The sequence below is a fragment of the Lynx canadensis genome, chromosome A1 (genome assembly GCF_007474595.2).
Source record: "Lynx canadensis isolate LIC74 chromosome A1, mLynCan4.pri.v2, whole genome shotgun sequence".
In the NCBI taxonomy this organism is placed as follows: domain Eukaryota; kingdom Metazoa; phylum Chordata; class Mammalia; order Carnivora; family Felidae; genus Lynx; species Lynx canadensis.
In genome coordinates this window covers 62330140-62402228 of record NC_044303.2, presented here as the reverse complement: position 1 = coordinate 62402228, position 72089 = coordinate 62330140, and positions in this window count along the sequence as shown.

Here is a 72089-nt window from a genome sequence, read left to right as displayed (position 1 = left end):
GAATACCTCTAAAAATTCAGTGTAAATTGCAAAGCTATATGTTGTATCTAGATAAAATAGGCAGCCTGTTGGGGTGCATGGATGGCTCAGTGGGTTGGGTGTACAACTTCAGCTCAGGTCATGATCTCACGGTCAGTGAGTTCCAGCCCCGTGTCAGGCTCTGTGCTGACAGCTTAGAGCCTGGAGCCTGCTTCGGATTCTGTGTCTCCCTCATTCTCTGCCCCTCCCCCGCTCACACTCTGTCTCTCTCTCTCAAAAAAATAAACATTAATTTTTTTAATTAAAAAACAATAGGCAGCCTATTTATCACTTGTTTTTAACAGACTGAGTGAAGTTCTATAACAATCCATAAAGACAAATTTGAAGAAAAGGCTGCGATTTTCTTAAAAATTGAGGATGGTTCCTCCTCTAAAGAATGCGATATAACAGGGATTTTAATAGTATAGTAGTGCCCCCTTTCTCTGCTGTTTGACTTTTCATGGTTTTAACTACCCAAGATCAGCTGTGCCCCAAAGCAGATGACTCTGCTCCTGACTTACAGTCCAAAGGTCACTAGTAGCCTGATGCTATGTCATCATGCCTACGTCATTTCCCCTCACTTCATCTCATCGTGTAGCCATTTTATATCTCACATCATTGCAAGAAGAAAGGTGAGGACAGTAACAGTTAAGATATTTTGAGAGAAAATACCACATTCACATAACTCTCATTATGGTACATTGTTATGATTGTTTTATTTTATTATTAGTTATTGTCAATCTCTTACCATGCCTAATTTATAAATTAAATTTACCACAGGTAGGTATATACAGAAAAAAATGTATGTATAGGGTTCAGAACTATACTATATGCACAGAGTGTATCCCCTGCCAATGGGGGAACTACCACTATTTGTTTAGAAATTTCATGATTGGGGCATCTTGTGGCTCAGTTGGTTGAGTGTCCCAACTCTTGATTCTGGCTCAGGTTATGATCTCACGATTCATGGGATCTTGCCCTGTGTCTTGTGGAGCCTGCTTGGAAATCTCTCTCTCCCTTTCTCTCAGTCCATCCCCTGCTTTATCTTTCTCAAAATAAATGAAGGAATAAAAAATAAAAGAAATTTCATGAGACCATGAAGCACTTAATGGATGCCTTGAGATGCCAACATTGCTTCTACTCCCTTGAAAGAACTTCCACCAGTATGCAATTAGTATTTGTTAAATTATCAGTCATTTCATGATTCCAGTCCTTGTAAACATTTTAACATTATATGTAGTATCACTTCACTCATAAAAAATGTGAAAAGACTTTATCGATATTACATTATATATGTTTGCCACCAAATATTACAATATTGACAACTCAACTTTTATTATTCAAAATATGCTAAGATCACTTTAACTCTTTCTTTATAAAAACCTATGCAGAAAACATCATCATTGGCTATTTCAATCTGTATTTATTGCCTTTTATTGTAAACTTAAATTACCATTAAATCTGTGAATACATTCATTCAGAGAATATTGTTAGCATCTCTTCTCTTTAGGCACCAGAAAATATGGTAAACATAAAAGAGAAAATAGTGAAACATAAAACATAGGCTGTAATCTTATTAAAATTTAGATGGTTAGCAAATATCAGTGAACTAAAGCCTGATCCTTTTACATTCAATATGAATAGTTTTTTGTTTTTGTTTTTTTTTTTGTTTTTTTTGTTTTTTTTTTTTTTTACTTATCAGGGTTGTTTATTCAGCAAAATGAATGAATGAATGTGCACATGTAAGTCCCAGTATAAAATTGTATATTATGAAACCTATTTCATTTCTCTTCAGTCTCTAATCAAAAGAACGGACTGTTCTATTTGCAGGATGGTTCTACCAGTTAAAAAAATATATATATGCTGGTGGCCATAAAGAATACATATATCATTTGCAGAGAAATAGTTAACATAGCAATTCTCAATTTCCTTTGACACAAACCTACTTCTTACTAACATACAGAGACTATGCGTTTTGCAAGGGAGAATGAAAAATCTTCAGTATGCTTGCAACTGTCTACACAAATTCAGTAAAAGGGTAGAGGGGTTCCAACGTGATCCTTCGGAGAGATATAGTAAGTGGCATCAACATAGACTAAGATATATATTTTTTTCAGTATGGTGATAGTTTATGATATAATCTATATTTATGGATGATCCCATTTTAAACTATGGATTCAAGCTGACAGGAATAGCCTTTAAAGTATAATTTTTTAAATGCAAAATTATGAGTTTTTCTGATCAATAGTATTTTCCATTTAAGTGGAGTTAACATGTATATAATTCTCAGAAAAATAATCACACACAAGGTATTATTTCCAGGGCATACAATTGTGACTGTAATGCATCATAAGAAAAAGTCACAATCTAATTTTTGAATACAAAATGGAGTTCACATTTTTAAGATGAAACCTTTTACATTCAAAATCGTATTTATTTTTATGTTAAGGCTTATTTTGTCCATGTTATATTTTAAAAGACTTTATTGGCATTCTAAATTCTAAATATCACTGCTTTTAGTACAATTCTTGTTTGAAAATATTACATTATTTAAATTCTTATCAATTTAATATGGTTATTATTTAATAGCATTAGCAAAACAATTTCATGGCAAAAGGAATGACTACTTTTTTTAGAGTGATATCAATTTTAAAACATACTAAAAATACTACCTGTTACGTGCTTATGATCAAAAGAAGTGTGACTTTAGAGAGCTCAACCAAATGACTGATGTCAAGCCAAAGAAAAACACAATGATTTGTAAATAAATGTAATTTTGTCTACTTAGATATTAAAGATTATGCCTTCCTTGTTTGGTGCAGAGAACACAAGCAGATTTTTAAAGAAACATCTACAATTTGTCTACATGCTGAGATATCAGTCTAGAGTTTTTCTGAGCAACCAATGTCTGAAGTGAAGACAGTTATTCCCTACAGCGCTCGCAGTTTACTTCCAGGGAAAACTCAATTCTTTCTATCACAAAGGAAGATAGAACTGGGAAAAAAAAATTAATTGTTAGAGCCAGTAAGATTACCTGAAGCATAATAGAAGAGAAGTTAGCAAGCCCAGGAGTGGGGGAGAAAAAGAAAAATACTGGTGAGAGCACATTATTTATGAAATATTGCAAATGACCTATTGTAAAGAGGATATAAATACTTCTGAGTAAGCTTAATGTATTTTAACTGGTGAGATTGAATTTTCTATACCAAAATTTCCTTTGATCAGTTGCAGTTATAATCCAACTAATGAAAATTCCAGGTACAAGAACAGGCATGGACATTTTAAATTTGAAATAACTTTCATTAGTAATGCTATATAAATCTACTTTAGAACTCATTAAATTGGATTTTTCAACCTCAGATTCATCCATCTTAGTAGCTCAACATATTTCCTCTTTATTCCTTAGCATCCAGGCAATTAAAGACAAAATTTGTCTAATGGAGAAAATATTCATTTTTATTCATTAATTCGACAGATATTTACTGAGTACTCATTGGATCAAACACAAGAATGTAATGATGAAGAAAATATTTTTTATGAAATTTACTTTCTACCGAAGGAGTAGAAAGTAATCAAGGTAAACATGTAAAATGTCCAACATATAGTCTAGTCATAAGAACAAAGGAGAAAAATAAAGGAGGAAAAGAAGAATAGGAGATGATGGGGAGGTGTTGTAATAGCTCCAAATTTGGAACCTGAGCTACTGGAGATCAGGTTTACCATTTACAAAACCATGGAAGACTGTGGAAAGAGCAGATGTGTGGGGAATATCAGGACATCAGCTCTGGGTATGTTAAATTTATGTGTGTGTTTGATATTCATTGGGGTTCATGAGTCTGTGGTTAAAAGGAGAGATCTAGGAAACCAATTTGGCAATAAATTTCATATTAAAAAAATAAAAGGAGAGATCTAGGCTAGAAGTAGAAATTTATCAATAATTAGTATATGTTTGAGTGTAGTATTTAAGCCAGGGACACATAAAATTACCAAAAGAGTAAATATAGATAGAGGCTAAGTTCAAGGACAGAAAGGCTCTAGTGTTATGACGTTGGGATTTTGAAGAGGGGAATCCAGCAAAGCTTACTGAGGAATATTCACTAGAGAAAGAAGGAAAATTAGTGTGGCAAACTAGGAACCAAATGAAGAAATGAGTTCCAATGAGAAGAGAAATTAAAATGGCAAGAGAAATATGATTATATATATATATATATACACACATATATACATTTATATGTAAAGTATGATTATATATGTATTATTTTATGCATGTATATATACATATATACAGATAAATATACACGCACATTTAGTCAATGTGTTAAATACTGTTGATAAGTAAAGAAAGATGAATAAACAGCACTATGGATATTTTTGTAAGTGGAGTGTGTTCAAAAGAGCCTGGAAAGAGAAATTGGACACAGATTATACAGAAATTTCTTTCAAGAAATCTTGTGTCAAGAAAAGGATAGGACTATACATTGATAAAAAGTGGAGTCAAAAGCACATGGGTTTTTTTTTTTTTTAATTTTTTAAATTCTTTGGTTGAGAGAAATCACAGCATATTTTATATTTACGGGAACAGTCCAGAGAATAGAAGAATCTGATGATACTGAGAAAGGAAGGAATGGAATTGTAAGGGTAAAAACAAATTCAAAGTGAAAGTAATGTTTTTTCCCATGCAAAAAGGGAAGGAAATTCCCCACTTCTTTCCTTTTCTTGGAACGTTTTCTTTAGGTAGCATTTTCCTTAGGTGATTGTAAATTCTTTCTTTGCCCCTTTGATACATGTATGTAAATCATTTAAAAGCTTAAGAAACTCTTGCTGGTCTCACAGTCAAGAATGTTTTTCTCAGGGGCCTGGAAAGCTTCCCTTTGAGATAGAACCATCAAGGAATATAAAGCCCTTATTTCCCAGTTTCTGAGAGAAGATAGGCTTCACTTCAGTAGGTGCCTCACTCCAAGTTGCAAAACCACTTTCTCTCATAAAGATAGAAGTTTATTTTTCCTTTGGATAAAGCCAATTAGCTAACACAGATGGTCATAATTACCAGGTGAATTTAGGATGAACTATGTGTAACCAATGGTGCTGTCAATTCCTTCTAGTTAAGAATAGTTTGTCATGAAGATGTATCTAATGGATTGTATCTGTTTGACTTATGTAAATGGATAATTTCTTTCTGTCTTTAGCAGACTACCTTTGATATACATCACATTCTGGTTTAATGCTTTTTTAATAATAAAACCATTTTCTTTCTCTTCTTCTTTGAAGAGGTTTCCTGGGTTGGCAGGAAATTTTGTTTGTAATTGTATTTCCCCAACAGCATACAGCAACCAAGTAGAGAGCTTGACCTTAGCTAGGAGCTGAGGTGGTTCATCCTCATAGAAGGAAAGGAGACGAATGTATTACCACAAATAATAAAAGTGTGTCATATTAAAAACACGACAACAGGCTTCAAAAGGAACCGCCTATATTAAGACCCATGTCACCATTATGACTTAGCATAATTACAGTTTCTACTTTCCCAGGAATGGAATCTTAAACCAGTCAGTCAAGAATCACCTGATCAACACTAATTAGGCAATCCACCTGATAGACCCCTTCCATTTCCCAAGGGAAAGTGTCCTTGCAGTAGCCAACCTCCTTTATTGCCTAGTGCAACTTCCTTGTCCTACTCCCTTGGCCTATAAAAGTCTTTCATTCTGTACAGCTCCTTGGAGCTCCTTTCTATCTGCTACATTAGATGCTGCCTGATTTGAATCAATTTTGCTCAAACTTTAAAAATTTTCAATTTGCATCAGTTTATCTTTTAATAGTAGAGATGATGGTGAGAACTTATGGAAACTCTTTTGATAAGTTTTCTTTCTTGGTGATGAAAGGAAGTGAGACCAACAATGACCTAAAGGATGTGATTTTTGAAGTGCAAAAGTCTAAGATGATACAACTAACTGGTCACCTAGGAGAGTGGGGAGATAAAGGTCAAGAAACACAGTACTTTTTCTAGGCATTGCTAAGGTGCATACAAGAGTAGTAGATTGAAAGTGTAGGTAAAGTAAAGAAGGGAATGGGTCTAAGATGACAGATAAGCATTGCCCTCAGCAACTGGGAATTTGTTAGTGCTGTTTTTCTGAGCCCAGCAACCCCTGAGATATGAGAGAGAGAGATGAGATCAATTAGATCTCAGTAACAGTTTCATGTTACTTTTTCAACCATATACTTAACTGTACAATTTTTTGTTCTCTTTGTCAAACCCTCACCTAGGATTTCAGTTGTGGTGCTTGGTATGCTGACCAAGTTTTACCTGACGAATGCACATCTCTTCTCTTTTCCTGTCTCAGTATTTCTGGAAGTTCTAGGAGCTCTTGTGCTCCATATAAGAGAATCTTGGAAATTCGGGGGAATTAAAACACTTGGAGATTGGTAGAAGGTGGAAGCCATGGGCAGATATTCCAACCTCCTGGCCTTTAGACAAAAAGTCATAAGATGCGCCTGTGTGTCTCTCAGAGGTCCTGATGGAATTGACTACCCACTGGCTACATCAGCATTTTCAGTAATATACCCTACACTGCCTTTCCCCCTTTCTGTCTCATGCTCTCTGCTTCCTTACTCTTGCTTCCCAGTATTATCTAATGAATAAACTAGCTCTATCTCGGTCCCTGTGTTAGGTTCTACATTTAGGGTAAACCAAACTAAATCATATGCTTTTATTAAGGATAAAAATAGAAGTAAAAAAATAAAAATGAAATAATGAAAAAATAAAAATTCCACTCATTAAGGATAGCAGTAACATTCTAAAAAAATTCAGAGCTTAAGAATGAAAGTAAAGAAACTCAAACTAGCCTTAGCAAAGTGATGAGGTAAAAGGATTTTGAACCTAGAATTCTATACTTGGCCTGAGTAAATAATTAGTGTGTGGGGGAAAATACATTTTTAGACATGCAGTGCATCAGGAAATGGATTTCTGAAAATAACCCATGGATTCACTCAGCAAAATATTAACAAAAACATGAATTAAAAAAGCCAAAAATACTATTATGAACAAAAGCATCACCATGACAATTAGGGTCTGTTTGTAATTGCTCACCACTGTAGAGTAACCAAGATATCTTGGTAGCAGTCCAGGGTACATATTTGAAGATCTATTTACAGGAAATTATCTATATATCCATCTGTAAGTAGTAAGGTTCAATTTGTAGTCTTGTGTTCAGTACTCTTAAGACCTGGGATAAAACATGGTAGAAAAAAATATTTTTTAGGCTCCTGAAGATTTACCTTTACTTTTTAGTATTTCCTAGTAGTAAGAAAACAAACTGATCCCATTTTCTCAGAATACCATTCCAACATATAATGTATATTGTCATATAGATTGTTAAGAAAACAAAAAAATGACAAGATAAAAACTAAAGAGAAATAGCAAATTCTTCTTATTAAGTGCAACATGCTAATCTATGATCATAATTACCCCACTTTGGATACACAGTATTAAATTCAAACATTAAGTTATAATGTAGATTGGGTTCCATTTAACTTTATAGTGAAGAAAAATGCTGAAGTATGAATTAAGATATTTTTTCTTTGATATTCTTTTTACTTGTTGATAAACCTACTGGCAAGGTATATGTTTCTCAACCTTTGGGCAAGTTTGTGCCCACACGGAATGCAAAAATGTACTTCAGGGTACTTTCTTATCTGCCTTGTAATTCATTATAAACTTTTTTTTTTTTTTTTGAGAAGAAGGCTGAAATGAGAGGGAATATGGTGATGGAAGCAACGGTAATGGGAGATGGGAGGCAAAGGAGGTTAGGTGGAGAATGAAGATGAAGAAGAGGAGAAGGAAACAAAAGAAGAGGAAAAAGAGTCTGAGACAGTTTGAAATTTCCTCAGACCAAAAGGAAATTTCCCAGAAATACCCCAAAACTCTTTAGGACTCCTCCATGATTTTCACCTGTTCTCTGGCAGGACCTCTTAGTGTCTTTGTGGTATGTGGGAAGGTTCTAGAAATCTGAGCATTGCTAAACAGTTTGGTAACCCAAACATGAACAGCAGTTGACTTGAAGAGGACACAGTTACTGGAATAAAGGAGATATCATCACTGCCTATTAAATTGACAACTGGAGGGGACCATGATGCATTTTGGCTTTAAGAAACCGAGTTCTGCCCTCATGCTAAGGGAGACTAATGATAATGGTGCAGATTAAATGTCCCATTCTCCTGTTGGAATAAATGCTTAAAGTCAAGATTGATTTGATTTATCAAAAATATACAGAAGAAAGGTATCTTGTTCTTAGGGTTTATAAACTAAAATTCATAACAGTTTCATGAATTGCCTCATTCCTAGGCATTCACTCATAAAAGAATAAAAAAAAAACCCAGTAGGCTTGGGGATATACTAGCATAAAAATGACTCCAATTTGAATCATACTGGGCCGATATGCTTCAACCTCTTCTGTGACCACAGTTAAAAATGGAATTAAGCCTGCTGACTGAACCCTGTGAGTAGGTCCTGATTGAAAGTTTCCAGTAAAGACTTAGAATGATTAGGAGATGTGTGTGTTTTATTTTGCCTTTTACAGGTTTTTGTTTATTGCAATTCAAACACATTTAGACAGATATTTTAGTTTTCAGTTCCCCTGGAAGCATATCCTGAGGCAAATATTTGAATACAAGTAGTTTATTTGAGTGGTGATCCAAGAAACCCTGGCAAGGCAAGTGGAAGTGAGACAGAAGGGATAAGAGCCAAAATCCAACATAGGGTGCATTAGCAAGCAAGCCTCTGCTGTGGGTAATTGGAGCTTAATCTTGCTGGTGAATTCTGAGAGCAAGTCTGCAACACGCACCTCAGAGCTATTCCTTCCATGTGAAAAGGGAGCCAGAATACTGGTACACAAATTTCCTTCATTTATTGGTTGAGGGCTTGTCTAGGGAATCTTAATCTTAGCACATCTGTGCATATCAATGTAACAAAAGAAAGCCCTTAGGCAAAAAGAGTCATATGCTGGCCAGCTCAAGTACAGTGCAGTTTGGGGCTGGGGGTGGGGGGAGGGAGGAAAAGGCATTAAGAAGAGCAGACACAAAACTTTTATCACAGAACTCACCTATCCTTATTTTCTGATATCTGACTTTTTGATTGACAAACATTACTGCACGGCCTTAACAGGCCTTTGAATTCAGTTTCTGACATCACCAACTGCTTGATACTCATGATTACAAATTTCTTACTTACTGTCTTAATGCTGGAAATGAGTTTTTAGAAGCATTTTGGAGGGAAAATCACACCCAAATGAACTAGTGTTAAATTAGCATTGTGTAAAAATCTGCATACAATCCAAAATTCATTTGGGGGTGGGGGAGTCACTGAAATGTTCTCTGAAAGATGAATAAATAATAACTTAGTGTGTGTGTATATAATTATGTATATAGTTATCATTTATTCAATATGTATATTATATGTATATTTATATTCTAACATTATGAAGTTATTTAAGTAATAGAGAGGACTTATTTTCTATTTTCCATATTCAAGTTTTTATTACACACAATTATTACATAATTGAACTGAAATTATAGGTCATTTAGAAGGTTAATAAGAGAGTTGTAGATGTAATTCAAATTTGCTAGTATTTGCTTTGGTCGTGAATTGATTTGAAACATCGTAGAGCAATGGAAAAAGATATATTGTCTTGAAGCCTTAATCTCATTTTAGTTCCACCTAATTAAATTTTATATAAAGAAAAAAAATTTGCTGATATATTTTGATTATTAAACTCTTAAAACAATGGACAAAAATGAATCAAACCATCAAGTTGCAATATATGAGTCAATGCTAAATGTATGGATTGTTACCTATTTTTAAATATGCATTGTTGACCTTCCATACATTTATTCAAAACTTACACTTACGCTTACAACATCACAAATCTTAAGAATATTGTAAACATTCGTTATATCTGTAATGGCAGAGCCTGGCACTTTCTTTGGCCAGGCCATCTAAGTGCAAATACAGGCATTCATATTAAAAATCCCTATGATGTGGGATGTGACAAATGTTTTTTTTATAATTTAAAAGATAATAACCCTGGTTATCTGCTTACTAAATTTTGCTAGTGCGTATATATATAAATGCCAGAAATTTTTACGCATACATGATCGTCGATAACCACAAGAGTGGTATTTTCAGGCTTATTGCTTCCAAAAACAGCTGGAGAAGAAAAGGTTGGCTGTAATTCCTGATTTAAACTTGAGCAAAGAAGATTAAATAAATTATATTTTTAATTTCATTATATAGTGTTTTACAACATTTACTGACGTACACTGAACATTGAAAGAAAGGATAATTAGAAACAAGTGACTTATTTTATAATACTAAATTTTAAGATACAAGAAGTCACTGAATTTTACAATTTCAGTGGATTTCAGAAATAATCTTGTTGGAATCGTTCTTTTTGAATGTGTGAAAAATGACACTCGGCTTATTGGCATGCCTAAACTGAAATAGTCAGTGGCTGCACCAACATTTGAGTGCAGACATCCTTTCTCCAAAGCTTATGTACAATGTATCATTGCTTCATTAGAAGTGGCGAGGTCCAGTCTTCTGCAAACACCTGGAATGATGTTTTTCACCTATCATAGAGTCAATATCTCTGTATTCCCCTAACTGTGCAGCGCTGGTGATCCAGCATCTACAGCCCTGATTACAGTCCTATTGTAAATGGAGCAGAATATGTTAAATGTTTATTGGGAACAGAGCAGGGATTTAAGCTGTTTGTGCATGTGTGTGCTCTAGATTATAAATAAACCCTTGCCTAGCACAACATGGCAATGTAACAATACTCAGCCCTGCCACTGACCTTAAGTAAGAAACCCCAGGCATCTTTATCCAGCCACTTACTCATTTCATTTGATAAGATTTTCGCTGATAGGAGAGAGGAAAAAGCTCCAGCTAAATGGTTCACAGAAATGGTGTAAAATGATTGTACTGAGGGAAAAATAGTAGTGGATCATATGGAGCCAGATATTTCCTAAATTCAGGCTACTCTCTGAATTTGTTAATCATCTCTTAAACACAGACATCCTTTCTCCAAAGCTTATGTACAATGTATCATTGTTCATTAACAGTGTCCAGGGATCTAGTCTGCAAACACCAATAATGATATTTTTCAGGTATCATAGAGCCAGTTGAGGATTCAATTTGTTAAATCAAGACTTTGTTGTTTAAAGTTTAAGTCTTTAAAATACCAGTACAACTTTTGTACTATACAATGGTTACATTCCTTAGGGATAGCTAGAAGAATTCTGTACTCTTAAATGTAGTAGTATAACATTCATAAAAATAAGACTTAAAATACAGTTACTATAAAAGCATTGCATATTAACAATAGAAGTAAATGTTCCATTTGGGAAATGATTTTCAGGTTTGTTCACAAAGCTAACTATTATCTGATTTGATTTGTAAAAGTACATTGTTAGTCATAATCATCAAATATCGAGCCATCATTCAAGGAAAAATCATAGTGCATTTTTTGTGTGTGAGAACAGTTTCTAGTAGCTATAAGACATGCTTTTTACCTAACCATCTTTCACTAACCAGCCATGAATATTTTGCACACATTCTTCTTCAGCATATCAAATTCAGCACCTACAAAATAAAGTTAAACCTTTGTTCAAGTTAATTCAGAGTGTTCTAATAGAATGAAACGAGATCAAATATGTGAGAACACCTTGAAAATAAAAACTAGTCTATAAATATTACCTTTAGGAAAATGTTTAAGACATACATATTAAAAAATAACTCTAAGTGTAGAAAACCCAATAAGTAACCCTCGTTAAGAAAGATGCTTTTCAACAAAATACAGGACTTTTTTTCTTTTTTCCTTTTTTTTTTTTTTTCTTTTCCCTTTGGCTGATCACTTATTGTCGATGCTAGTAACATAATTATAATTCTTAGCACAATTTTTTTTTTTTGCATTGTGCTTCTAAGTCCCTTTAGATCTTGTTAGGACTTTTTGCCCCATAAATTAACATAACATATTGTTATTATTTATTTAACAAATGATTGATTTTAATATGGCTTTGTTCAGGCCCATAAACAAAGAAATACAAATGAATCAGTGTCATCTTAATATACTTCAGACTTTGAGAGAACTCTACAGATCATCAAAAAAACTTTTCCTTTTTTTTTACTTTTTTTTTATTTGAGAGAGAGAGAGAGAGAGAATAATTTAAGCAGGCTCTATGCTCAGCGTGGGGCCAGACAGGGGGGCTTGATCCCATGACCTGAAAAGAAATCAAGAGTCGGATGCTCAACCAACTGAGCCATGCAGGCACCCCAACTTTTCCTTTTTCATATATGCAGAAACTATAATTTTAAATGATTTCCCTTATATTATATAAATAGGTAATAAAATAGCAAAAGCAGATTAAAAAAAAACTGAGAAACATGATGGATGCTAGAGAGTCAGAAGTTAAGTTTGAGTCAAGGATCTGTCATTTACTAGGTCTATAACATAGAGTTTTTGAAATTTGTTACACTTCTTCTGAGACTCCTTATGTGGGACACTATATAAATGAAATAGCATCAAACTTAAAGAATGTTATTACTGATCCTGTGCTTCTGAAACACAGTCAAAATTTCTAAATTCATTTGTAAAATTACTTGAATATTTACTTGTAATTTATTTTTATATTTTCCAACTGAAGTAAAATACTTTATGAAACATATGAGCATCTAAACTAAAAATAAACAAAACATAATTCCTAAAGTGGTTTTTATAGACATTTCAGTCTGGAAATAAAAGTTGATCGTAGTTGATGCCAAGACATTTCACAAATCTAAAATGTAGAAATTCATATGAACAATGAAGAATCCTTTCACTGTGAAACCCCAGAGGATTACTAAATAGTTGATTGACCAAATAACTAGAGAGTTCTCAAAACAACTTACATAAAGTGATATTTTATTGTATAAAGAACACAGATGTTTAGACATATGCTGTCCTTTTTTTAATTACATTACATTTTTGAAGAATCCTAAGAGCTAAAAGTATTTTTCATAATTTTGATTTTTGATTGAGTGTCAAATTTTATTGCTTGGCATTCCTTATTCCAAAGTAGGTAACATAAAATATTAACTCTTCTAATATCTATGTGGTAGATGTTTCCACTCTAACAATGAAAATTGCTCATGCATTCTACATCTTATTTTTTCCCTCAAATATGAGGGAAATGGGTTACATTAATTGTAAGAGAGAGAGAGAGAGACAGAAAAAAATGGGAGCGGCAGCTCTCTCAATGCTCACCAACTCTCTCTTAGAGAATTCTCAGCTTTCTCTAATTTCTCTCTACGTAGTTTTGTCAGTTTCCTGAACATTGTTTCTGACATGATTTGATCTTCTCACTCATTCTTTGAAATTTGCCATCATAAACCTCATGCATTTGTAGCCCAGAGGGGCTATCTGTCCTGAGAGCACCTATAACTGTGAACTGCTGTTAACTGATTGTGAAATAAGCCTTGAATACCTTTCCTCATCACAATTGAAGAAATTGTTATGTAAGTACTGAAAAACTGTTAAAATTTGGTCAAAAGTTCTTTTAGCCTTTATTTATATTTTCATTTCAGCATTCTGTCTCATGGACATAGGTATGATCCCATGATGGTAAGGTGACAAATTCAGTGACAGATATTCCACCCAAATGTCATCCTTACCCAGTAAAATTTACTAAGTCCCTCAAACAGATAGATCACTACCTACATCATGTTATATATGGAAAAATATTTAACTCCTTCATTTATAGTTAATTCACCTAATATTTATTATGCAACCACTACAGAGATTATACTAGACAATAGGGGCACCTGGGTAGCTCATTCGGTTAATCATCCGACTTCAGCTCAGGTCATAATCTCATTCATGGTTCATGGATTCAAAGCCCACATAGGGCTCTGTGCTGACAGCTCAGAGCCTGGAGCCTGCTTTGGATTCCGTGTCTCCATCTCTCTCTGCCCCTCCCCTTTTCATGCTTTCTCTCTCTCTCTCTCTCTCTCTCTCTCTCTCTCAAAAATGAATGAACATTAAAAAAAAAATAGAAATAGAAAAAAAAATAGAAAGGAAATTAATATCCTGCTCAAATTTTGCCTAGTCCCACCATAGGTCCTTAAAAGAGAAAAGGTGCAGAGGGAAATATTCAGAGTAAAGGTAAGGAAAAAAAAACCCACCTATATACAATTAGAAGAAAATTATAAAACTTTAACTTGATGTACTTAATCTTATAATTATGGTTTAAAATGTTATCTCTACACAATGTTCTAGAACACAATAAAGCATACCTTTCAAATTTATACAAAACCACTTGGGAGAATTGGACTTTTAAATGAGATCACCACAGTTATACATGGAAAGATTATTAATCAGACATTATGGCTATTGCCACTAATTTTCATAACTATATTCTAGCTAACATACTTAGCAGAATGAATGTGGCTTTCACATAATTGGAAAATTGGGGTTTTCTTTGTTTGTATAAACGTAGGTAGGGTTTTAAGGACACTACAGAATGAATGTGCAAATGCTATGACCTCAAGTATAATATTTTGGTCAAAACTGCCTTTGGACCACCATAAAAAAATGCTGCTTTTAGAAGCAAATCAAAGGTTTTATGTGGAATCTTTTCCATGTAAAAATACTTGGTACAATATTACTGTACTTCTGAAATCTGAATAAATTATGGCATAGTTCTATTTGGGGAATTGCACACTTAAGCAATATTATAGCTATCAATTCACCTTACAAAGTGCCACCAGATGGAATTTGCATAATGTTTCCAGTGCCATCCTTGTCAATTAATTCTGGCAAGCAAACCAATCAGGTAACAAAGATGGACATTTAAGTCAAAGAAGAGAAAAATGGTTTACTTCCTCCCATGGCTTGATCCTTAACTTAGTGAATGAAATAAGCAGGAAATTTGATATCAGAATTATCACAAAGTTAATAATTTCCCCATATTTTTTTAAATTTTGTTAACGTTTATTTATTTTTGAGACAGAGAGAGACAGAGCATGAACAGGGGAGGGGCAGAGAGAGAGGGAGACACAGAATCTGAAACAGGCTCCAGGCTCCGGGCTGTCAGCACAGAGCCCGACGCAGGACTCGAACCCATGGACCGTGAGATCATGACCTGAGCCGAAGTCGGACGCTTAACCGACCGAGCCACCCAGGCGCCCCTAATTTCCCCATATTTAACCCACTGTCAATTTTTTTTTAGAATGTGGTCTGTAATATTATTTAACATAAATTAAAAAAAAACATAACTTTTAAAAAGTTTTTAAAAATACTTTTAATATTAATTTAAGATTTAAAATAATTTTCATCCCTTAATAAATTTATGTAAATGAATAAAACTGAAAAAACTAAGTAGAGCCAGAGTAGCAAAGATTTTCCTTTTCTACAGTTTTTCCAATTAATATAATGTGCATAGTTTTATAGATGCTAATGCATAACTGACTAATAAAGCGTAGAAAACCCAATAGTTTCCAAAGGGATATATATTCTGGTAGAAAAAGATAAGTATACCAAGTAACACCCACATACTCATGTGTATCACAAATATATACCACATATATTTTCCTGCAACTGATTTTAGACAAATCTACCCAATAAAACCCTAGTTCTGGTAGAATTTCCAAAATGAAAGTAGAACTTTTTTTTTTTTAATTTAAATTTACTTCATGAAACCTTGAATGGCACACAATTTATTGTGTTATTGTGTTATTTCCAAATTGTTATTAGTTCTTGTAACGATTTTGATAAAGCTCATATTTTTCCTTTTATTTTAGTTACATATCACATTTTACAAATTAATGAGAGATTGCTCATTACCTACAATATACCATGGATTTCCAGTAGAATTATTTTATTTTTTATGTTAGATTTGAGTGATTTATATGCCCTGTGAATTTTGATTTCTGTATCTCCTAAGTAAACAAAACAGCAGACTTGAATGATTAGACCCTCATATTTACATTAGGCAGTATCATTTGAAGTATGTGAGCTCTGTCTATGTTGATTGGTTTCCTTTAAAATCAGCTCTGTTTTCTAAAGAACACTTAAATGTAACTGGAAGGCAGGACATCACAGTGGTTAAGAGCATGGTAATTAAAGTCAAACACATGCTTGACAGTTTAGTCTGACACTTGAGACAGAATTTTTCTTTTTTTTTTTTTCAACGTTTATTTATTTTTTGGGGGACAGAGAGAGACAGAGCATGAACGGGGGAGGGGCAGAGAGAGAGGGAGACACAGAATCGGAAACAGGCTCCAGGCTCTGAGCCATCAGCCCAGAGCCTGACGTGGGGCTCGAACTCATGGACCGCAAGATCGTGACCTGGCTGAAGTCGGACGCTTAACCGACTGCGCCACCCAGGCGCCCCAAGACAGAATTTTTCAAAGTAATTTAATATGCCAAGTTTTTTAAATTTCATAATCTGTCAGATGGGGATAGTGATAACTCCTCTAATTTGTAAGAATTAGCTAGTTATTTATAGTTTAGCAAGTAATTAAAGAGTATTAGTAATTAATATTGTTGAGAGATACTTGTGACAGTCTATAATATAATAGTCAGGTTTACTTAAGGAAAATGGTCTCCTATAAGATACAAGATTTTTTCAGTGGTATCTTAACAATTCACATATAGTTTTCCTTTACTGGCAGTTTTAAGAAATTTCATATCATGTTAATAAAATTATTGCCAGTTTTTAAAATAACTTGCAAATTCTTAATACTATCAACCTGTTGATTATGGTTTTTCCCACTTTTTATAACCATTTATTTTTTTACATTTGTAATTGCCTCCATGCATTTATAGAATCACAAGCTTATCAATAACATAAAGTGTTCCCTCCAATTTGTCAAAATAAGGAATATAAGGAGCCAGATATCATGGATATAGATTAATGTGTAACACTAGAAAAACATACAATAATGTTAGTCACACAGGAAAGAGAATAGCATGATAGAAAGTAAGACACAGGACAAACACTAAAATGCATGTTTCAATTAATGTGAGTATGAAAGAAATCATTCTTCTCATGCACATAAATGAGAGAAAGGTATATTCGATTTAACAGTCAGGGAGAGGACATGGCTCAAGTTGAGGTCAGTAAACCAGAGTCAGATATTAAATAGTTATAGGACCAAGGCCCTAAGGGCAAGAGAGTACATGAAGCAGAGGAAATGATACAGAGGAAAAAAAATAGAAACCTAAACAACAGAAAACAATCAGGTATTCATGTGTATCAGACGCAGCAGAGTATAGTGACAATGTAGTTCAGACTTTTGAGTTAGACAGATACGGACTGTATTTGGAAGTCAATTCAATTATTATCTGCGTAAATGTGGTTATGACTCAGTCCACTCAACTGTAACAATAGAAAAGATAATATTCTTTCTGGCTCTTAACAAATGCTAATTGTTAGTATTGATATTTTGTATGAACACAGGCAAAGGACCATCCAGGTTTTGAGGTACCTGAAGCTGATGCAATTTGTGAAGTCCTTTTAGGAAAAGAATGTAAATTCCAAATACTTATTTACATAAAAATAAGAATTAGGAATGAGAAAGTAAATCACAAGTTACAAATACCACAAACTTCACAAAGTAAAAAAAAAATAGTTAAATGATTTTATTAATGCACAGCTCAACACAGCTAAAGAATACCTTTTTTTCCTAAAATATCATTGGCATATTTTATGATGACTTTTTCATAGTACAGTGATTTCATAATACAATTTTATGGAAATCATAGTTTGCTCTCTCCTCTAGCTTATTTAATTGAAATTTATTTTAAATTATTATTATTATGAAAGAGAAGCAAGTTTAGAAAAAAGTTCATTCAGGTTCATAACTTAATACTGGAAACATCATGCAAATATTCAGGATTATTGTGAAATTTAAACCATTACCAAGATTCTTTCACTTAGGCTGTAAAAATAAAGGCATTTCCGGTTTTCATTTGCTGTGATGTCTTAAATGTTGGCTGTACTGATGCTACTAATTAGCTAGTTTATCATGGCTGATTCTACAGCATTACTTATATAATTGATTTTGTGTGTTATCTTTGTCAGTGTCAGTATTTTATATCAAACCAGCAACAAACAGATAATGGCCAATGAGTTCATAATACAATGATAAACTGTAATATCGTTGTATTGAATATAAAACATTCAGTCCATACTCTAAGTACTCAATATTTGTTTCTTTTTCAACTTTTTAAAAAAAATGTTTATTTATTTTTGAGAGAGAGAGAAAGAGAGAAAGAGAGAGACAGACAGAATGTGGGTGAGAGAGGGGCAGAGAGAGAAGGAGACACAGAATCCGAAGCAGGCTCCAGGCTCTGACCTGTCAGCACAGAGCCTGATGTGGGATCCAAACTCACAAACAGATCGTGACCTGAGCTAAAGTCAGAAGCTTAAGCAACTGAGCCACCCAGGCGCCCCCTCGATATTTGTTTTAATGCTATAGACTCGCCCTACAAATAAGATATTTCTGATACATTCTACTTCATGCAATTCCAATACAAGTGAAAAATTATTATTTTCTTACATTGTATATATGCTGCATTACTAAGTATATTACTGGAAGAACACTACTTTTTTAAGCACTCCAGACCTACACAACAGGAGAGGAGGTCAGATGAAGAACAAATAAGAGTAGAAAGAAACTGTTCAGTAAATGCAGATTAAAATATATAATTATATATATATATATAATATATAAAAATATATAATATATAATATATATATAATGAAAGTGCCAGCAAATTTAGTGTCTGGTGAGAGCTCTTCTTGCTGCCTTGTGAAAGGGCCCTTTACTGGTGTATGTGTAGGTATGCAGCTAAAGTTACATGTATAGGGAAATTTATAGGGTTAAAAGTCTATATTAGAAAGGAAGGAAGATCTAAAATAAATGACCAGAGTCCCTCACAGGATGTTAGAAAAAGAGGATCAAAACAGAAAATTGAACAAAAAGCAAATATAACAGAGTACCAAAGCTAAAACTTGCTTCATTGAAAATTTAAACAAAAATGTTATCATTTTTAATTGAAGAGAGAAAACACCAATCAATAATGCAAGAAATTATGTATCCTATAGACCTTAATAGGTATTAAAAATATGAGACTACTAAGCCAACAAAATTGGAAAATTAGATGAAATGGGAAAATTCCCTTTAAGACATAAGTTATCCAAGTCACTGAAGAAGAGATAGCCTAATTAATTCTGTATCTATCAATTAATGATAAGTAAAAGAAAATTAATGAGAAGATAACACAAAAATGAAACAACCTGATAATGGATATTTACAAAAATTGTATGGTGAACATCTTATTACAATGTTAAATATTTAATTCATTGATGCTAAAAATGGGAACAAAATTGGTTTATTATCATCTTTTCTGTTCAACATTATACTAGGAACTAAAAATATTAAGGCAAAAATATCAGAAAAGAAGAAATACAACTGTCAATGCCAGAATATATATTCCTGGACAGGTAACACTACTCTGATTCTTTTCAACATAAAGTAGTTACTCTTTCGTATCTATTTCATTCGGCATAATGTTCTAAGTACTTCAGAGTTGTTCTTATTTTCTTACATTATATATATGCTGCATTCTTCTAGAATATTTTTAAATTTGCCTTTCATATTTAGTTCTGTGATCTATCATATATTAATATTTGTGTATGGTATGAGATAGGAGTTGAAGTTTATATTTTTCTGTATGGAAAGTATATTATTTCAGCACAATTTATTTTAAAAACTTTCTTTTTCCATTGATTTGCTTTGACCTTTATTTTGAAAAAAGTTGACCACATAAATATGGACCTAATTTTTTGTATTCTCTGTCGTGTTCCATTGATCCATTTGGATGCATTTACTTGCATTTGAATATCGTATTTGTATTATTTTCCTTTGTCTTTAGTAATAAATTAGCATAAATTTGGTATTTTAAAACAACAGAAATTTACTCTCACAGTTCTGGAGGCAAGAAGTCCAAAGTCAGTTGTACTGAGTCAAGATGTACGTGTCAGCAAAGAAATGCTCTATGTGGAGCCTTTAGGGGAGAATCCATTCTTTGCATCATTTAGCTTCTGGTCTCTGTCAGTACTCCTTCACTTGTGGCCTAATCACACCAATCTCTGCCTCTGTGGTCACATTGCCTTCTTCTCTCTGGTCTGTCTAATCTCCCTCTGTTTCAGTCTTATTAGGATAATGGTGATGGCATTGAAAGCCCACCCAAGTAATACAAAATGATCTCCTCATCTCAAGATCTCTAAGTTAACCTCCCCTGCAAAGAGCCTTTTTTCCAAATGAAGTAAAAGATATTAGGATGTGGATTTATTCTGTAGAGACCACAGAATATAAAGGTACTCTAATAGTGCCTTCATAGTTAGTTTTGAAAAATAGGTAATGACAGACCGCTGCATTGGATCTTTCTTTTCAAGATTGTTTTGCTCTTATAGATCTTTGCCTTTTAACGTTAATTTTAGAGTCAGTTTTTAATTTCTTGAAAAAAATTTGCTAGAGTTTTGATGGGATTATTTTATATCTATGGACTACTTTAGGACATATCGTCATCTTACATATATTGAGCTTTCAAATCCATGATCCTGTTATAAATAAAGTTTATTTAAGCTTTTAATTTTTTTTCAGTAATATTTTGTATTTATCACTGAATAAGTACTGCACATCCAATCACTGTCTTCATCTTCAGGTATTTTATAATTCTTGCTGCTCTTGAAAATTATTCTTTTTTACAAACTTGATTATTTTACTAACTTTTCTGGAGATTCCATAGGATTCTCTTTGTAGACAGTCATTAATTGTAAATAAGCATATGTTGATTTTTATTTCATTTTATTGCCTTATTACACTGGTTAGGAATTCCAATACCATGTGAAATAAAAATAGTTAAAGGGGATACCCTTATGTTGTTCCTGTTCTCAATATTGTCTAGTTTACGATTTTTATTGCAGAAAGACACAATCAATACCAGTTATTTCATCATGACTATTCTGATTACCATAACTGTCAAAACTTACTCTGAAGCTTAGTGATCTAATTTAATGATGGCATTTATCTTGCTCAAGAGTCTTTAATTTTAGCAGTACTCATTATATCCTATCTCTACTCAACTTGGATTCAGCTGGGGCAGCTCAAAGCCTAGGGCCAAAATTATCTACAGGTTATCTCACATTTTGGCGATTGATAGTGGTTTTAGGCTGATAAGGGCTATGAGTGATAAATGGGGATCTTAGCTGGAATATCTACATGTGGTTCTCTATGTTTCAGAAATTTGTTACAACATGGTAGCTGCATTCCATGAGCAAGTATGCTCAAAGACAGAGCCAGACTAAAGCTTCATCCCATTTTATGTCCTAGTTACATAAACTACATTGTTACTTCAATCAAATTCTATTTTTTGAAGCACTCACAAAGTTACAGACATTTGCAAACATAAGGAAAGTAGGCTTCATTCACTTCTTGATGGGCATAATACCTTTTTGGAAGGGCAAGTAGGATTATAAATAATGCTGCAAACAGTTTTTTTTTTAATACAACATATTGCAATGGTTCAATAATTTCTTATAAGGATGTATTTTATTTGACTATTGCACAACAACAATTGCTAACAATTAACAACATAATTGCTCCAGGATAATGAATCTGGGTGACAGGAAGAGAGGGGTAGAAGGAATAAGTTAGCTTTCTTAATTTTTTGTGCATATTAAATATTAGAATACATGTAATTTTTATATAACAGGTACATAACTGGATAAGTAAATAGTATTAAACCCAAAAGACAGCTTCTTATATGTCTTATGAAGTGGTAAATATGATCAAATAGATGTTATGAAGGAACTCTTGAATAACCCAGTACTTCTGGTGAAGTTCAAGATGACTTTACTAAGGAAATGGCATTTGACTTGGATATAGTTTTTTCCTAATGCTGGGTCATTTCAGTACTAATCTATTTATTTTATCATTTTATAATTAACCTTTCTTTTAGATTTGTTTAAATCTTCTCACTCACTGAATATACATCAGTTTCTTCATTTTATTTTCTAATCATTGGTGGTCAGAACTGAGTCCTGGATGAACTATAACTGAGCCATGAACATTAGATAAATACAGGGCATCCACTATCGAAATGGGAAGTGGGGAAATTAATGTACACCTGTTGGCTCTCTCTAAAGAAGCCTGTTGAAAATTATGTTTATTTAGTTATTGCCCTAAAAATGTTTCCAACCAAAATGAAAGAAAAACACTATTAAATAACTAGATAATTCATCCAAATCCCTTGATGTAGATTCTTGTGACTGAAACATGGCCAGTCGATGCATTCTTTCTTTACTTTGCCCATCTGGAATAAAGTGTACTATGTTAGAGCATATAAATTTTTTTCAAAATATTTTTCCACCAAAAAGAATTTAAAATACAGACTAAAATCAGTTCATATTGGTAAATAAAATATTTTGGGGGAAACAATATGCCCCAGATATTAATACAGTGCCAAGTGGAAGTAGATACTAAACTTCCTACTTTATGATAATTTGATCACATCAGAAGATATTAAGTATACATTTTGGTAAATAAAAGTATTTGGTTCCTAAATCTAAAAACGAATATTGTGATGACAAATAACAAAATTTATATGTCTAAGCTCCCACTGAGAATTCAATTGCTTCATCTTCATTACTGAAGAGTGATACTATTTTTAGACTATTTTATGTAAACATACAACTGAGTTGTGAATTCCATAACATGGCAGTTTTGTGCAGGGTTAAAGATGCACAATTTTCAGTGGAACAATTTTATAAACCACCCTATAATTATTCATTCCCAGTTAGCCACTATTTAGAGAATCATGACAGCCACTCTAGAAGTATGTTTGAGAAATTGTGGCTGAATTTAGCACTTAGTAATTAGATTATGTTATTAGAGGAGTGCTAAGTTTCAGTCACTGAAATTTAACAGACTCCTGAAACCTCTAGCTGAGGGTACTTGATTCCATTCCCATGGAAACTGTTGCTGCCTTGACAAATAACCTGTAAGTAGTTTTTGAAAAAAACTGAGTGTTAGAGTTTTAAGCCTTTGCTGTTGGTGAAAATTTTAAGCATAACAATATATGCCAGGTAATATTTCCCTTTCCTTAACTTTTTGGAATGACAACTAGAAAAACTAGGCTTTACATAAACAATAATTCCAAGATGGATTTTTATAAATAATTGGTATTTTGTGCTGCATGTAAAATGGTATAATACCATTTTTAGGTAGAGTGTAATAAATAAAAATATTATTTTTCAAAGCTCAGGGAAATGAAGTAAAGATATAAAAATTAATTTTATTTTATTTATTTATTTTTTAATTTTTTTAACGTTTATTTATTTTTGAGACAGAGAGAGACAGAGCATGAACGGGGGAGGGTCAGAGAGAGGGAGACACAGAATCTGAAACAGGCTCCAGGCTCTGAGCTGTCAGCACAGAGCCCGACGCGGGGCTCGAACTCACGGACCGCGAGATCATGACCTGAGCCGAAGTCGGCCGCTCAACCGACTGAGCCACCCAGGCGCCCCATAAAAATTAATTTTAAATAACAAGCCAACAGTATAGATGAAATGGAATAGTAATATCCCATTAAGACAGAAGCAAAAGGAAAAAAAAAAGGGAGAAAGAAAAAAAGGAACAGATGGACTAAATAAAAAACTAGCAAGGTGATAGACTTTAAAGTAAAACATATCAATATTCACATTAAATTAAAAATATTCTAAACACCCTGATTGGAAGAGATGTATTGTCAGATGGGATATAAATACAACACCTACTAACATGCTGCTTATAAGAAATAACTTTAAATATGAAGACACAAAAATATTAATAATTAAAGGATATAAAAAAGTATACCATGTCAATACGAGTCCAAAGAAATCTAGGGTGTCTCTATTAATATCATCTGGAATAAATTCCAGATCAAAGAGTATTACCAGGGACAAAGAAGGTAGTTTTATGACTAAATAATAATAATAATAATAATAATAATAATAATAAATGTTCATTGATCAAGAGAATTTAGCACCCAGTAATAGACTGGGAATTGATAACGGAAATTGAAAATTAGTAAGTATATGGAAAATTTGAACAACACTCAGAACCACTTGACCTAATTGACTTCTAAAAAGAAGATTTTTCAACACCAGGAGTATTTTCTGCTCCATAAACAAATCTTATTACATTTGAACAGAGTCAAGTCATATAAAACATGTTCTGTGACTGTAATAATATTAAGTTAGAAGTCAGCAACAGGAAGATATTCACATATATGTGAACAGGAAAATTCACATATATGTGAAAACTAAATTACCCATAGGTCAAAGAAGAAATCAAAAACATGAAATTAGAAAGAAAGTATTTTGCACTAGTGAAAATGAAAACACAACATATCAAGATCTATGAGATTCCCCTAAAGTAGAACTGAGAAGTATATTTATAACACTAGAGTCATTCTTAGATAACTAGAATTATCTCAACTCAATTAACTCAGTTTTTTATCTTTGAGAAACGAGAAGGACCAAAAAAAACAAACCAAAACAAAAACAAAACAAACAAACAAAAAACAAGGCTGAAATTGAGCAGAAGAAAGAAACCAGGAAAGATTCGAGAGAATATCAATGAAAAAGAAAACCAAAAAATAACAGAGAAAAGCAATAAAAGAAAAAATTTTGCTTGAGAAGACAGGTAAAACTGATCAGTGCCTAGCCAGAATGAACCAGAGAACAAGATAAAACATACAAATTACCAATATCTGTTATTATACAGAAGCTAAAGAATAATGAAGAAATGTTATAAAAATGGCCTACAAAAACATGACAAATTATATGAGATGGGCAAATTCCTCGACATAAAAATCTATCACAGCTCACTAAAGGGGGAAAAAAAAAACAAAACAACTTACATAGCACAATCTCTTTTAATGAAGTAGAATTGTAGTTAAATTCTCCCATTAATGGAAACATCAGGCCCAGAAAGCTTTACTAGAGAATTTTATGAAAATGCTTGCTTAATAGCAAGAAATAACACCTATCTTACACAGCTTTTTCAGAAAAAGGAAGAGGAAAGAATATTTTTCATCTTATTTTTTGAAGCTATCTTTACCTTGGTACCAAACCAGACAAAAAACTTACAAAAAAGTCCATCTTTAGATCAATATCCCTCATGAACATAGATGCAATAAACAAAAACAAAAAACAGAAAATCAAATGAAGTCCAGCAATTTATAAAAATGATATTATATTGGGGCGCCTGGGTGGCTCAGTCGGTTAAGCGTCTGATTTCGGCTCAGATCATGATCTCGTGGTCCGTGAGTTCGAGCACCGCATCAGGGTCTGTTCTGACCGCTCAGAGCCTGGAGCCTGTTTCAGATTCTGTGTCTCCCTCTCTCTCTGACCCTCCCCCATGCATGCTCTGTCTCTCTCTGTCTCAAAAATAAATAAACATTAAAAAAATTTTTAAAAATGGTATTATATCATGATTCAGTAAAGTTTATTTCAGGAGTACAAGTTTGGTTTAGTATTAAAAAATTATGTAATTATGTATTTATGTATCATATTTTTTAAAAAACTAAAAATAAAATTCATATAATTATCTCAGAGGAAGTATACAGCAAATCACTGGATGAGATTCAACATTATTTTTTAAGTTTTTTAAATTATTTTGAGAGAGACAGAGACGGTGTGATCAGTGGAGGGACAGAGAAAGAGGGAAAATCCCAAGCAGGCCCTGCACTGTCAGCACAGAGCCGGATGTGGGGCTCAAACTCAGGAAACTGTGAGATCATGACCTGAGCCAAAATCAAGAGTTGAATGCTTAACCGACTGAGCCACCTACGTGCCTCTCAACATTATTTTTTGATAGCTGCTGCCACAAACCAAGAGTAGAAAAGCATGATCTTACCTGATAAAAAACATAAAAATGTACATTTAATAACAACTTACTGGGCTCTAAGCAGCATAAGTTAAAAAAATGAAAAAGAAAAGAGATTCAGTGACAACGGAAGAAATGTAGAAATCTAATGGAAAACACACACAAAAAAACTACTAAAGCTAAGGAGTTTAGCTAATTTCTAAGATACAGGATGGATACAAAAGCATCATCCATATATTCATATTCTTTAAATAAATACTTAGAAATTGAAATTAAGAAAGCAATGCCATTTATATAGCATTAAAATTATAAGACACAGAAAAACCTGACACAGAAAAAACTGATACTCTGAATATCACACTTTTGATGATAGAAATTAAAGAAGGTCAGATAAATGGAGAGACCTGTCTTGTTCATAATTCAGAAGATATAAAATGTTATGATGTCAAAGCCTATCTAATTGATCTAAATATACAATGAAATCCTAAATTCCAGCAGGCTTTCTGTGGATAGTGACAAATGGATTCTAAAATTCATATAAAAACATAAAATTCAGGGCGCCTGGGTGGCTCAGTTGGTTAAGCATCTGACTTCGACTCAGGTCATGATCTTGAGGTTTCCTGGGTTTGAGCCCCGTGTTCGACTCTGTAATGACAGCTCAGCTTCAGATTCTGTGTCTCCCTTTCTCTCTGCTCCTCCACTGCTCATGCTCTGTTTCTCTCTGTCTGTCAATAATAAATAAACATTAAAAAATTATATATAAAAAAAGAAACACCTTAAAAAGCCAGCTATAGAGAGGATTATAAGTTTTCTGTAACTTTGGAATGAATTAGTGACTCAGAATTAATTATGATTTGGTTGTCATAGTATGTTTCAAATGCTGTCAGAATGAGGGTGAGTAAGCCAAGACAGGAAAGAGGGTCTCTTGTTTGAAGAGCTTTTTGGAACTTATTACTTCGTTAGGGAACTTTGTAAGAGAAGGAAACACTGGAATATTTCATGATAAGACCATCTGTTTTAAGTCCTATCCTGATGGTTGACTGATAAATTTTGGGCCATGTAAAAATTATATTTTAATTTATTCCCCCTTATGTTTCTCCCCCCAGCAAGTTTCAATAAAAGGTGTTTAACATCACATAGTACCTCTCTAATATAAGAGAGTGTGAATTATTTACATATACATATGTAAATATGTAACTACTATGTAGTTACTATGTAACTACTTCTATAAACTCAGAATGGGCTAGTAGGATAAAGGCAAAATTTAGATAAATTGAATGTAAATAATTCATAATTGTAGATCTTTAGAAGTATAAACATAGAAGAAAAACAATAAAGCAATGAAATAATCAAGAATTTCATTAAAATATATTTTAATATATAATAATTAATATGTATGTCATTGGCTTACTTTAGCAGCTAAAATATTTAATTCAATCTCTTGTATTTAGTAATAATGTAGCTCAAATATAGCCCATTTCTTAAAGTTATATAATAACAATATAATTTTGGTAACTTGAGTTGGTCAAGTGGAAATTAAGATTTTAATTATAAAGCGTCCTTTTTCCAATGGGATTTCTTCACAGTATCCATGTGAAATTTATTATGCCTTCTCTTTCTACCTAACATATTCAGGAATCTACAAAGTGTACTTTTTAAAATCACAGTTAATGTGAAGACCCACTATATATTTCCTGAAGGTCATGCATTTTCGCTTCCTGATTTAATTTTATACAGTTGTTCATGATATTTATACATAAAAGCTCTACCATTTATTGGATGTCCACAAATTTCAGGATATCAAGTGTGATTAGCATAATTAGAAAGCAGATATAAATCCTGCCATTTAAACTACAGGCAGGCAGCCAGGGGCACCTGTGTGGCTCAGTTGATTGAGCATCTGAGTTAGGCCTGGGTCATGATCTCATTGTTCATGGGTTTGAGCCCCGCATCAGGCTGTGTGCTGACAGCTCAGAGCCTGGAGCCCGCTTTGGATTCTGTGTCACCCTCTCTTTCTGCCCCTCCCCTGCTCATACTCTGTGTGTGTGTGTGTCTGTCTCTGTCTCAAAAATAAATATAAAAATATTAAAAAAAAATTAAACTGCAGGTAGGCAGTTGATTGCCTACTGTGTCCCACTGAAGTCTTCCCTCAGGGTCAGGAATGAAAAAAATTGCTAATGAAAAAATTCAACCCCTGTCAAAGATACACAAATTGGAACAGAGTATTGTGCAAGCCAATGAAGTCTGTCATAACAGCATAAATATTCAGTGCAGGCACAGTTGGAACTATGGAACTAGCTAGAACGTATATTCTATGAGAACTTAGAAGATTGTAATTAGTTTTTCTATTAGTCATTGCTTTATTCCAAGTGTCTAGAATAATCTCTGGCAAATAATAGGTACTAAATACATATTTGTTGAATGAATCAAAATAAACAGGTGCATCAGGGGAGCATAATTAAACAAATAAATATAAAAATGGCTCCCTGTCCACCATCATTCAATACATTGCCAGGTGAAATTTGCTAAATAAAGCAATAATAACAGTTTATTTTTGCATTCTTCCAGAATCACATTCCTACTGTGATAGTGGAAAAATGTATTCTTACCTAGAAAATAGATCATAGGAAGGAAATAGCACTAAGGGACTGCCATCATATCCTTGGAAAAGTATGACTTCTGGAATTTGGAAGGCATAGATTTGAAACTTAGTTCAACTTGTAATTGTGTTATCTAGAGTGCAGTCTAAATGAAAATGCAAGGTAACTTAACTCTAAAGGCAGGGTATTTATACTTACCTTTCACATGTTTTAATTTTCCTGATACATCATGAGAATAGAAACTATTTTTTTTTTATTAAATGAGCATCTTAACTTGATCTTAATTTAAGAAAATAATTGCTTATGCCCCATGGCGAATAGTTTGGCAAAAATGAATGTAGTTAGTGTGTATTGTTAGTTCAGTCCTTTATATATTATAAATTAGAGGAGCTCTTCTGAGAAATACTGTTGGTTTCACACATTCTCTAGAGTCTTATTTGTTTCTCATAAAAACACATCTGAAATTTGGTAGCTTCAGCAGCCTAAAGAAATTTAGAGGAGGCTAAAATCATGGCAGTTATAGGAGTTTAGAAATGTGGTGTGCAGCTTTTTATCACATTTTATGGTGTCCGTAAGTAGAGAGGAAGAGTGTTGCTGCTGAAACTCAGTGTTCAAGATCTACATTTTTGTCAAAAAGGTGATCCATTTATTCCTTTTATGCCACCCCATCTGGATGTAACTTCTAGGTTCCAGGATCATATTTTCTTGTACCAAAGTTACATATCTAGTCATGTATAAGGCTAATGGATCATGCTACATAACTTAGTTTCTAATGCATTTCATTTTTTTGCTGAACCACAGGTATATTTAACATGTCAACACAGCCGTCCTCTCCATGGTCTGAGGCAAACCATATTTTGGTTGGGGATGTTAATGGCAATAACTTAATCACAACTATGTTTTGTTACATAAAGGTTTACTACTACCTCTTTAATCTGGAAAAAAAGACATCTGTATTCTATATTCTAAAATTTTATTAAAATTTATGAATGATAACTATGTTAAGAAGTCTTGCTCCAATCTAGGGGCTCCTGGGTGGCAACTTCGGCTCAGGTCATGATCTTGCAGTTCGTGACTTCGAGCCCCATGTCAGGCTCTGTGCCATAAGCACAGAGCCTGGAGGCTGCTTGGGATTCTGTGTCTCCCTCTCTCTCTCTGTCCTTCTCCTGCTCTCTCTCTCTCTCTCTCTCTCTTTCTCTCAAAAATAAATAAACATTAAAAATTTTTTTTAAAAAGTCTATCTCCAATCTCTACTGATGGATTTAAGTTTTCATCTTTGTCTTTAAAGATAAAGATAGAATGGCTTAGGTAAAAACAAGATGCAAATGGATTATTCTTCCTCCCTCCCTCCTTTCTCCTTTTTCTCTTTTTTCCTTTTATAATCAATAATTAGAAGGTACTAATTTATTTTTATTTCTTCAACCTTATACTTTAACAAACAAGTCTAAAATTTTTCATATATATATTTATTTATTTTTTAAAATGTGTATTTATTTATTTTTGAGAGAGAATGAGAGAAAGCATGAATGGGGGAGGGGCAGGAAGAGAGGGAAGGCGAGAGAGAATCCCAAGTAGGCCTTGCGCTGTCAGTGCAGAGCCCCATGTGGGGGCTCAATCCCAAGAACCATGAGAGCCAAAATAAAGAGGGCTGAGCCACCCAGGCGCCCTTAAAATTCTTCATATTTTATGGCTATTTTAAGCTGATACGGTTTAACATTCATTTCTTCGACTACAATTAATAACTACCATTTTGGGAGAAGGCTTAGTTCACAATTTCCAAATACTGTGTTTGTTCATAATAAATGAAATTTCCACGGTACCATAAAAAATGCTTGGTGTTTACAAAAATAAACATAAGTAGGCATCACCAAGGTATAAAGTAATCCTGGAAAATGGCTCTGGTCTCATCTACAGCCACATTACTAGCTTGCTGGTTGGACTAAGCATCGAGTTCTACAAAACAAATTGTTTTGTTTTGTTTTTTCACTTTAACTGGATTGGTCTACCTATTGATGAAGTATTTAGAGAAATCCCATTTGATTGATGTATGCTTCCAAAAATCACCTTGTACCTAGTGACAAAACACTGGAGTTATTCCTGGGAGTTTCTAATTACAACCATACCAAAGAGATCTGAAAGCAGATTTTGGAAATGGGAAATAAACTTCCAAATTCTTTCTCTGAAAATAATATTCAGTTATCCCCTCCGATCAGAATTCATGTCTAGTCAGAGCTTGGCTCAGGTTTTTGCCTTTATTGATCTGAATTTGTGTTTATATTTTTTGGAGACAATTGTGGGTCTTCACTTTCTCTACCTACAGTTTCCCTTGCACCCCATGTGGTCAGAGGCATATTGGGTTTCAGAAGCAAGAGGCCATCAACAGAGTGATCCCAGATAGGCACTAACGAAAGGGCCAGCATACTGGGGCTTCTCATCCCACCGCCTCTACTTCTTTTCACCGTATTCACTCTTGGATCATCTCATAGAGGAGCTACTATCTCCTACTTTCTCTTTCTCAAAAATTTTTCATGCACCACACCCAGACCATGTGCCCTGGCGCCTTCAGGTCTAATCTAGTAATAAAAATGGCTAATGAAGGAGCCTGAAGACAACGAGTGGAATATTTCCCTTTACCCAATAGATATCCTTTCTGCCTTAATAGTTCACGCCATACACATCCTAGAACTAAAAGAAATAACCAGCTTCCTCTGATCTTCTCTTCTTTAAGGAGAAGCCACCAAATGAGACTCCGAGTTGCAGCTTGATGTTCCCTTTTCCTTTCTTATTTCGATCTCCTGGCCCAATCTCTCTAGGGTGTTTGGACTTGCTAATTGTTCCAATTTACTTGTTCATCCCAGAAAAACGCCACTGGAGCTTCAGTATCATGCATACCATTAAAATAATAGTGCCATGAGTAGTACAAATATGCTATGACTCGTTAAAACCCCAATATTCAATAAAATATAAATAATGCTTATTTCAAAACATGTTTTCAATGCAAGCCACTATGTTTCTGGTAAAGATAGAAACTACAGGGTAAATGCAAACCCTAAGGGTGAAAGAAAATTGCATTTCGTTTCAAGTACTGTAATATGTTGTCTGTTTATCAATCTGAAAGTATTTTCTGACATTTAAAGTCAGTTAAACATCAACATTTTAGAAATTAACCTCAATAGTGTATATAATTTACAATACAATTTGTATATGTATATGCTGAGATAAAATGTATTCATAATGATCAACAAATTGGCATAGATTTTATCTGCATTAAAAATACTAGGAATCAATATTCTCTAATGTCTTAAAAGCTGTATAGTCAACAGTTGCCCTCACTATCCTCTGGTTGAAAATCATTATTCTTACCATGTAATACAGGTGAAGAAACTTACAGGTTTAATGCCTCAGCTAATGAGATACAGAAAGACAGTTACGGCAAGGGTCAACAATCAGAATTTATTTGGGGATGTCACTTTCAAACTGCTGTTTCACATTGACATCTGAAAGAAAATCAATTATATAGAGCTTACTGGCTTAGAGAATGTCAATGCAATGCAGTTTAATTCATCATTATACCTGTACTGTCTATTTCACCAGTCTGTTGTTTACTGTGAATAGTAATGCTGAATAAAAACCACATCTGGAGAATAAAGAAAGGTTTATTTATTGGGATGTCTACTCGACATTAGTAACATTCCTACCAAAGTGCTTTCCTATCACACTGAATACGTGTTTTTTTTTAAAGGTTTAAATTCACTGAATGGCAGTGGGGTAGAAAGCAGAAGAGATCATCATTCTATCATAATGAATGTAAAGTGCTATTGTTGTAATTTCTGGAATTGCATTAAAATATGCAGGGAAATGAGCTTTCTCAATAAAGAATAATGGATTCAAAGGATAGCTGGAGTGACACAGAGGTAACTAATTTTCCCAATTCCAGACAATTTACTGTCTGACAAAGAAAGCTTATATATATTTGGGGGTGGGGATGGGGAGCATTGTTATCTCCTGGAAATACATACAGAGAGGAAGAGGGCTTCTTTCAGTGAATCCTTTTATAAAGAATAAACTATGATAACAAATACAGTGCAGTAGACTGAAAGTATTGGCTGAAGACATACAAATCATTCTTAAATGAATACTTCTTGAATTGAATATCAGTGAAATAGAAGCCTTAATGTTAATTTGTAATTTACTGAAATAAGTTTAGTGGGAATTAAAACATCTATAAGAATGCCTAACAATTCCTATAAAAAGTTCTAAGATAAAATTCTTAAGCAGGCATTTTGTAGGAGCTGGATTGTAGAAATCTTTTCCTAATTTTATTTGATAACAGTGGTTATGCAAATATTGTATTCTGTGGGTTACAACTAAGAGATATATGTTTAGGAATAATATATGAGGGAGGAAATAAATGGAGGAGGAGTTCTCTGTATAGGACCATGCAGGTTATGTAGTGCACGACTCTGGCACTGTTTATGTTTGCTATAATGTGACATGTGTCCCTGGACCTCTTCATGTGATGAGCCCATAAAGAAAGATTAGTGTATTTTCTCTAATTTATTATAAAATTGGCCTTTTAATGTAAGAGCTGTAGTGTGACTGCCCTTAATTAAATACTACAGAGTCCTTTGTCCATCATAATGTGCTTTGCTTTAGCCAATTGGCTTAGATCTACCTTCCACTACTTTTGAAATCTCTTCACCTCTGATCTGAAGTTTGATTAAGTTCTCCATTGATTTCTTTTATTTCAAAAATTATATTAAAATTTCTAGATGATCTATTTATACCTTTTAATAGTTTTGCCCCTTAACATTTTTCCTTTGCTTTAATTATGATATGATTTTCTATTTATCTGTTTATACACTTGGTGCAAATATTTTTACAGATTTTTTCAAATTGTTTTAACATCATAAATGATTATGTTGTGAATGGTTCAATTTTGTTAATTCTGGTGTACCCCCTCATGGATGATTGGTGTCTGTGTCTTTTATAATTTTAGATAATGCAATCATCTTCAAAATATTCAGGTGTTTTTTGTTGTTGTTGTTTTGTTTTGTTTTGGGTTTGTTTGTTTGTTTGTTTGTTTTACTCTTGGAGTCTCTGAATTCCCTCTAGAACAGTGAATGCTGCTATGGACTTCTGGTACTTTCGTAGGTCCATACGCAGTATTTTTCCTAGCATAATTCTTATGAATTATTATGTCATGAATTGGATTATGTTCTGTAGCACTGATTTTGGTTCTAGTTTCTGATCTTATTAAGGCCCAAGGTCATACCTCCTCCCTTACAGATACTTTATTAAACCCATGTCTAGCAATTAGGTCATATAGCTTTCTATCCTCTCTTCCAATGAGTTCATGGGTTTTCTACTTCTGCTTTGCATTACCATCTTTTTTTCTAACATTTTCTAGGATTTATATTTAACTTGGTAGTATATAATAAAATAAGGTTGGGTGTGTATCTGCAAATGCTAGGTTCAGCATGTTTCCAATATGTACATAATTTTATAAATGCTTTTTTGTGTCTTTAGTATATCTAAGTCAATGCACATTACTTCCTCTCTAGATCACATATTCTTTTTTTTTTAATTTATTCACTTATTATTTCAGAGAGAGAGAGAGAGAGAGAGAGAGAGAGAGCGAGTGAGAACACACACAAGTAGGGGAGGGGCAGAGAGAGAGACAGAGAGAATCTGAAACAGGATCCAGGCTCTGAGCTGTCAGCACAGAGCTCAATGTGGGGCTTGAACTCCTGAACCATGAAATCATGACCTGAGCTGAAGTTGAAGGCCTAACTGAGTAAGCCACCCAGGCGCCCCTGGATCACATGTTCCTATTCAGTCTTCTGCATTTTCCATTCCCTCTATGCCATAGTCACCTGGTTATGTGATTACATATACACAGGTATTCCTATTGGATATTTGGTGGAACCAAATTATTATTATTTTAAAAGATATTAAAGATTATGTCTTTCAGTTTCTTTCTATTGCTTAGAAGTAAAGAAACTCACACCGGGAAAAGGCAAGTCATTGCTCAATGTCATTCAGAATGATGTCCTGGCACAATATCACTAAAACACCTTCTGATTTGCAAATAAAAAACTTGTGGATCACATATTTGTAAAATTTGAGAAACTTTATATTGCTCTATTGAAGTAGCACCAGAATTATTATCTCTGTTCTCCAAATACAGATCTTCATTAAATTGAACTAGAGATAGTAATATGAGGCATGAAAGTGTTTTAAATTACTTTAGCACAGTAACCTTGATTTCTGTTCACATGGTGGCTTTTATTAAGCACTGTGAATGTTGGAAAATGGTTGTATCAATTTTTAGTTTTCTGTTTCCTAAATGGTTCTGGTCATATTTACTTCTAATTCACTATTTTAATTTAGGTTTTAAAATGTAAAAATTACAAAGGTCTTTTAACTAAAGCTTAGTTTTATTGTATGAATACTCATGTCAAACCATTTATCATATTATATTCATATGTATCAAATGTATTTTTCAATTTACAAAAGTTGCTTAAATTTATATTTATATAAATCAAATATATTTTTCAATTTGCAAAAATTGCTCAAAAAGATTTCTAGTTTTTATCTTAGACCAATGGATTAGAATCTTTGAAAATGTCCACCAAACTTTTTGTACACATTAATCTTTTTAGTACTAGTACCTTTCAGAATGAGGTACAGAAATTCCTAGCACGTCATAGCTGGTTGATTGCCTTTTGGCCTATATTTGCTTATCATCTGCATCTCTTGAAATTCCAATCTAATCCTATCTCCCTCTCTTCAGGAGTTTTGTGCATTTTATGTATTCTTAAACATTCCATATCACCTCATACATTCTTGCATCAGCACAGGTTGCTTTCCTTTCTTGGAAGTACTTCCAGTTTTTCTGGGAAAGTTTGACGTATCCCTGAAACATCAATCCAAATATTGCCTGGTTTATGACATTTTATAGACTCCTCCAGGTGGTGAAAAGAAAATGAAGTATGTTTTGAGGCAGTAAGCTGTGTAAGAATCTCCATTTAATAATTGTAATACGGTGTGAATGTGCACGATCACCTCTGAGTGTTATTGGTAAACACTTTTTTGTTGTTGTTGTTTAAATTATGTGAAAGATAGCTGGCTATGCTCCCTGGGTCTGCATGCATCTGCTCTTCGGAACCACTCACACTGCTTGATGTGATTTGACCACTGAAGTTTGGCTGCTCATTCATAAGACCTCAGGAGTTACACATTTTTGTAGACTATTTCTTATTCCTTTGGGGAGTGTTGTGAGGGCAAGGAATGTTTTACAAGTGAAGGCAACTAAATTTAAGTATAAAAAAGCCTCTTTCTGCCTAAGTAAGAATTAAACAGAACATAAAATTAAGAAACAAAACAAAGCATGTCTCTCCTACCTCAAGGCAACTTGCTCTTAGTCCCTCCTTGCTGTGGGGACCAGAGTCATATGATCTCTCTAAAGGTGTTTAATCATGTAACTTTCTTACACAAAAATAAAATCAAAAGAATTTACTATTCATTTTTAAATTAAATTTTTGTTGACATGTGATTGGCATATATCATTGTGTAACTTTAAAATGGACAAGGTCAGTCAGAGTGGCCAAAATGAACAAATCAGGAGACTATAGATGCTGGAGAGGATGTGGAGAAACGGGAACCCTCTTGCACTGTTGGTGGGAATGCAAATTGGTGCAGCCGCTCTGGAAAGCAGTGTGGAGGTTCCTCAGAAAATTAAAAATAGACCTACCCTATGACCCAGCAATAGCACTGCTAGGAATTTATCCAAGGGATACAGGAGTACTGATGCATAGGGGCACTTGTACCCCAATGTTCATAGCAGCACTCTCAACAATAGCCAAATTATGGAAAGAGCCTAAATGTCCATCAACTGATGAATGGATAAAGAAATTGTGGTATATATACACAATGGAATACTACGTGGCAATGAGAAAAAATGAAATATGGCCTTTTGTAGCAACGTGGATGGAACTGGAGAGTGTGATGCTAAGTGAAATAAGCCATACAGAGAAAGACAGATACCATATGGTTTCACTCTTATGTGGATCCTGAGAAACTTAACAGGAACCCATGGGGGAGGGGAAGGAAAAAAAAAAAAGAGGTTAGAGTGGGAGAGAGCCAAAGCATAAGAGACTGTTAAAAACTGAGAACAAACTGAGGGTTGATGGGGGGTGGGAGGGAGGGGAGGGTGGGTGATGGGTATTGAGGAGGGCACCTTTTGGGATGAGCACTGGGTGTTGTATGGAAACCAATTTGTCAATAAATTTCATAAAAAAAAAAATAAAATAAAAAAAAATAAAATAAAATGGACAAGGTGTTGATTTGATACATTTATATAGTGCAATATGATTCCTACTGTAGCATTAGGTAACACCTCTATCAGGTCACATAATTATAAATTCTTTTTTATGGTAAGAACATTTAAAATCTGGTCTCTTAGCAATTTTAAAGTGTATAATACAATATTACTGACTATAGTAGCTAGGTAGTAGGTTGTACCTTAAATATTCATTAGTAATCATAAAATATCTGTATGTTTTAAATACAGTCCAACAAAACAATATTTAAAAAATCCTCTAGAGGTACACGTTGAAAGTAAAGTTTACCAAAATACTTGTACAATTTATGATTTAGGCAGTACTTCCTATGAATTCATCTTTTACAAGTACTTACACAATTGCTCACTGATATATTACATGTAAGAGAAAAGAAATAAGGAAAAGAAAATTTAGCCATCTAAAAGAACATCAGTCAAGGCATTCTGAGGAAAAAAAGCTCTTAATCCTATTCTAATCCTACCTCCTGAAGCTAACCATTCTTAATAGTTTCATATGTATTCATCCAAGATAATATGTCTATCCAAATACTATCAAAAGATATTTTAACAAAAAGGAATTATGTTATAAATACTACTCTTTAACTTACTTTTTTCACTTAATAATACAATACTATGGATTATATTTTTTGCTATTCCAATGCATAGTGCTCAATTGTATATTCTAACAGCCACATAATGTTATTTAGTATACTATTTTCCACACTTTCAAAAGAATAATTCAATTTGTTATGGTGAATTTAACTGATATGCTATGATATTTTACTCTCTTTATGAAATTTTATGATGCCCCAGCATATAGAAATGTTGAGTACAAAAGTAATTTTATTATATAGATAAGCTTAAAAACAAGAAAAGGGGATATCCAAGTGCTAACAAAAAAGAGAATTCAAAGCCACAGTGGTAAGCTGGAATTAAAGTTGCATTAGTGTTCCAGCATATTTTGACTCAATATATGTTTAGTGGCTTGGATTTTAAAATTAATATGCAGATCAGACACATGCATGGTTATAACAAAAACTGATAAAACCTTAGAAAGCTGGAAGCTGAGCAAAGCCATCATATCTGTGAATAGAGAACCTTGTTAATGATTTCACATGCTGCAGTCACAAAGGATACATAGAAACTTATTGCCAGTGGTCAATTAAAAAACAAATCTAGACTTAGGTAAGGAGAGACTTTATTTGAAAAGATTATTTAATAAAGAGAACAGTCTGACCTCAGCATGTGTGAGTGTCTCAAAATCAAAGAGAAAAAAGCTTTTCTTTTATAGGGAAGAATAATTGGGGTTAGCAGGGACTTTGTAGGGAAATGGGTCAAGCAGATGGGAGTGAACATACAGTATCAATTGAGCTGTTTAACAGAAAACATACTCTCTATGGTCGGCCAATTCCGAGAATGAGTTTTTAAGGGGAATGTTCTGCACTATATTGATTGTTGAAGCTTGGAGTCAAGCCAAAAATCAGGGAGAATGGGAAAGAAACTTGTGAAGATTTACTAAAGTTTAGTCAAGCCAAGTCATTGAGTCAGTTATTAGTAATTATGAGCATTTGGTCACAACTGGGATCATTCATCAATGAGTTGGCAAATTCACACCCCAGGAACTAAAGATAATAGAGCAATTTAAAAGAGACTTAATTCATTTAGGCTTAAGTGAATTCAGAGAGATAAAAAATGAAAATATATATAAAATTTTATTTTATATTTATATTTATTTATATTTTATAAAAATAAATAATGTATTTTGAAGATACAAAATATCATGGTTAAAAACTAATAGACCCTAAATTGCAAGGATTCACAATATTGTAAATAGAAGCTAGATTTGATAAAGTACCAAATAGAATTTCTATTAAGTAGCCTACAGTCACTACAATAAAAGAGTAACTTAAAGTAAGTTAAACAATAGCTAAAGAAAGGATTAATGAAATGTTTTTTATATAACAAACTGGAAGAAAATAATTGGAATATACATAATAGGCAAAGGATTACTACCTATGTTTTTAAATGTTTTTTAAAGAAACAGTAGAGAAAATGGTCCAAAATAAAAATGACAACTCAAAAGCTAAAGCATAAAAAGCCAATAAATATATGAAAATTATAAGAAAATTAAAACAAAATACCATTTCTCAGATACAATATTCAAAAAAAACTAAGAGTTTTTAAAACCATTAGTTAAATTTGGGAAAATAGACCATGTTATGTACAACCTTGAAAGGAAAGGAATTGTTGCCACAACTGAAGAATAATTTGGCATTATCTGTTGAAATTTTATATGTGTATCTTTTCCCTGGAGTGTGTACTTCTACAAATTTATTTCATAGGAGTCTCTTTAAGTCGGCATAAGTATATGCAGAGTTTATGATAACAAAAACATTGAAACACTCTAAATTTGTACTCTTAGACAAATTTTAAGAAAATAGATTTTAGAATATACTTGTGCAATAAAGTTAGAAAATCTGAGGGTTTTCAATGTGCTTTTCTTGGCCTATATTTTATCTGCTTTTTTCTCTCTCTCTCTATATATACTATCAAGAAAAAAATCAGTAGTTGTCCTGCTATGATCCTTTTGAATTGGGGAGCCCCCAAATGCATCTTAATTAGAAAACATTAATAATTATAGTAATTGGCTAATTAGTTCACTTATTAACATTATCAAATAGTTTGTAGTAGACAGTGTTAATAGTTAAATAGTTAATGTAGTAGACAGTGTTTCATCTGCTATGGCCGATAAACTGAAACACTCATTTTAAGATGTCTGTATATAGTCATAAGCCACAGAGAAGACAACTCAAAACCCAAGCAGCTTTTAGAGCCCTGAAAACTGAGTTGTTTATCAACATAAGATAGGGCATATTTTGATAACAAAAGAGTCAAATTGAAAGGCTCAATGTGATATAAAAGTCTAGTAGAATGATATTTTGGAATATTATCAGGTTTTTTTTTTTTTTTGTATCTTGCTGGTTATTGCATTGAGATAGCTAGCTATCTTGTAGTACAGAAGAATCTTTTGCCACAAGCAATAAATGGTACAAACATTAAGAACAATGCTTTTGTATTGTGGGAGGTAGCAAGGTTGAGGGGAGCTCAATGTACGTTTGCCTGATAGATACAATACAGCCTAAACTTTCCAAATCTGTTAATTCTTCTCCAGGTGGATAGAGCTAGAGAATCAGGAGGAGAAAAATACAATTTTCTATTTCGTACATTCCTAGGTAAGTAAAATTTTGAACACTCCATCCGTTAGGTTGGCGAGGATGAGACTAGAGATTTGTGCAAACTCCCCGTGTTAACACATGATAAATGAAAAAAAAAATCCAGTAAGAAAAAAAAAAAATGTCTAGTTGACAATACAAGGTGGATAGTGTCTTAAGTGCTTCAGATAGTCTCAGCAAATTTCCTGTGGCCTGATGAGATCCCAGAGCAACCTCATTGTCCTGGGTGCCAAAATACCCACTAAAGTATAAACAAAAACTTACATATTTAAATAGGCAAAAAATGATGTCTGGGTGCCTTAGTCAATTAGTGTCCAACTTCATCTCAGGTCATAATCTCACGGTTCATGAGTTCAAGCCCTGTGTGAGGCTCTATGCTGACAGCTCAGAGCTTGGAGCCCGCTTCGGATTCTGTGTCTCTTTCTCTCTCTACCCCTCTCCCACTTGTACTCTGTCTCTCTATCTCTATCAAAAATAAATAAAAATTAAAAAAATTTAAAAAATAAATATGCAATAATAATAAAGAGGACATGTTTCATAAGAAGAATTAAATGTCAGTTACATGCTTGTCACTATAATTTAAGACTCTGATAAAAAAGGTGGTCACATCTGGTGATGGTAGACAACAACCTAAAGTCACATCAGTCAGTCTTCTTGCCATACTGCCATATGCCCCAACCCTGTGTGATATTTAGGGCAGAGCATTTGGGAAGGTAATACCCATTCAACTCTCTGAAACTTACTTTTTAATGTTAACTGGGTAAGAAAAACAATGAACTCTTTTGGAGGCACTTCAGAAGAACTAAAAGTGGTAATATTTTATATTAGGTAAAGTATGGGAAAGTTACTTCTTTTTTCCCCAGAAAAGGTAGCTAGATCAATTGATCTATTGATCAATCTATGTAAGTAAATAGATTTGCAATTTATCTATCTAGAATTTAACAGATATAAAGATCTTCGTCTATAGATGATGGATTAGACATAGACATAGACATAGATGCAGAGGCAGAGGTAGAGACTGAGACAGAAAACAGACAACAACCAAGATCTTCTTTTTCTGAATTCAGTATATTTTCTTATTATATCACATCGCTGCCAGTCCCACCATCTCCCCCATAAGAAATTTGCTTTGATTGCTTTGTAAGGTAAATGAACTAGTTTCTCACCTGCAGGGTATGCTTATTCTTCTTGACACAATTCAGAGTTAATGATCCCAAATAATTGTTCAAGCTAGTTCAACGACCATCTGCCAAATGAAAAGAGATATTCCTTCCTGGGAATGAAAATGGGTCTGCATATATGTTGTTATATTTATGTCTCTTGAGGAAATAAATGCTGCATGGGATCTGATAACAACAAACTTTAGTCGTATTTATAATAAAGGGGTCCATTGTTTCTAATGATAATTATTACCACAACCATTTTCAGAGCACATTTTATTTGGTCCTTTGTTAATGACTTTATGGGAAAGTATTATTAACTTTCTCTTCCAGAAGAACGAATTGTATTTAAAGGAGATTATATCACTTGCCAAAGGTCACCCAGATAATAGGTGTCATAGAAAGAATGAAAATTGAGAGGGTATTCTTAGCCTTTGTATAACACCATTTCAGTTTACTAAAAGTAATATGATTCTGGGTCTACATTTCTATTTATAAAGGTATATACCACTTTGAAAGTGTTAATTTATTGATGTTTTCTATATTAGTTGAACAAAACTTAATCTTCTAACTGCTTTGTTGAGAAAAACACTGCAGGGGAATAAGAGCAGAAGAAGGAAAACCAATTAAGAGACTGTGACAGTAATCAGAATAAAGACTATTTTTAATAGTCCAGGGTGGTGGCAGTGAAAAAAGTGGTGAGAAGTGGTCAGATTCTGTTGTATTTTTCAATAGCATTTGATAATGAATTGGGAATGGAGTGTGTGAGAGAGACAGTAATCAAGGACAGCTTCAGGATTTGTTGCCTGATTGCCTAGACAGATTAGGTTTCTGTCAACTGAGCTGGGAAACAGTTTAGAAAAAGTAGGCTTTGGGGTCAGGATATGGGACAGTAAAGGGCAGGAGTTAGTCTCGGGCATGCAAAAGTTGAGATGCTTATTGAGATGCTTATGCAAAAGTTGAGAGCTCCCGAATTGGTTTGAACTCAAGAAAACAGAGACTTGATATAGAGGTTAGAATTTATAATGTTTTTGGATGAGATGAGAGTTGGGGTAGAATAGTTAAGGATATTACTACCGAAGGTCAGGAAGATTATAGCTAAAAGGTCAGGCAGACAGACACTAAAGCACGTAGCCCATAATTTTCAGGTATCCCTGGGAAATTTTTATGACTTACTGATAAAGCTGCTACTATCTCAGTCTGTAGCAATAAAGCAAGTGAATCACAAGTGATCGCTTCTCTGGCTGTGTCTCTCATGTCTGTCCATACATCTGGATGCCACTCCCATTATTATCCTCTTTTTCTGGTACCATCCAAATATTCTGTGAGTTCTCACTGGTGACCTACCCCAGAACCATAGAGGGAGGTAGATGCCAAAATATGTATTTCTTATCTGTTCCTCACCATGCAAAAGGGGCCTTAGAAGGAGATACTGGTGATGCCTAGGTGGAAAAAATTAATCTAGTACAACTTCCTTGTCAAAATACCTATTAAGAACTTGGATAAATTTTATTTTTTAAAGAATGAATTAGCATTAGAATTATAAATTTGGTAGTTGTGCTTGTTTCCTAGAGCTGTCATAATAAAGCACTACAAACTGAGTGGTTTTAAAAAACTGTGTATCACATTCCTAGAGGGCTTTCAGAATCATAGTGTCATCAGAGCCATGGTGCTTCCTTGCCTTTTGCAGCTTCTGGTGGCAGCCATAAATCCTCGGTGTTCCTTGGCCAACAGTAGCATCACTCTAATTTCTGTCCCTGCTATGACATTGATTCTCCCTCTGTTTGTCTGTCTTCACATGGTATCTTCCTCTCCTTATAAGGATACCAATCATATTGGATTTGGGCCTTCCCTAAGAGCCCATCTTAACTTGATTCCATCTGCAAAGACCTTCTTTCTAAATAAGATCACATTCACACATTCACTGGTACTGCAGTTAGGACCTCAGCATATTTGCGGGAAGGGAAACAATGTGCTATCTATCCAAAGCTGTAGATCTAAATAAAAACACATAGGAAGCAGATTTAGGTAAGGAAAATTTGTGGCCAAAAGATTCTCATGTGGCACACACAAGAGATAGGCAAAATCGGGGCGCCTGGGTGGCTCAGTCGGTTAAGCCTTCCGACTTCGGCTCAGGTCACAATCTCGCGGTCCGCGAGTTCGAGCCCCGCGTCGGGCTCTGGGCTGATGGCTCAGAGCCTGGAGCCTGCTTCCAATTCTGTGTTTCCCTCTCTCTCTGCCCCTCCCCCGTTCATGCTGTGTCTCTGTCTCAAAAATAAATAAACGTTAAAAAAAAAAAAGAGATAGGCAAAATCAACAAAGGAGATTGAGAGAATGGTTATTAAGTAGGAAGGTATATGCGTTTTCTATTGTTGCTGTAACAAATTACCACAATTTAAGGGCTAAAACAAAAAAAATATTATATTTTTGTTCTAAAGGTCAGATGTCTGAAAAGGGTCTTATGGACTATAATCAATGTGTCTGCAGGGCTGCATTCCCTTCTGGAAATTTGAAGGCAGATTTTGTTTCTTGTCTATTCTAATTTTTAAACGTTGAAATCCTTGGCTCATAGTTTTCTTCTGTCTTAAAGCTAGTCCAGTAGTTCTATGCCCCCTTTACCTACAATTTTGTTTTTCATGGTTTCCATTATCCACAGTCAACTGCAGGCTGGAAGGAGATGATCCTCCTTCTTTTTTTTTTATTTTTTTTTAAATTTTTTTTTTCCAACGTTTATTTATTTTTAAGACAGAGAGAGACAGAGCATGAACGGGGGAGGGGCAGAGAGAGAGGGAGACACAGAATCGGAAACAGGCTCCAGGCTCTGAGCCATCAGCCCAGAGCCTGACGTGGGGCTCGAACTCCCGGACCGCGAGATCGTGACCTGGCTGAAGTCGGACGCTTAACCGACTGCGCCACCCAGGCGCCCCAAGATGATCCTCCTTCTGACACATCATAAGGTCAGTAGTAGCCTAATGCTGTGTCATAATGCCTACATCATTCATTTCACTTCATCTCATCTCGTAGGCATTTTATCAGCTCATATCATCAAAAGAAGAAGAGTGAATACAGTACAAGAAGATATTTTGAGAGAGACTACATTCACATAAATTTTACTACAGTATGTTGTTCTATTTTATTATTGGTGTTGTTACTCTCTTACTATGCCTAATTTTTAAATTAAACTTTATTGTAAGTATGTACATGTAGGAAAAAAACATAGTATATATAGGCATTGGTATAGTCTGTGGTTTTAGGTATCTACTGGGATGCCTGATCCACTAAGAGCATGTCTCCTACTTGTAAGTGGGTAGCATTGTAATAGCCAGGTACGTTTTTCCCACATATTATTACTCTGACACTGATGTTTCTGTCTTACTTTTCCAAATTAAATAGACCCTTGTGCTTACATTATCTGGACAATCCAGGATAATCTATTTTAAGATCCACTTATTATCACTTATTCTACTTGTAACCATAATTCACCTTTGCCACGGAACATAACATAGTCACAGTTTCTGGGGATTAAGACATGACTGTCTTTGGTAGACGATCATTCTGCTTACCACAGGGGGAGGCTGGAAAGAGTAATGTTCTTAGGTCCAAATTTTGCAGAGAGAGGAGAAAATGAAAAAGCATGGTTGAATCTTGCTGATGGCTTCATTCAGTTAACTAGGTCACTTGCTGATGGTTCATGAGGTTGAGAAATGAAAATTGACCATGAATTTGTCATCTGGGAAGACATTGGTAGTATGAGAGGAGTTCATGTGTATTAATTTGGGTGAGAGGCTGGTATAAGTAATTCAGTCAACAATAGTAAGACAAAATTTAGATATAGCAAATACAGACAACTCTATCTAATATTCATTGGAGAGTGATGATGTATCAGTTATCATTGAGTATTCACATAATCCACACTAAAACTGTATTTAATAGGGGCGCCTGGGTGGCTCAGTCAGTTGGGCTGCCGACTTCGGCTCAGGTCATGATCTCGCGGTCCGTGGGTTCGAGCCTGGAGCCTGTTTTGGATTCTGTGTCTCCCTCTCTCTGACCCTCCCCCATTCATGCTCTGTCTCTCTCTGTCGCAAAAATAAATAAACGTTAAAAAAAATTAAAAAAAACCCTGTATTTAATAAAGTGGACACTTTTGTTATTCACATCTCTGTAACATGATAGAGAAATACTGAACATGCTATGGTTGATTTTCACTATTAATATAACATAAAATATGTCAAAAACAATATTATAAGGAGTGTTGTACGGTGATAAGCTATTTAAAATTCTATGGTGATGAATCTAATGTTATTCTGTATGCATTTTGGTCTACTTTATTTTAGAAATGGAAACTGATGTATTAAACATCCCTTTGATTTTGGGGGAGAATTCTTTAAATATATTTCTTCTTTGGCACAGAATTAGGAGATGACTACAGATATATTCATATATTAAAGATTACCTATTACTAAGAGATTACCAACTATATAGGTGGAAATAAAAGGTTTCTGATAGCTCCATTAAACTATAGCATTGTTTTAGCGTTTCATTAAATTTATTATATTGAATATCCATCATTTTAAAATCATACTTTGAGAACTGTAAATTCTAAGTTCCTCTCTACCAATTGGATGCTATTTTCCTTTTATAATGTACCTAAGTAGCTTATGCTTCAGCTCCCTTGTCTGTAAAAAAACTGTAAGCCTATCAACTACTGTGTTGTATTCATATAAAACTAGCATAATTTGTATAAATTATGAAAAAGATACAAAATTTTTATTTTAACTTAATGTAAATATTGAAAATAGAAATTAAGATGACATCAACTCATATTAATGTATGAAAAAGTAGTATTTTTTTGGAAGGGGGAAGAAAAATCAAATATTGCAATGTACCTGCAGAATCTGATGATGTCTCCTAAGGAATTGCTAAAGATAACATAGAAATAAATTTTATATGGGTTTTTTTGGTATAAATAAAAATTTGGAAAAGACAACTAATGACAAAATTAAAAATAATCAGATTCTTTAAAAAAAGTTATGTCTGGATGTTGATGATATATTTTGATAGTCATGAATTATTGCTGTTATGAGTACACACTTTTTCATATGGGTTGATGAATATTTAGTTATAATATATATTTATTTTTGTATACTTGACTGTATAGCTTGGCCTAAACATATTTAAAAGTTTTGTCCTTTAAAAAAACAGATTTAAAATATTTTTCTGTATCAAAAGTATTTATGGTATACTCAATATGTGCCAAGCCCTATTCTAGGAACTGCCTATATAGCAATTAAAACACACACACACACACACACACACACACACACACACACACAAAGCCCTGTCCTCATGCTCCTTACATTCTATGGGGAAGAACAGATTTGAAATACAATTAAAATACGGATTTATTTATGTAATAACATCTATTTAAGCCGTATGGATTTTTAACTAGATTTTTAATATTAAAGCTAAATCTGATATTTTAAAGGACCTATGTCATAAGACCACATTACTACCACTTTTTAATGAACTTTTATTTTTATGTTTGAATATGATGATCTAGCCAATTGAAAATTTTCCCCAAAAATTGTGAACACCCTTTTAACTGTGTGCATTGAGGCAGCAAGGAAATTTGAAGGAATGTTTTGTTTTTATATGCAGTTATTTTTTTTAATTTTTTAAAAATGTTTTTATTTATTTTTGAAGAAAAGAGAAACAGAGCATGAGCAGGTGAATAGCAGAGAGAGAGGGAGACACAGAATCCAAAGCTGGCTCCAGACTCTGAGCTGTCAGTACAGAGCCCGATGTGGGGCTTGAACTCACGAACTGTGAGATCATGACCTGAGCTGAAGTCAGGTGCTCAGCTGACTGAGCCACCCAGGCACCCCTTGTTTTTATATGCATTTAATAATATTATTATAAAATTGTGATCACAAACATAAATTTGAAGTGCCCCAAAGTTTATAAATAAAATAAGTAACTATTGTTTTTTAAGTGAAAATTAATATATATGTCTTTCATATTCAAATATCATACACAAATTACATATATATTTTTGTAGAAATATAATTACTGTTTTCAAGATACTGAATAGTTTCCTGTGAAAATATATAAAGAATGTTTTTAAGTTTATGTATTTATTTTGAGAGAGAGAGAGAGAGCAGGAAGGGACAACACAGAGGGAGAGAGAGAATCCCAAACAAGCTCTGTGCTGTCAGCACAGAGTCCAATGTGGGGCTCCATGCCATGAACTGTGAGATCACAACCTGAGCTGAAATAGAGTCAGTTGCTTAACTTACTGAGCCATGCAGGCGCCGCTTTGTGTAAAGAATTTTTAAAGTGTTTTCTAAATGTATCATGTTTTAATTTCCCCTACATTGAACTCTTTTGAATGTCAAATGAATGTTTGCTTATTATTATTACATAATATTTTAATATAATATAGAAGCAATATTATCATGAACTTTTAAACTACATGACATCGTTATGTGTTCACAAATTTGTATGCATGCAGTTGTCATGAAACTAGTCAGAGCTTTTCACAGAATGTGCAATTAACCGATGTTCAAAATTGCTTTTTCTATCTGGACATACTAATAGGTGCAGAATATTTTGCTAGAAAAACTATATAAAGATTATTCTGCCATATTTTAACACTAGCTAAGTAATTGGATGCATTAGGAGTCTAGGAATTTCAGCACGAATCTGCATTAATCCCCACCAAGCTTGAGTCAGACATAGCAGAAACCCTGAAGGATTCTGTGCTCTTAATTACTGCTCCTTTCTTTCTCAATATAGAACTCCCCTGGTGATGAGCGACTGAAGAAAAATCCATCACTGAGGCACTCAAAGTTTATAATCCTTACCAGTGACCTTTTCATGAACCCAAATTTAAGGACATTTTTAAAAGAAGGAGTGCTTAAGTATAACATTTAAGAAACTGACTTAATTAAAACAGTAAACATTAAAATAATCAAGTTGCTTGGCATAAAACCAATTCCTACTAGATCACCTGTCAGTATGCCAAACAATAATTTTTGGGTTTTTTTTTTTTTTTTTTTTTTTTTTAATTTTTTTTTTCAACGTTTATTTATTTTTGGGACAGAGAGAGACAGAGCATGAACGGGGGAGGGGCAGAGAGAGAGGGAGACACAGAATCGGAAACAGGCTCCAGGCTCTGAGCCATCAACCCAGAGCCTGACGCGGGGCTCGAACTCCCGGACCGCGAGATCGTGACCTGGCTGAAGTCGGACGCTCAACCGACTGCGCCACCCAGGCGCCCCTTGGGTTTGTTTTTAAACTTAACCTTCTCAACAGAGACTGATATTTTTAATCAAAAATAATTTTATTTTAAAGATATTTTTAAAGGTTACAATAGACCTAAATTTGTTATAGTTATAAATATAAATATAATTTAAAAATATTAAAGATTTTAGTGTAAACACTTTATTTTTAAATTCTGATTGCCTTTAATAAATATTCATATTTAGGAAATCTTAAATATGGCCGCCTTGTCTTCACTCCAGAGCCTCTTGATTTATTTCATTTCCAGAATGATTTTGAGACTTGACAATGCAGTAGTCTCAATGAAACTCCACATCATGAGATTAGAATATACTTGATATTTCTCAGCCTAAAGCATCATTTAAGTAAAAATTTTTCTTTGATTGTCATTCATTTGAGCCATCAGTACTTTTCTACTATTGCCTGTATTGTGCACAATGATATTTTAGTCTTTTGTAAAATGCCTGTAGCACAATGTTTTCAACTGCTATGAACACTCAATCTAACAATTTAGTGGATTATCCCTTAGTTCTTTCAACATTTGTCATGGTTTCTGGTGTCTAAAATGTGTTGAAATTTTGTTGAGTTTGTATATGATCCCAAATGACCTCAAAGTTCTGAAAAGAGTAAGTAAGGGAAGAGAAAAGGATGGTCCATTTCTTTCCAAATGAAAATAAAAACTTTATTTCGGATATTATTCTTCTTGGTTCTCAAGAAGGATCTCCTTCTCTTGAACATAGTCACCAGGGTAGACTATTGTAGTTCCTTGAAGCAGATTTCTATGGTTATGGTAAGAAATTGGATCAAATGTGATTATTGGCCATAGCTATAGATTTCAGCCTCCAAGCAGACAAGATAAAATTCTTACCCATTATGGGATCTAGAAAAGGATATAGTTTATGACTAGATGATTTATTTTAATGAATATCTAATTTGCATATATGTTTAAAGTCATTTTTGCCTCTTACATGTTATAATTATCAGTGGAAACGTAACTGTGTTGATGAAACTGTTAATTGCAACTGTATTTCCAACAGTATATTTTGATTACTGATGTTTTCAGATAATTTGCAAATGAGGAATTAATATTGCAAATAATTCCATAACATGAAAGCCAAGCAGTTAACACTTTTCTGTTTTTTTTTTTCAGTTAACTTACAAGAGCAGAACTAGTATTACAAACAAAATTCTAATATAAAAGCTATGCAGTTAACATTTTTATACTCCCTGTAGATACAAAAGTTAAGAAACTAGATGAAATAAGTTCATAAATAAGTGTAAACTCCAAATATAACTTATCCTAAGCATTGATATAAAAATGATATATAATGCTAAAATTTTTTATGGGTAGGCTACAGATGATATCCATCATTCTATGAAATTCTTCCACCTTCCAATCTATTGTCAATGTAATAGCTATTATTCATAACTGGGTATTTATATATATTATATATACTGTGTTACCCAAACCCACTGTAATTCCCCTGAGTATAAAACCATATTTTAAAAGCATCTATAATAGTAACTGGCACAAACTATATTAGCACAAACTATATTATTGTATCAGAATCTATCATTTCTCTTTCTTATTATATTTAAATATGGGACAGAAGGATCTCTTGAAATATACTTCAAATTAACATTATTATATAATACTTACTAATCATCACTCTAAACACAAACAATAAATTTCTCAGTGAGAGTATTAGAAGTGAGGTGTCACCTAAAAATATATTTTTAGAGGCAATAGTAATCTTTAGACTATATTTATAATTAGATGAGTCTACAAAGAACTGTATTAATGCTCAAGCCTGAGAGTAGAACTGGCAGTGGGTCAGAAATTTTGAGTAATGTTTGACAGGATACATGTGAAATAATTTTTATCACAAAGTGTTTAAAAACCCTATTTCTTCACTATGACTTATTCATTGACTTGTTCCTTCTAGAGTGAATAATAGAGCGATTGGGTAGGGCATAGCTCTTGAAGTGATCTTAGAGATGCTTCTTCTGACAACTCAAGTGTTTTTTGAGACATTTAGTATGATTTTGCAAGTTTTGAATATCCTTCAGAAATACCAACTTCCCCATATATTTTCACCTTAATTCCACTTAATTCCATTTAATCTTAGAAGTATTCTGGCCTCCATGACAATTTTCATGAGGCAATTTTGAAAATTCCCTCAGATCCAGATGAAAAACATTCACCAGATAAGTTCCTGATCAACAACAGGCGATGTTGAGGAATAAAGACTGACTTAGCTTAATTTTACTCATTTCAATCTTTTTTGTTCATCCAACAAACATATATAAAGTACTTGCTATAGATAAGGTACTTAGTTAGGCCTTGATGATATAAAAAATATTAAAATATAGACACAGAGTTTAAGATACTTATGTTTTAATAGGATACATAAATAAACAAATCAGTGATTATAGTCTTGCAGATCACTGAAAGAGAGAACAATCTGATATTTGAAGATTAGCTGAAGTTAGGAACATGAAGTAAAGGGCTGAGACATTTCAGACAAAAGAAACAGCATTTAAAGACATAAAAAAATGACATGTTATGCAATCAGAAAAGAATATAAACCAGACTTAACCTTCTATTAATGATTAAAACGTGACCTGACTGATTCTTTGCAATAAACCACTATAAAACTTGTACATAAAACACAAAACAACATTGGGAACAAAAAGACGTAAGCAGATTTTGGTGGAGGCACATATTCATAGGAAGGGGATTTTACAAAGTATATTCCCATTTTTTGTGGATTTTACCCTGAAGTCATGCATCATTAGGGAGGCAAATGAGGTGGCAGTGGTTGTGGAAGGTCCGTAGTTTTGTGGCCTGGAAATTTTGAGAATTGAATATGGGGAGATACTAGCTTTCAAAGAGAAGAAAACATTGTGAAAGAAAAGAGACAAAAAAACTCTCAAATTCTGTACATTGTATCTCTGTTTGACCCCTCAATCAATGCATGTCTAGACTGAAAATAAATAAATAACAAAAATGATCCAATAGAAACCTCAGCTAAAAACAAAGGATCTGAAATGAGACCAGAGATAAGGCCCATGAAACAGTTTTTTATTCAAATTCAGTTAAAATAAATGAATGCTAAAGCTGAAGACACAACTCTCAATAGAGAAAAATAAAATAATCTGTCTCCACTAAGTGATATTCATAATTTCCAGGACTCAATCTAAAATTACCTGATTTATGAAAAACCAGGTGAATGCAAAACATTCACAAAAGAACAGGAAATGAACTGAAACTGGTAAGATGATCCTAATATTATAAGTATCCAAAAATATGGTAAAGTAGATATTATAACTACCGTAAGAAAAGTTTAATATAGTATGTTCCTGATGAAGGGAAAGAGGAATTCTCGGCAGACATATAGGTATAATAAGAAGGAAGCAAAGGAACTTCTAGACCTTAAAAAGTACGATGTCTATGGTAAACAAACAAACAAACAGTTTACTAGATGAAATTAACAGCTTAAAGGAGATGGCAGGGAAAAGACAAAGTAACCTTGAAGGTAGTGCAATAGAAATGACCCAATGCGGGGGGGGGGGGGTGCCTGGGTGGCTCAGTTGGTTAAGCTTTCCACTCTTGGTTTTCGCTCAGGTCATGATCTCAGGGTTTTGTGGGTTTGAGCCCCACATCAAACTCTGCGCTGGTAGCAGGGGGCTTGCTTGGGATTCTCTCTCTCTCTCTCTCTCTCTCTCTCTCTCTCTCTCTCTCTCCCTTTCCCTCTAACCCTCCCCCCACTCATGTTGTCTCACTCTCAATTAAATAAACTTAAAAATTAAAAAAAGATCCAATGTGAAGAAAAAAGAGAAAACAAATTGTAAACAATGAACAGAGCTATGGGACTCGTTAGATAATATCAGATAGTCAAACATCTGTACAATTAAAATCCCAGAAGGAAAGAAGAAAGGAGAAAGAAAGATTAGAGCAGAAAAATTGCATATATATATATATATGTGTGTGTGTGTGTGTGTGTGTATTATATATATATATATAATACACACACACATATACGTACACATACATACACATATACACATAAATACAAAAACATATGCACAAATACATATATATGTGCATATAAATATGTGCATCATATAATTTGAAGATAACTCATTTAATTTCCCCACATTTGATCAGGTAAACTTTTAGTTTCAGCTCATTGAATTTGATCAATTTTTAGTTTGCTTTCCATTTTGTGACTTTGAAAAGTTTCTATCTCTATGTGAGTGTGAGTGTACACTTTATATGTATATATATATATATATACACATACATATATAGAACAAATAAACACACATGTTTATGTATATGCATATGTATGTATATATATGTGTGAATATATAATAGTAGATGTATTTCACATATGCATGTACACACACATATATATATATGAAATTTAGTATTGTTATGAAATTTAATTTTATTAATCAACTAAACAATATATCTTGCAACACAAAGACAGGTATAAAAATATGGGCCAACTTCATCATTTTTTTGCCCAGTTTGCTATTGCTTCACCTTGAACTACCGTCTCTTTGCTATTGATGATGCATAACAGTTAGGGTGAGCATGTACCCTCCAATATTAAAGGCATAAAAGGCAATACAGAAGCTGATGCTATGCTTGGGACATGTTATATGGTGCTATAATTTCTGGCATAAGGGTATCCATTAATTAGTTTGTTTGTTTATTTGAAAAAAAATAGTATTCAAAATTTGAAGACTGCCAAAATGATCCCTTGTTAATTGAGCAATCTTTTTTGAACCTTGGGTGAGGTACTGTCATAACTATTCATCATAAAAGTTTGTTTTTCCCTTCTGAATATATTATTACTAATAAATTTACATTCAAATGTTTTTATATCCATTTACCATGCTAACCTTAGTCAACTTTTATACTGGAGTTGCAAAGTTTGTTTTTTTCTAATTCTACCTTTGCTTCTACATTTATTTCCTACTTTCTTCTCCAAAGATGCAGTTTCCATACAGGTAAAATTTTAACTTATAATAGATCTTGGAGTAGTGCAGGGACATAGAAATTCAGCAGGGGGTCTCCTTGGCAGGTCAGTCAGTTGGGTGTCCAACTCTTGATTTTTGGGTCAAGTCACGATCCCAGAGTTCTGGGATTGAGTCCTATGTTAGGCTCCATACTGAGCATGGAGTTGGCTCAAGACTCCCTCTCATTGTCTCTTATTCTGTCTCTAAAATAAAATAAAATAAAATAAAGTAAAATAAAATAAAAACATAAAAACCACTTGAAAAAAAGGAAATTCAGCAGAGAGAGAATGAGACAGTAAGATATTGTGAACCAATGAAAAAGACTTTCCCAGAAATATCCTGGTCAAAAATCATATAGCACTTTTTAAAGCTACAGTGGCAGAATCAATACAAAGAGTTGTCAGAAAACCAGTCAGTACTGATATGTCTAGATTTGAGAGGATCAGCACAGACTACTTCATGCCTTATTAGGGGATTTAAAATGTATACAATTATTCTAGCTTTGGAAGAATAATGGCAGTTTCCTTAATCCACATGCCTGGGATATTTATGGAGTTAGGATGCTGGACAAAGGGATATGGAAGATGAGACTTATGGATGGTGTCAGGCAGGAACAGAACACTTCAGTGACTGAGTTGTATTTGTACTGATATACCTTCTTTCTCTTGGGACCATATTGTCACATGAGAAGCTATAAATGATTGTTTGAAAAATTAAGAATTAGGTAGACCTGGAATATAAATTATATTATTTACCACAAGGGAACCCTAAGAGAGTGTAAAGAGGAACGCATTATAAAAAATAAATGATATAATTTAAATGTAAATCCAGATCCCACTTTATGCCTAAGGAGTAGGAAACTGGAGTGTCACTTCTCCTACCACCACCACAACAAAAGCAGGATAATCTAAAAAAAAAAAAAAAAAAAAAATCCTAAACCTACACATCAAATATCTGAAGTTACAAAGCAATGGGATGGCCTAACATCTAAAGAAGGACAGATGAGTGTGAGAAGAGACAGAGCCCAAGGACTAGCTCACTGATGGCAGAGGGTTAGGAAGGGGAGGATAGTAGTGCCTTACACATGAGTAAGAAGGATTTAGTTACAATTATTAACTTATTGCTAAAGACTGATGTGACTTAGCATGAGAGCTACAGGCACATTAGAGATTTTGTAGCCACACGTGGGTTTTTAATCACGAAACTCCACAAGGCATACACAAGAGGGTCTGAGGGATGATGAAAGGAAGGCTGGATATAGTCACCACATTGTATGAGCCCAGAAGAAGGTAGAGGCGGCCACAAGAAGAAAGGCAAGAGCCTTACCAAAACTCTCCTCTTCTAAGGACAAAAGCCTGAAATTGAAAGAAGGGAAACAAACCTTATGGATCATAAGGTAAAACTTGAATGTATTGGAGATGGAAAAGGAAGATTTTTCTATCCTGGGGGTATGGCCATTTGAAGGCATACATATAATTTCCTTGGGAATGACAGTGGATGGTGACGGTATTCTCACCCTCCACAGAGGGCATCCTTAGCTTTTAGAATACCCTTTTGTCCTTGGTCTCAGGAGCCAGTTTTCTCCAACAGGCTAGCACACACTGAGTAATGGCAACAGCCATCTACCTCAGGAGAAGAACAATAGCACAGAGAAAGACACTCTAAGAAAAAGGCGCACAAAAAGTCCTAAAGTTGAGGGCAAAATAGGAACGATGAGGGGAAAACTTCAGCAAACCAGCCCCCACTCTCTAATCATAGGTAACGCTAGATGTCTTTGAGGTTGATATTAAACTCCTGTTAACTATAACAGAAACAAACCCAAAACCCAGTTCTTTTGCTGACTAGAATAATTCAACCCCCTACATTAAGGGCTTAGCAGCAAGAGGAGTATTGATATTCAAAGTCATAAGCATAATTTATCTCAGAGTCAAATGTTCCTCACAATGTTTAGTTTCAGAAAACATGATGCACACAAAAATACAAGGTAAAAAAACATTATAAAGTTAATGAGCAGTAAAATAAAACAGAATAAGGGATAAGGTATGGAATTTTAAATAACAAAAACTAATATGTTAAAAGACCTAATGGAAGGAACTTCCTGTGTCTGGTTTTCCACACAAGGAGCTTGAAAGTTGTCCCTCCATCCAATCAGTAAATAAAAAGCTGAATAGACAGAAAAATCAACAACTCTTCAAGTGAAGACGAAGACAGAATGCCGTCCCCATGATTGGACAGACAAACACAGAATAACAACTGAAAGGAGTGGAAATTATTGCAGTAATGAGTGCCCACAGAAGTAGAAAACCTAAATTATATTTGACCAATTACTGGAGGCTCAGTGTAGACAATTCTGAGAGTTAAAAAACTCCAGGAGAACCCTATAATTTTCTAAGACTTCACTCATAGTAAATATGGGAGAAAAATCCTCTCCTGCTTCCAGCAGGGGGAGAGGAAAAGGAACCATTTGGAAATTTGGCAGACCTTACTCACAAGGACTGACCTCAGGAGAAACTCCAAAGCTGGAGCCAAATCTGCTGGGGTTTTCACAGAGCTTAACTGACTTGAGGGAAAGAAAATACCCAACTCCGTCCAACTCTTACCTTTCATGTGAAAGAAGAAAAATATCCAACTTCAGCACAGGCTAGCCATTCTCTCCCAACCTAAGAGTAAAGACAAAAAACAAAACAAAACAACACACACACACACACACACACACACACACACACACACAAAACACCCCATGGGGCCCCTGGGCGACTCAGTTGTTAAGCATCCACCTTCCGCTCAGGTTCTGATCTCCCAGTTTGTGAGTTGGAGCCCCGCATCGGCCCTGTGCTGACAGCTCAGAGCCTGGAGCTGCTTCAGATTCTGTGTCTCCTTCTCTCTCTGCACCTCCCCCGCTAGTACGCTGTCTCTGTTTGTCTCTCAAAAATAAATTAAAAAAAAACATTAAAAAAATTTTTTAAAAAGACACCCTGAAAATACTTGTTGAACACTTTGTGGTTCAGAGGCATAGGCTCACTAAAGACTGATACATAATCATAGGACTATGGAATGCTTTCCCTCCTCTGACACCAGCACGTTCCTAAAAGTCTATTTATAGCAGTCTCTTTTACTGGGTACATCATGGCAAACTATCAAGAAGAAATTACAGGCCATGCCATAGGCAAACAACACAATTTGAAGAGACAGAGCAAGCATCAGAACCAGGCATGGTAAGGAGGCTGGAATTATCAGATTGCGAATTTAAAACAATTAGGATTAGTATGCTAAGGGTTCTAATGGATAAAGTTAGACAATATGCAAGAACAGATGGGTATTGTAAACAGAGAGATGGGAGCCCAAGAAAGAACCAGAAAGACCTGCTAGAGACAATACACACTGTAATAGAAATGAAGAGTGATTTTTGGTGGGCTTATTAGTAGATGAAATGGCTGAGGAAAGAATCTCTGAGTTTAATAAAAATGTCCAAACCTGAAAGCAAAGTGATCAAAGACTGAAAAAAAAAAAAAGAGATAAAAATATCCAAGGAGTGTGGGACTATGAAAGGTGTAACACAAGTAATATGAATACCAGAAGAGAAAGAAAAACATACAAGAACAGAAGAAATATTTGGAAATATAATCATTGAAAATTGCCCAAAACTAATGTCAGAAAACAAACAATAGATTCAGAAAGCAGGATAAGTAGCAAAAAAAAAAAAAAAAAAAAAAAAAAAAAAAAAAAAAAGACTCCTATACATGTAATTTGCAAATATAGGAAAATCAAAGATAGAGAAAAAAATCCCAACAGAAACCAGTGTATAAAAATACCTTATGTATAGAGGAATAAAACCTGAGGGAATTTGTTATCAGTAGACCTGCCTTGCCAGAAATGTTAAAAGAAGGTTTTTAGAGAGAAGGAAAATAATATACATCAGAAACTAGGATCTAAATAAAGAAAGGAAGAACACTGAAGAAGTGAAAGTAAAATAAAAACTTTCTTTTCTTTTTTTTTAATTTTTAAATGTTTATTAATTTTTGAGAGAAGACAGAGCACGAATTGGGGAGGAGCATAGAGAGAGAGGGAGACACAGAATCCAAAGCAGGACCCAGACTACCAGCTGTCAGCCCAGAGTCCACCGCGGGGCTTGAACTCACTAACAGTGAAATCATGACCTTAGCTGAAGTCAGACGCTTAACCAACTGAGCCACCCAGGCGCTTGGAAACTTTAATTTTTTTTATTCTTAATTGATATAACAGCTAATAGTTCTTTCAAAATAATATGAACAATGTATTTAATTATATATGCTTATGTATATGTCTTATGAATATATGTAAGATTATATAACATTATATATATTCTTTTTGTTTTTTACATATAAGTGAATCAAAGACATCAATGATATAAGAGACAGAAGGGAGGAATTAGGATTATTTTGTTATTAAAATGTACTCATAGTACCTGTGAAGTAGTATAGTATTATTTGAAAGTAGACTTTGATTAGCTGTAAATGTATATTGCAAACACTACAACAACCAATAAAAGGAAAAAAAAAAGAAAAAAATAAAGAAAGAAAGGAGTCATACAAAATTCTCATTTAAAAGCACCCACAAGGGGTGCCTGGGTGGCTCAGTGGGCTGAGTGTCTAACTTTGATCAGGTCATGATTTCATGGGTTCAAGCCCCATGTAGGGCTCTGTGCTGACAGCTCAGAGCCTAGAGCCTGCTTCAGATTCTGTGTCTCCCTCTCTCTCTGCCCCTCCCTTGCTCTCACTCTGTCTCTCTCTCTCTCAAAAATAAATAAACATTAAAAAAATATTTAAAAAAACACCTACAAAAAGAACAAGACTGGAAGACAAAATAGAAACAAAGAATAAAGGCATCAAACAGAAAATAGTAACAATTGTGGTAGATATAATTCCACTATATCAATAATAATAACTGAACGTCAGTGGTCTAAATGTACCAATGAAAAGACACAGACTGTCAGAATGGAACAAAAATCACAATACAACTGTATTTTGTTTACAAGAAACCTACTTTAAATATAAAGACACATGTAAATTAAAAGTAAATCTATGGAGGAAATACACTATATAATGCTAATTTTTAAAAAAAAGCAAGAACAGCTATATTAATTTTAGACAAAGTAGATTCCAAAGCAAGGGAAGTTATCAGGGATAAGAAAAGCATTACATTACGATACAGGGGTCAATTCTCTAAGAACATAACAATGTTTACTTTGTAAGTGCCTAACAATAGAGTGTAAAACTATGTGAGGAAAAAACTAATAAGACTGCAAGGAGAAATGGATTAATTCATTATGATAGTTGGTAACTTTAATAGCCCTCAGTTAAAAATGGACAGATTCAGGAAGCAGAAAATCAGTAAGGACATAGCTGAGCTTAACAACACCATGAATCAACTGGATATAATTGATATCTATATTGTTGACATTCAACAATAGCAGAATACTTACTCTTTTCACACCTAAGTGGAACATTTGTCAAGATAAACAAAATTCTGGGCCATAAAATATACATACAGAAATTTAAAAGAATAGAAATCATAAAATGTCAGCTCTCTGACCACAATGGAGTCAAACTAGATATCAATACAGAAAGATAACTGGAAAATTCCAAAATATGTGGAGATTAAACAACATACCTCTAAATAACATGAGTCAAGGAAGAAATCTTAAGAGAAATTTAAAAATATTTTAAACCAAATGAAAATAAAAATACAGCTTATCAAACTTTGTGGGGTGCAGTGAATGAAATGCTTAGAGGAAAATTAATAGCATTGAATGCATATATTAGAAAAGAAATAAGATCCAAAAAAAGATAATCTGATTCTACTTTAGGGAACTAGAAAAAGAAAAAAAAGTATTTGATAAAATCCACAACCCATTCATTATATATATATAAAAAACACCTCTCAGTAGGTAGGAATTGAGGAAAAATTCCTCAACTTGATAAAGCATAGCTACAAAAAACGTCTAGGTAACATTATACTTAACAGTGGGAAACTTGCAGTTTTCTAACTGAGATCAGCTACAAGGTAAGGATGTCCCCTCTTTTCACTCCTTTTCAGTTTCACTCGTTTTAGCTAATGAAATGGGATAAGAAAAATAAATAAGAGTATGCAGATTGGAAAGGAAGAAATAAAACTGTTCACAGATGACATGATTAGTTATGTGGAAAATCCAAAAGAACTGACAGAGATAGAAAATGGAGTGTCATCATTAAAATTCTGAGAAAACAAAACAAAACAAAACAAGAACTCTTAAATCCTGTGCTTTAGTCAGTGAAAAAATATTAAATTATAAAGATTAAAAAATATACTTTTAGAGAAATAAGTGCTTTTATTTCCATCACACTTTCACTATAGGATGCGTTAAAAAAAGTTTCCTCATTCAAAAAATAATTCCAAGCCGAAATATGATTCTCCATAAATAAATTAATTATATGGAAATGGATAAAGTAAGGATAAACATAAAATAGAAGATAAATTATTATATTTACTTTTTAAAATATAGTTGAATTTATAAAGCAAAAGTAATAACAAAAATAATGTATTTTGAGTTTATGGCTTTTGCACCATTAAAGTATTAGAAAACAATAGTAAAGAAAATAAAATGGAAGGGGCAAGGTTGGTATTATGTTTTGTAGGTTCTTGCAGTATAAAGCAATATGTCAATTGAATGTATGGTTAGTTAATTAAAGTTATGCGGTTTAAAGTAAGAAAGAAAACAGTGAAAGAAATAGAAAAAAGTATAAATAATAAGTCCGAATTGGAGATAATATAAAATCAAAAAGTCAATAATCCAAAGCTGTCAGAAAATGATGATAAAATAAAGAAAATGACAATGTTGATACATTACATTTAATATAAATATTACATTAAAATTAAAGTTACCAATGCACAAAAATTTAAAATAAAACAGATGGTCACTAGATAGAGTGAGATCTAATTTTATACTATCTACAAGAAATACACTTTAACTGCAAAGGTAGGAATGCTTTAAAGGTAACAGGGTAGAAAAAGACATTCTAAGCATGTACTAATCAAAAAATTGAAGTGGCTATATTAATATCAAACAAATTTGATTTCAGACCAAGGAATATAACTAGGGATGACCAGGGCATTGTAAAATGACACAGAGATTTAAAAACCAAAAATTGATGCCAGTTCTAAATGTGTTTACACTTACCAGAACCCTACATAATTCATGAAACAAAACTGCGGGAAGAAAGGAGGTACAGGGAATAACAACTGGAGACTTCAATATATTTCTCCCACTAGAAAGAAAATCAGAAAAGATGAGAAGAATAGGAAAGCACTTCCAACCAACTGAACATAACCGGTATTGTAAGAATATGAAATCCAACAAGAGTATAATACACATTCATTCAAGTTCAATGGAGTATTCAAGAATATATTTCATATGTAGGGAAATAAAAGCATCTCAACAGATTTCAAAAATATAACTTTTATATAGAATTTGTCTAACCACAAGAGATTTAAACTAAAAATCAAAACAAAAATGGTATTGGAAAATTCCCAAATATATTTGAATTAACACATTTCTAAAATTACCTACAGGTCAAAGAAAAAAGTTACACAGAAAATGACATATATATGTAAAATATGAAAATTATATACATATATATAATTGAAGTATAATCGACACACATAAATGCAGTTACTATCCATCGCCATACAATATTATTACATATTATTTACCATATTCCTTATGCTATACTTTTCATCTCCCTGAGTTACTTATTTTATAACTGGAAGTTTGAATACCTCTTAAACCCCTTTATGTGTTTCTACCATATTCCCAACCACCTACCCTCTACAATATATATTTTAATGAATGAAAATGAAAAACAACATAAAATATGTAGATATTACTGAAGTCGTACATATTATGAAATTATATCTTTAAACAATAATATTATAAATATAGACCTGTAACAAATAACCTAACGTTCAATGTTAAAAACGATAAAATGGGGCGCCTGGGTGGCGCAGTCGGTTGGGCGTCCGACTTCAGCCAGGTCACGATCTCGCGGTCCGTGGGTTCGAGCCCTGCGTCAGGCTCTGGGCTGATGGCTCAGAGCCTGGAGCCTGTTTCCGATTCTGTGTCTCCCTCTCTCTCTGCCCCTCCCCCGTTCATGCTCTGTCTCTCTCTGTCCCAAAAATAAATAAAAAAAAAAAACGTTGAAGAAAAAAAAAAAATTAAAAAAAAAACGATAAAATAAGTAGAAAAAACTAAACCCAAAGAAATCAGAATGAATGAAATATAGAAACAAAAATTAAAGACGTTGAAAACAGACAAATGAAAGTCAATAAAAATTAAATATTCCTAGTTCTTTAAATGATTAAGAACTTGAAAATCCATTAGTATAGATTAATCAAGTAAAAAGATAAAAGACACAAATAGATCACAAAGATCAAAGAGATACCACCATGGATCATATTGAAATTTTTAAAAAATAATAAAGGATTATTTAAAATATAGATGCATAAATCTACAGTTTAGATAACAATGGGCAATTTTTTTTCAGAGACAAAAATCTTAAAGTTCATTCAAGAAAAATAGTTTATGTGAATATCATATATATAACAATAGATTTTTAGTTAATACCTTTCCAAAAATGAAATCTCTAGGCCCGTTTGGTTTCAGTGGGTATTTAAGGAATTGTAATAATACCACGAAAAAAGGTCTTCCAGAAACTAGAAAAGAGACTCCTTTCAAATTATTTTATAATACCAGCATGTATCTAGTACCAAAATTAAAAAAATAACATTATAAGAAAAAAAACTTAGGAAAAATAGCAGTGTATTATATTGGATCATATATTGTGAGAAATTTCCAATATTAATACAAGATATTAATAATGGAGGAAACAGTGTGAGGTAGAAAAGAGCTCTCTGTATTATTTTTGCAAATTTTTCTATAAACCTAAAACTATTCTAAAATTGAAAGTTTATTAATAACTCTACAGTTAACATCCTACTTTGGTCAATGACAGACTTCTTTTCCCCTAAGTTTGGGAGCGAGACGTATCTAAGCTTCTCTGGTTATTTTTAACTTTATACTAGAGTTCCTAGTGGGTGCGATGAACAGATAAATAAAATACTAGTCATACAGTTTGTTAAGGAAGAAATAAAACTGTCTACTCCCAGAAAGCATGGTTCAATATACTATATAGAAAATATTAAAGAATTTGTCAATTAGCTACCAGAAGTAATAAGTGAATTTAGTCTCAAGATAAAAGGTAGATATGCAAAAATTCATCATATTTCTTTATAAAAACGAGTATCTGATTATTGAGATTTTAAAAATAATGCAACATCATAAAACATGGAAAATATAGGTATAAATCTAACAAAATGTGTTCAAGATCTATGCCAAAAACAACAGAGCCAAAGATCCAAATAAAATGAAGTCTACTGTCATTAATTGGAACATGTAAAATTGACCATTTCCCCAAAATTGATGTAATGATTTCACATAATCCTTCAAAAATCCCATTAGTATTTTTGGTCAAAATCAGCAAGCTGATTAAAAAATGCATATGGAAATGAAAATGAACTTCAACAGCCAAAACAATTTTGAAGAAGTGACGTATTGTTCCTCATTTCAGTCTGCTGGGGCTAATACCTGTGCCTTTAACCATTTTCAGCAAAATCTTCCCAGAGCACTGTCCAGCCCTGGGGCAAATGGTAGTGGGGCAGAAGGGAGGGAAACCTTCTTGTTGGTCTTTGAAGAAGCCGCTAGACAGGCTGAGGCCACAGCCACAGTCCTCTGAGAACAGAGTTCGCTTCCTCTGGCACTGGCGAATGAAACAGGACTTCAGGCTACCATCCGGACCATGTAACTGTTCCTGCCAATCTTGTGTTTGGGGGGATGACAGGCCATTTAAAACACACACGGTGCGTTCTTATCACAAAGCATCAGCTTCTTCAAGTCTTCCCCTGCTTGCCACAAGGTTTTGAATAGACTCCAGTGTCAGTTCTAACACTTTTTGCCAGCTCATTAGTTACTGTTGGGGAGTTAACAGAGCTCTAGAATTAGCATGCTTAACTCCTTCCTGTTCTCCTTCACTACCTGCAAATACACTAAATATGTATTGTTTTCTTTATTTATTGCTTAACTTACCCATCCAATTATGTAACACAAATGTGTTGATTTTCTTTTGCTCATCATCTTCAACTGTGCCTGGCAATCGTAGTAATAAATTAAAGAAGAAAAAGAAGAGAGCTATAAGAGGCAGACTACTTCTTAAAGTCTTGTTCCCAAAGTGGCACACATCACTTCTACCCCCATCTCGCTTGGTTACATGTCTGAGAAATACAGTTCAGAAGAAGAGTCAATGGGTTTTAGTATGCTGCAAGCAGTTTCCTACGTGGGATAGTAAGAACTGGTTTCCCTCCAGGTCATTACTAAAGAATAGTGGCTATTTTTCTTAGGAAGACTAGGCTGGAGTGAAATCCAGGAAGAGAATGTGGATATGCTAAGGTCTGGAAGCAGGTGAGAGTTTGGAATATTTCATATCTGAATGAATACTGGTGTGCCAAAAGGGAGAGTAGTGAAAACTGATGTTGGAAACCATCACCAAACAGGATTTTTGTGTAATATCTTATATATCCTACTTATATATTTATATTCTGTATTTTATGTACAAATTGTTTAAAGTTGTATTTGCGTTGCAATGAGAAGCTGCTTAATAGATATTAACCGAACAGAAAGTATACTGGTTTTGCATATTTTAGGAATCACTAACCCTGTAAATGCAGAATTAGCAGGCAGCTTAAATATGTTTATAGACAACTAGGAAGCTTTGACTAAGTGAATGGCAGTAAAGATAAAAATAGATACATGGAATATAATGATGTTTATTGGGGAAACTCAACAGAAAATAGTTGACACATACATGCAATTTGGGTCTGAAAAAAGGTAGTCTTTTGTTTTCAAATACTTGAAAAGATGTTATGTAGTAAGTAGTGTTCTGGTTACTATTTGGAGTTGCTTTTTTATTCAGTACCTTGAATAGAATACATCCTTGATATATACATTTTAAATGAATCAATGTTTTCTTTTAATTATTTTTATTTATTTTTTTAATTTAAATTTTAGTTAATTAACAGTGCAGTATTGGTTTCAGGAGTAGAATTCATTGATTCATCACTTACCTGCAACACCCAGTGCTCATCCCAACAAGTGCCCTCCTTAGTATCCAATATCCATCTAGCCCATCTCCCACCTACCTTTCTCTGTCAACCCATAGTTTCTTCTCTATCACTAAGAGTCTATTGTGGTTTGTTTCTCCATCTCTTTCTCCTGACCCCTTCCCATATGTTCATCTGTTTTGTTTCTTAAATTCTGCATATAAGTGAAATCAATGTGGTATTTCTCTTCCTCTGATTGACTTATTTCGCTTAGCATACTACATTTTGGCTCCATCCGCATCATTGCAAATGGCAAGATTTCATTCTTTTCAATGGCTGTGTAATATTCCTATATATATATATATATATATATATATATATATATATATAGTACAATTGTTGGATTGTAGGGTAGTTCTATTTTTAACTTTTTGAGGAACCTCTGTACTGTTTTCCACAGTGGCTACACCAGTTTGCATTCCCACCAACTGTGTAAGAGGGTTCCCCCTTTCTCTGCATCCTTGCCAACACCTCTTGTTTCTTGTGTTGTTAATTTTAGATATTCTGACAGGTGTGAGGTGGTATCTCATCATGGTTTTTATTTGTATTTCCCTGATGATGAGTGATGTTGAGCATATTTTCATGTGTCTGTTAGCCATCTGGGTATCTTCTTTGGAAAAGTGTCTATTCATGTCTTCTTCCCATTTCTTAACTGGGTTATTTGATTTTTGGATTTTGAGTTGGTAAGTTCTTTATAGGTTTTGGATACTATGAATCAATGCTTTTAAATACAGAAAAAGTACACTAGTGGCAGAAAAGAAAAGAATAGCTGTGTGTATGGAAGACATTCAGTTTAGTATAAAAAAAGAATGGTCTGAAAATAAGAAAATGTCTTAATTTGAAACCAGATGTCTTAGAGTCAATGCCCTTTTCATAAAAGAGGTTGGATTGCCTGAGGTTAGACATGGAATCACAGAGGAAGAACTACCTACTTAGCAGAAGCACTTGAAAAGCTCTGTTCAAATTTAATGGGCAAGGAAACTTTGTTCAAAAAGGAGTATTTCAAAACAAGGTAGACAAAACCAAAGACCAGCATGGGGGCAAGCGTTTGCAGGCTGTCTTCCTCTCAGTGTTCACCTAACTTTTCACCATAGCAGTGGATAAGTATTAGCAAAAAAAGTGGCATGTGTAATAATAAGTGATGTGCTCGTGGCAAAGATAAAGAGCATTCAAACTTACGTTTTAATCATGTCATTCATAATTTCCCCTAATACTGTAATAAATATGTAAATATATTTTGTTTAAAAGAGGCAGCGTTTAGATTTTCTTATATGACTTCCTTGAGAAGTAATACATTTTATACTTCAAAATCATACATTTTTGTGGGTAAATCAACCTGAAAATTGATACTTGGTATGAAAACATATTTGTATTTTAATATATTTTGGAAAGAGTTATTAGAGTCTTGATTGAACCTATTACCTACTGTGAAAATGAGAAAGGTTTTTTAATTAGCTTTATTGAAGCTGTGCAGATAATGGTAAATGATGAAAAATCCTTTTTTTATTTTTGCTTGTTTTTGTTATTAATATTTGTTTAATGGAATTCAGTAAATAACCAGTTCACCTCAGCCGTTTAATTTTCAAAGTACATTTTACTAAGAAACTCTTCATTAGAAAAATTCAACTTTCAAAATGGAAAATCCCTTCAAATCCAAATGGCAGTTAAACAAAATAGTTCAAGTTGATCCTCTGCCTCAAGGGATAGGAAGAATAGGTCTGAGTCAAAATACAATGGTAAAGGAAGAAATGTGACAAAAATTGAGGCAGAATAATGCGACATGTATTCATAAAGGTTTCATGAAAAACTCAAAAGTAAATTTCTTTAAATTGGCACTCAGATATGAGCATTTGTTCAAACAGCAGAGCTCACATTGTAGTAGTTGCAGAAATCAGCAAATGTGCCAAATAGTTTCTATGTTACTCCTTTTCCCCTTTCTGTTGCGAGGACAGAAGTAAAGTGAGTTTTTATGGGCATTCTCTGTTGAGATCAATAGTGTATGTGACAACTATCAAATCATAGAACCCAGGGGTCTGAAGTTCTACTAAAAAGAAGGATTGGCCCACAAACTGGGACAGGGACTCTCAGAAGTAGTGTTTTAGTATCTACTGATAATGGATTTTGAGGACAACTATTTTAATCTAAGTCTGTAACTCCAGTCAGCAACCATCCTCATCTTCCTCCCAGTACACTTTCCCTAAGCTACAAGGAATCATAGACTTGAAAGGATTCTTCTCTCCCTAGAACATTTAGAGAAAAGGGATTTGACTCTGTGTGTGTGTGTGTGTGTGTGTGTCAGCCCATTGTAACACCTAGTTCTGCTGTGTTATTAGATTCTGGTCAATCTGCTTGGTCCACTTCTGACTTTGTTGCTTAATGTGATCTGTATGTTATGATTACTTGTTTCCATAGTTCTGATACTGCCATCCATCTACCAGGCACACTAGAGAGAGCCACAGGTTGCTTCCCTGGAACACCACCACCTTTGGTCTGCTCTAGAGAGACCTCTGGTAGGCTTCCAGAGAAGGGTTGAGCACAACAGATGATATTTTCAGCATCCAGAATGTGATGTAACTCCTCTTCTTTCCTAGTTACTTGAGTATGTTTAGCCTCTTGGCCTGTAGTTGCATATCTCCAAAATACTCAGTTGACTTACTGAAACCTAAACAAGAGAATATGGACATTTTGGATTACAGATTTTCTGAGCTGTTAATGTCATCAATCTATTTGATATACCCACTTTAACTCATAACCAGAGAGATTATATATATATATATATATATATATATATATATATATATATATGAAATTAACTGTACAAGCTTTGAGAATAATCGCTGTGGATTTTCCTGTTACTAATATCACTATACTTGGCCTTTGCTGACATTCGATCATTGAAATATATATCTTTTCCTTCCTTCAGTCTTTGGGTGCCATTTTATATTTAGGTGAATTTCTTGTAACTAGTAGAAATATAAATTTAGCTTTTCTCAGTTTGATTCCCAGAAATGGAAGTGAAGGCATCCATGTTTAAGGTGTTGACTAATATTTTCATTTTTATTACTGCTACCTCAAAAAATAGTTTATACCTGCTAGCCATTTTATTTTTTATTTATTATATTTTTAATTTTTATAATAATTTAATCATATTATAATTCTATTCTATTTTTAGATACCCCAAAGTTGTATTTGGATGTATTTGAAATATACTTTTATCAATATTAATACATGGCCTTTTTAATAGCCCAACTTTCATCACCAGGGATCTAGTATAATAAGTTAATGAGTTAATTATCCCCAGTAGATTGTGAATATCTTGGAACTAGAACTTAGCACTATTTCTATCTCATTTCCAATGTCATAACAGTTCATGCCATACAGACTGTACTTAAGGGAATAAGAGTAAATAGATTATTTCCTAGATCCTATTGCAACGATTTTCAACTCTCTTTAAGGGTCCAACCTTCTTTAGTATCCATCTTTCATTCACTAATGTAAGCTGTTCCACTTTAGTTGATCATGCTAGGAAATACATCTCCATGATTATTCATTTCTTACCCAAGTAGTCTTCATTGATTCAATAACATTTCCCTATTCTGACGTATTTTTGAATTACACTCTACCTTTCTTCTAGTTTGTAGATGGATTCTGTTTACCTATTGTCTAACTACTCCCTTCCTTTTTCAGATCTCTCTCAATCCATGTCTCCTCAGAATTCAATTAATGGTTAACTTTTAATTCCATTCACATGCATATACAAACATAGACATTTTACAACTATGATCAGTAATTATCAAGTACTCTTTACTAAGTACTAAGAATACAGAGGATTTGAACAATGGTTTTATTTCCAAAGAACGTTAAAAGTGTAGAATTGCCTGTATTGAAACTAAATATATGCTTGGGCTATTATAAAAATGCATTTTCATGTTGAACAAAGTTCATTAAAATCTCATGTCCCTTCGAAGGATATAAGGTCTCACCTGACCCAGGATTAAATTCAACAGCTTCAGTTGTGTGTTCATTTATGGGGGCTGAATCCTAGAGGATTATTGACAAATTTGGGTATCCAAAGGCTGTGTTTTCAGAAATAATGGAAGACACTGGTAGTGTTTAATCTGGAAAAGAGAAATACTTGTAGGGCCTGTCATAATTATACTCAAGTGTCTGAATAAATTTCCTTGAAAAATTGGACCACCTTTCCTCGATGAGAGGAACTCATAATCATAATTGAAGAGATAGAAATTAATTCAGTATATGAAAGGACTGTTAGATGTCCATCACTGAAATTGGCCAGGTTTGAAATTTTTATATCTCTGTCAGTGGAAACATTTAGAGGCTGGTAGCCGTTTATTGAAATAATTCAAGCAAAAAAGGTTGGTGATGGACTGTGTGATTGATTGTTTCAGATCTGTTCCAATCCTATGTTATTAGGGGTCTATGAAATAGAAGTCTCCTCTTCTTATACCTAGTATTCTCATTTTTACTTTTGAAATGTTTGTAGATTTATAATAGAATTATAGCAACCTACTGGGATTATTACCTCAGAAAACAAACTGAAGGCAGCAATACAATGTGATTTATATAAATAGTTTCAGTAGGGAGTTTCAGTATGTGAGTGATGAATCACTAAATTCTACTCCTAAAAACAAAAATAATAAATAAATAAATAAATAAATAAATAAATAAACAAATAAGGAGTTTCAATAATGGAAAATATGGTGGGTTGGAAACTTAAACCTTCTCTAGAATGATTAAATTCATTGGAGGTACAAACCTAAATATAAATATGATATAGTTACTTATTTCCCTGTATAAGTTGAAACTTCAATTTATGGAAAAGAGAATAATTACTGCAGGAGAAAATATTTGCTATCATTTAAGGAGCTAGCTAAGGCACCCACCATGCCTTGGCACCCTGTGAGATTCTATTTCTAGGTTAGTCTGTTGCTGTTTAAAAAATGTAGGTTTAAAGCTAGGTTTGTAGTTATTCATATATTGATAAAATCAAATAATTGAGTGGATAAACATTTTTAGATATTCTACTCTATGACATTGATAACATGGTACATTGTTTATTTTAACAATGCACTAAGGAAAGAATAATTATCTTCATGAAAATAGATAAAACTTTTATCCATCAGAAATGGTCCATGAATGTTTTATAAGTAAAGCAGGAAGTGCAAAAACACATGATACATTCAAGGTACATACTTACGGGAAAACAGGATTATAGGAAAACAATTGCCTTTGGGTCACTTAGATCAGACAACAAGTAAGGAAGAACCTAATTCCAATATTTGGACAGTCAAATGAAATGAGCAGCCAAAGGAAGTGGTAAAGGAGAGAGATACATTCCTGAAAAAAGCACATGGATAGGAGAAATCAGAGCATCATACATACTTTCAAAATTCTGGGATTTGGGAAGGAGACAAGGAAGTCTGAGAAGAATTCTACGTAGCTTTCTGAGTTATGAGCTCAAAAAACCCATTAAAGTCCCTTTAGGGAAGATTTAATTTTTAAAAATATCATTATTTATTGTTTTTGGAGTCAGATTTGTATTCGTATTAAATTATATTAAATGTATATAATAGGTATAATCTAACAACATGCAGAGACTGAACCAAAGAGGAATTCAATGTTTTATAAGTTATTTTCTTCATCTAATTTTAATTTAAAATTCAAGTTATTGGGGCACCTAGGTGGCTCAACTGGTTGAGCATCCAGCTCTTGATTTTGGCTCAGGTGATGATCACAGGGTGGTGGGATCAAACCCCACATTGGGCTCTATGCTGAGCATGAAGCCCACTTAAGATTTAAGATTCTCTCTCTCCCTCTGCACCTCTCTCCTGCTTGTGCCTTCTCTAGCAAAAAAAAAAAAAAAAAAAAAAAAAAAATTCTAAGTTTTTTAACAAGGACTTTATTAATTTTTAAGTTTATTTATTAATCTTGAGAGAGAGAGAAAGAGTGCATGTGCCAGCAGGGGAAAAGTAGAGAGAGAGGGAGAGAGAGAATCTCAAGCAGGCTCCATGTTGTCAGTGCAGAGCCCGACACAGGGCTCAATCCCATGAACTATGAGATCATGACCTGAGCCGAAATCAAGAATTGGATGCTCACCTGACTGAGCCACCCAGGTGCCCCTAAAGACTATTTTATAACGTATTTTCACCTGAGTGTTTCCATACAAAATTGTTCCAAATAATTATCTTCAGGAAAAAATTGGGAATTTTGTCTCTTTGCGCCAGCATATATATACATTGGTTGTACTCTAACACACAAGAAATGCATAATGATTAATTACACTTCGTCACCAGATAAAATGATTGAGAATCTATTATAATTAGCACTAAAATGTAACTAAGTTAAGAATCATGACCTATTGTTTAACATTAAAAAGCAACATAACTTGAAGCAATTGCAGGTAATCAACCTCCATTTGAGAATTGTCCCCTTCCTCAAACAAAGAAATGTGAAGAGTTGAAAATAGCATCTTTGGTTTTTGGTAGTTCACTGACTCCCTGCTGTACATCTTCACCTAAAGTAGCATTTTAGAACAATTAGTGACTGTAGAGAAGATTATAATGTCAAAAATGTGGGATTATGACTTTAGCTAAAGAATAAACAGCAGGAGGAGAAAGTCTATTAAGGAGTAAATATCCTTTTTCCAGAGAAGTATGGTTTGCAATTAGAAAGAAATGGGAACAAGAGAGAACAGAAAGATTCAGTTATAAACACTTATGAATTTTTATATTGTTGTTAGTTTTTACCAGGAAAATATTCCTATTAAGTAAACAATCCACTGATAATAAAAAATTAGAATACTGTAATTTTGAGATGTTATTCTTTCTCCCAAGGGAGATAAATGTTTTTAGAATAACAAAGATGATGAGGACCAAAGGAGTAAAACATTACTAAAGAAGTTTGAAAAATACTAAGTAACTATTAACTTTGAATGACTAAACGTATTTAATTTAATAACTTGAATGAAAAGCTCTGCTAAAGTACATGGAAAGCAAAGTAGACATCAAGAATCTTGAAATATTCATTTCACCCATATCATAATATAAACCAAATGGAATTTTAAAAAATAGGTAGATTCAAGACCCAGACTGTGTAAATATTTATTTCTTAACTTAGCTCATTGTTATTTTTTCAAATAATGTTGCAAAAAAGAGAGAGGATAGAAAGAAAGATAGATAGATAGCCAGACACAGAAAGGTGATGGGAGAC